The sequence below is a fragment of the Phragmites australis genome, chromosome 8 (genome assembly GCF_958298935.1).
Source record: "Phragmites australis chromosome 8, lpPhrAust1.1, whole genome shotgun sequence".
Classification (NCBI taxonomy): Eukaryota; Viridiplantae; Streptophyta; class Magnoliopsida; order Poales; family Poaceae; genus Phragmites; species Phragmites australis.
Genome location: NC_084928.1, coordinates 32,267,080 through 32,328,027, shown reverse-complemented (window position 1 = coordinate 32,328,027; position 60,948 = coordinate 32,267,080). Strand labels below are relative to the sequence as shown.

Genomic DNA, 60,948 nt, shown 5'->3' with positions numbered 1-60,948 from the left:
GTGCACATATGACAGATCCATGTAGTTGGTGACAACTCCCTTTTCTCTCTAGGGGCACGCGTTGTAGTTATCTTGAACAGAGTACCAAGTTTCACTAACTCCAAGACACAGTATTCCAAGGTCTTCTTTTTTTAAAAAAGAAAGCAACGAGAACATCAATGTTCTAACCAATACCGTTATGTTGCTTTAGGTCATACAGTACCTAACTTGCATACACTCATTGACTACGGTAGACGTGCTGTATTCCCATGCTAAGCCAAGGATTAGTCATTTTCATGCCTTTACACGAGAGACGTGCTCTCCTGAAATACTAACCCAAAGGTGTTGGACAATGGTAGGTAGGATCCCTCTACTATCTTTGACAGACTCCATACTTGCATGAAAATGACTAAACCTTATCCATAACACCAGCTCTCATCATCAGAGTAAAATCCATACTTGCTCAAGCCTAAACCTTATCAAGAAACCACAATTTCTACACGAGCTAGATAAGTACAAGTGCAGTAAGGAGCTATCCTCATGACTGTTCAGTTGAATTCCATATCTATTTGACTTGAGATAAGCACCTGATGTAATTGTAAATACAGGATAGCCATTTCGTTTTTGAACAAAGTTGAAGAATGGCTATCATTTTGTCCATCCTGATGAGATAAGTAACGTACCAGTATGTCACAACTCACAAAGTCAAACTAAAGTATGTGTACACCCGTGGACCGTGGTAGGTGACTCAACAAGGCATCAAATATTCAACTGATTCAAATATGACATAATGAACACAATCTTAGGTATATGTTAATAATGCACGACTAGTTCCGCTAGGGGTTTCAGCAGGTTCTACAATACAGACCAATTACAGCATAAAATACAGCAAAAATAGGGGAAAGAGTTTCCAACTTGTCCCCGGAAAATATACTCTGAGCGAAGCGTGAACCACTTTAGTACTGCTCTTCATCACATCATAAACTAGATCAAGCTCTACTTCTAGCTCTGCGCTCTGGCTAGCAAGCCAGATAACGATACAGGGGAGTTCCTCATTTGTTCCTGAGCTTGTTTCATCTCCTCAGGATCTTCAGTTACAAAAAGTAAAGTCAGTTAGGCAGGTATAAAAATAAAATCAACACTAGCATTTCAGATGCCTCAGCAAGAAAGCTATTGGACAATCAATAATTGACAAGGGTTATCTACAGAGAACCAATACACTGGAACTCATCATGTACAAGCTCTAGGGGCACATATGATCCATCATTGCAACGATATATACTTAATCACACAAACGCCATGAACATCAGCCATCAGCTGCCTAATTACAGAGCATCATGAAGTACGCAATATTATGAAATCTACAACTGATTGGGCAAAAAAGCATAAGGTTTCTCTTGAGTGAAATTTCAGAGGAAATGTCGGTGTTGTCAAATTACCGTAACAAAATGGAACAAACAAGACAGCGTAAAAATGTTAAGTGTCAGATAATGGACTAAAGATACAAAAGATGGAAAAAGTAGATAATGTGTTTGCCCATGCCAATAAAACAGGTATTCAAAATAGTACACACACATATGCAGTTTTGCATCACCAAACATCATTTCAATGTACTTCTCCATTAAAGGACTAAAATTATATCCAAGAAATTCTGAAGAGCAGCAGTTTAAACTAATAAACTTGATGTCTTTGCTTGCTCCAAAATTTTTATACAGTTGTCTGGTGCACAATGCTCATTAAATACAACTAAACTCTACTATTATAAATGTGACTCTGAGTATTAACAGAATACTGCTCTTTAAAGCTGCTACTTGCATATAGTGTAGCCTGTAACCCATTCTTGGATGTAAAGGTGCGCAACTTACCTATGTTATCCATGATCTTGGGCATCACGAAGACCATTATGACCATAAAACCGACCATCAACCCCATGGGGCTCTTCAAAAGTGACATAATGGAGAAAGGTTCCCTTATCTTGAAAGAGTTGAAAAGAAAAAACAATCACAGAGGTGACTTTTACAAAATACTTGACAAAAGCAAGTGAAGAAACAGGTATACAAAAAATGATAGCAATAGCTACCTCATAGTACTGCTCTTCTTTCAGAGGTTCCAGCACAAGCTCATTTAGAACTCTTCTGGTTTCAGTCAATGCTGCTTGAATATATCCAGGATTCCTGGCACTGATGTCTATTCGAACCTATCGTGCAACAGAATAGGGAGTAAATTGCTGATGTCAATTTTTGCGCACCTTACCAACAAAATCAAGTAATACATACTTACTGGGGAAAAGAAGTAGCCAATTGAGAAGACCTCAATCAAATGAGTTCCAGCTGGCACATTGTGGCTTAAGTATATCATGTCAAGGAGCAACAATAAAGCAACATGGTATGCTCTGCTAACAATGCACTAACATTGTCTAAAATGAAACATTTACACAAAATGCCAATAGGAAACAAGTGGCACTAGCATTGTCTAAAATGAAACTCTTGTATTGTATCTTTTCTCATAACAAAGTTTACTAACAACAAATGGGAAAATGTACGATAACAAGAGACACACCAATGTAATAGGTGAATTTGTCCACATCAGAAAATTCAAAATAAAGTTCAAACTTGCGGCACGACATCTTTCGTAGGATACAATGAAAAGTAGCCATCTGGCCGAGCAAATGTAACCCTCTGACCACCATTGAGTATCACTTTTGTGTTTGATGTCTTGGCTGGAAGACCAAAGCCCTTCGCACTCACACCTATAGGCATAACACAAAAATAACATCAGATGGACATCATGGGAGGTAATTAGTGGCTTTTGGCTTGAAACTTAGGCCCCAAACAGGCTTCAAGGAGCAATAACAAAAACCCTAATTCCAAGATGATTATTTGGATGCCAGCATATTAATCCAATAAACCACCTCAGATATCTATAACCGCATGAATGAATCTGACACTGAAAATACCATGATTCTATCACAGGCTAAAAATACTCTCAGGAGGACAACACTCATAACCAGCTAGGAAATATTACATTAATACACTGTTAACTGCGTTCATTTTGAATTACTCCCGGTAAAACTGGCCAAGAAACATTGGTCTGAACAGTGAACACCATGTAAAAACATCCACACAACAAAGAAACTAGTTTAGGGGTAGGGGCAGAGAGATAAGATGCTCAACAGAAGATATCAGAGTGCCTCTTATTGCAGATGTCTTCTTAAAAAACCATGCTGGCACTGCCTCATTCTGGCATAAGAGTAAGATCTCGTCTCTAACTCATTTGGTTATGAAAACGTAGTAAAAATCAACACATAGACTTCAGAAACAGTTTCTATACCTGTTAATTCAGTTGATCGAAACGCTACAAACACCTGACAGCAGGAACCACACACACTTGCATATCTCACTGATTCAGGACTACAAATATGTTTGGATAAGCTATAAATTTAGCTAAAACTTGGCCAAAATCATTTACCAGTGAAGAAATGACCAATGGATCCCAAAACCAACCAAAACAGGGATTCGTCAAATTTACCAGCAAATGCTTGAGTACCACTAATTGTTTAACAACCAAAGCTGCTTCGACATCCAACTTCAGACAAAGGAACAGTCTGTAGCCCATAACAAGATACAAGCAAATCCGTGAAAACAACACTAGGCTGAGCTAAATATAGTAAGAAAGCTCTTGACATTGCACCGTGCTCATAATTCTCAACATCAGATGATCAATTACAGCTACTACAACAATTTATGCACCAGAATACCAGATCGACACCAATCGAGCACGAATCGCACTAGTGTGGTATCACCAAACAACCACAACGTACGAGAACTACCGGACGCATCTAATTTGGTACTGAGCTACACTGACACGATTCCTAAACGCTACAAACCTGGCAACAACCCGAACACGCATGTGTCGAAATCCCCAACGAATTCGCAAACTAAAGGTGAGGGGAGAAGGGTTACTCACCGTCGATCTTGACGCGACCGGCGATCGTGTACCCCTCGCCAGACCTAGAACCAAACCGGAAGAGTGGTTAGCACCCGGCCGATCGGATCGCAGAGGAACGAGAACGAACGGGGGAGATGGGCAGGGCAGGGCAGGGCACCCACCCGACTTGATGCGCTGCAGCGGCGCCGAGGCACGCCGACGCGACGGCGACGACAACGAGGAGGAGGAGGAGGTGGCTGAGGGAGGAAGCGGCCATCGTCGCCGTGGTCGTCGTTGCTCGTCGCGGTCGCGGAAGTGAAGGAGAACTCGTCGCGGCGGCTTCTGGGGTGGTTTGGTGTTCTCGCCGTTGGCTTCGAGGAGACGGCGAGTAAAGGGCTATTCCTCTTGGGTTCAATTTTCACGGGCCGGGTTGGACCAGTAGAATCGCAGGATCCCATCCGGCCCACGATACCATGGATTCTGGATTTTTATATATTTTTAAATCGAAAAATTATAAATATATACATCCATTTTAAAATTTCGTCGTTCCAACCGACGACAACTAAAAAGAAAATATAGAGTTTTAATACTCTTAAATTTTGAAAAATGTATCAAAATAATCATACAAATTTGAAAAAAAATGTGGTGCACAAGATAATATAATTTAGTGCTCCAAAAAAATTCAACACAAACAATCCTGTCTCTGTCGCTCTTCCAGACGATAAGACTATAGAGCAATTTTAAAATGGACACACATATTTGTAATTTTTGAATTTAAAAGAATATAAAAAAGTCCGGAATCTGTGAGGGTGCTGGCGAGTGGGGACAGGGGCCAACGGGCCACAGTGGCAGGGCCCGCGCAACCAACCTCACGTGTTACGAGGCATGGTGACGGGAGCGGTCGTGCTTGTCAGCGATTCATCCCGGCGGGCCTCGTCAGCGAGTGGGCTCTTTGCCGTTCCTTCACTGCTTGGCTTGCTCGCCGAACTGATTGCCAACGCAGCGGCAGTGCCGCCGAGCACGAGCCCGCCGGGAGGTTCCTATACCCGCCGCTCCGGGGTGCGCTGCCGCCGCCGCTGCCGCCATAGCGCCGCTCCTCTGATCTCTCGGTCTAGCGGAGCGGGGATCCTTTCATTCGGGCGTGGTTCGGTTTCTTCCATTGTTGGTAAGTAATCCTACCTTGCTTGGATGGATTCTATGGATTCACTTGGTCTCTCAATTAGATCCAAACTCTCTCTCTCTCTCTCTCTCTCTCTCTCTCTCTCTCTCTCTCTCTCTCGTTTGTTGTCGATTTGTGCGATGCGTGGTGCCCTACTAATCCAAATCCATCCATTCGGCGCTCAAGGTCGACGCTAGTTGACACCCATGACTTCCTGGCGCCCAATTAAGGTGCGGATGCAGCTTATTTTTTTCAAAAGAATTGGGGTTCAACTCTAGCCATACCACACGCCAACTCCGCCACTGTGTCGTTCATGCAGAACGGATATCAAGCCAAAAAACAAACAATTTTTATGGCAGTGCTTATCTTTTGACCTATTGATGCATTAAAAATTCATTCAGAACCAACTATTTGTATGCAGATCAATGTGAAGAGTATGAAAGGTCAAACTGAAATGAACAGGAATTAGGATAGATTTGCTACACTCCTTTAGCTCATAAAGGAAAAAACCAGTAAAGAGAGCCACTGACGCTTAAATTTAAATGCCTGTTATCAGGTTGAGTGCCCTAAGGAACCGGTGGTTGAATAGACGTTCTTCTTCTTATTCTTCTGACCTCCTTCACTCGTAGAGCTGGCACTGGTTTATATATGCGTCTTCTATTGTTTGTTAATTTGTTCTTGTTATTTCTAGAGTGTGGCAGCTCTATGGCCAATATAGACGTAGTTTTGTTGTTTTCTCGTATTCTTTTTTTTTTCATGACATAGTACCAATGTACCATATATAGATGCTATATTATGGTTGTTTCTATGATTCACGATTCTTTCTATCTTTTTCAACTGGATTTAAGTAGGTTCCTAATAACATCAAATTGTTACGATCTATAGTCATGGGTAGGGTCGACCAGATTAATGGCTGGAAACTGGATGTTTTCCTTTTCTGTGAGATTTTCTAACACATTCCTCTTTTTTCTTAGTAACTGTAAAAGCCCTGCCATCTACTTTTAATATGTAATAGATTAGTGATCGTATCTTCATGTAAAGGCAGTAGTGCCATGGTTCGACAAGTAATGAGGTAGGGTTAGTCTTTCATTAGCTCATCTGGTGGCATTGGCTCTAGGACCACAATGGTGATACCAAACTAATGATGTTAATATCAAACTAATGGGACCTATGTGTACTGCTGCTCTTACACAAAATACTAATATTTTAGTTGCTATTCTTCTCGCCAAGTCCCTTGTGTACTAGCAATGCTACATTGCTAGTTCATGAGTATAATATTTCTGTTGTGCGATCAGTTATTAGAAAAACTAATTCTTTTGCCATCGCATGAATCTCATATGTGTTTTTTTTTCAAAATGATTTTGTAATTTTAGGCTGAGGGGCATCAACGTTTTCCTAAATCAATGAGTGGCTGGGGTTTTCTGGTGTTATTGCTACATGTTCTTTCATGCCTGGTTAGTGGTGTCCACTCTAGTCGCACAAGCTCTTACGTGCGTACGGAGTTCCCATCTACGGATATACCTTTAGAAAGTGAATGGTTTGCAATTCCAAAGGACTACAATGCTCCACAGCAGGTAAGTAACTTTTTCACCCAATGTTAGCTCATTATCAGTACTGCCGTAGTATACTCTGTTTAGTGCTTATTCTGCTCCCAGGTTCATATCACTCAAGGTGACTATGATGGAAAGGCAGTTATAGTATCTTGGGTCACTGTAGAAGATCATGGGTCAAGTGAAGTGTTTTATGGCAAAAAGGAGAACCAGTATGATCAAAAAGCAGAAGGAACAACAACAAATTATACGTTTTACGACTACAAATCTGGATACATACACCACTGCCTTGTTGATGGCCTTGAGGTAATATACTAAATTACTAATAGGCTTCATTTTTCTTCTCATGCTTCAGGCTTTGTGTTGTATTCTTATTCAAAATGTTTGCTCTGTACACTATTCACCCTGCCAAATATGATAACTCAAATGCAATGCTTTCTCTGATAGAGTTCATTTCTCTTGTTAAAAAAAATCTATTAATGCAGCTACTTTATAGAATGCTATTTATGCAGTTATCAGTCAATTATTGTGCACATGTTAGACTGGCCAAAGAATGTGTATTTATTAAATTTCAACTGTACAAGGTTATTTTATTCAAACATGATGTGCACCTATTAAATTGATTTCGGACATTTTTCTCATCTCTGCAGAGTCAATTTCTAGCCCTTAGTATGTACTGTCAATTCCCTATGTAAAATTACAAATACATCTTATAACATTCTTGTTTGCACTTTGCAGTATAACACTAAATATTATTATAAGATTGGAAGTGGAGGTTCAGCTCGAGAATTTTGGTTCCAGACACCTCCAGCAATTGATCCAGATGCATCATACACATTTGGCATCATAGGTTTGTCTTGTCTTATATTATTATCATATTTTACTCACTGCATGTGTCGTCGAATTGCATTGTACCTCTAACAATACTTACTCTAGCTAGGCTGCATGAGAACAAAGCTGCTGTTGAGCAAAACGAGCATATGTTTATCTTGATCAGCTTATACTATGTAATGATTAGGCACAGCTAATGGCTATAACTGCGATCTTACCTTAGTTATGTCCTGATTCCCACTCCCAAAATGCATTCTGTCCTTCTATACAAAAATTCCTGGAAAACCATAAAATCAACTAGCTATAAAAGACAGAAGTTAGGTGAATGATATGGCCTTAGTGGTAGCAATGCAGCACTTTGAACAGCTTGATCTTAACTCTTTCTGGCTCTGTTGTTCTAGGTGATCTTGGGCAAACATTTAATTCTCTCTCAACTCTTCAACATTATGAGAAAACTGGAGGACAAACTGTTTTATTTGTTGGGGACTTGTCATATGCTGATAGATATGAACATAATGATGGCATTCGTTGGGATTCTTGGGGCCGACTTGTTGAACGCAGTACTGCATACCAACCATGGATTTGGAATGCTGGAAACCATGAAATAGAATACAGGCCTGATCTGGTAATTTATCTTCTCATCTTTGTAACTTTTTGCTACTGAAAGTCCCAAACGAGTCTAAGTCTAAAAAATTAGCAAGTTGATACTCCCAACATTTATTGGGTTATGTTCTGGAACCTTTCCTGTGTTGTTGTTTCTTGTTTAAGCATGTTTAAAAGACGGCAAGTACCGGTAAAAGAACACTGGAAAAGCTGAAAGGTTTTGATATTGACTATAGAGATGTTCTTATTGGTTAGGTTTAAGCTGACGATTTTGATGTAATTACATATTATGGCTATGATATGGTTTGATGTAATTACATATTATGTTCTTATTGGTTAGGTTCTTATTGGTTAGGTTCTTATTGGTTAGGTTTCAGACCTTGCCAAGGATTTATTCTTAGAACATTATGACATGATCGAAACAACATCTCGTTCCATTTGAACATTAATTAACTGAGCCTAACATGCTTTTAAAAGGAAAACTTTACCAAATCTTGCTATCTTTTCTTTCAATAACTCTGTCTCTCTTCTTATTTTATATTTTCAGGGAGAAACTTCTACATTTAAGCCATATCTGCATAGGTATATGACTCCATATTTGGCATCAAAGAGCAATTCTCCTATGTGGTATGCTGTCAGGCGTGCATCTGCTCATATCATCGTGTTATCTAGCTATTCCCCATTTGGTAACGTGCTCTTCCAGCTTGCTTTGTTTTGTTTCCACCATGTATTTTGTGATATGAAGTTATTGTGCAAGAAGTTTAAAGTCGTGGTCTCTGTTACTCCTAGATTTAGGATATTTTTTTGGTTTCACTGAAAGTTCGAAAGTGCTGTTAAGTAATAAGTAGTTGTAACCTGTAATGTTTGGTGGGGACAGGTGTTGATGCTACTCTTAATGAGTACATGCCTACAAGTAATCCATTTAAATCGACGCCATATCTGTTACTCCATTTCAAAATATAGGGCATGGTTTAACACAGTGTGGTCTCCAAAACCAAACTTTGACCATTGGTTTCTCTTATATTTGTTTGTAGCAACAAAATTATAATCATAGGAAATTATTTTCAAATACTAATCTAATGGTACTATTTTTGTATCACAAAACCTACATATTGCTAGACTAAATTGTTAGTCAAAGATTATAAAGTTTGGATCTTGAAATTCTTGTGCGCCTTATAAAAAGAAATGGAAGGAGTACTCGATTTTAGAAGCATGTGTGATTTAATTGTTGGATTGCTCTTCACTGAGTTAACTGATTTGTCAGTTCTGTTAACTGATTTAAGTATGTGTTCTAAACTTCTGATGTTTAATAGTAAAATACACTCCTCAATGGTGGTGGCTGAAGAATGAATTCAAGCGAGTGGACAGGGAGAAGACACCTTGGCTTATAGTTCTCATGCATTCTCCCATGTACAACAGCAATGAGGCACATTATATGGAGGGTGAGAGTATGAGGGCTGCTTTTGAGAAATGGTTTGTGAAGTACAAGGTCGACTTGGTATTTGCAGGGCATGTTCATGCTTATGAGAGATCAGTAAGTTCTTCCCTTAAGCACACTATCGTTCAATTTGCATTATTTTGCATGATAGAATTGCTGAACTTGGTATGAATTTTGTAAATTCTCTCCTTGGGAGTTGAATCAGTTAAATTATTCTAGCTTGTTAGGTCTTGGCCAGAGCTTTGAACGTTGATTTCTCATTAATACATTTCTATGTGAATTACTTGCAGTATCGCATTTCTAATGTCAACTACAACATAACATCGGGAAATCAATATCCAGTGCCAAACAAATCTGCTCCCGTATACATAACAGTTGGTGATGGAGGTAACCAGGAAGGACTTGCTTCAAGGTGCGGGGAACTATGGGCAAGTAAATTAAGTATTAGTGATATTTTGTTTATTGAACCCTTTACACCCTTGTGGCCTAGTAGAGCACAAGGTTGTGGTGGTTGAGGTCATTTTTTTTTTAATCCCTGCTTTCCTTAGAATCAAAGATACACAGTTCCCCCTGTAGTCCTGTGTCTTCTTGATTCCCTTGTTATTGTTTATTGGACTCTTACAATGCTTGCTTGCTGGTCAAACCCTCCATGTTCCAGGTTTTATGATCCACAACCAGACTACTCTGCATTCAGAGAGGCTAGTTACGGTCATTCAATTTTACAACTGAAAAATAGGACTCATGCTGTCTACTGGTGGAATAGAAATGATGATGGAAAGCATGTACCAGCAGACACCGTGGTATTTCACAACCAATACTGGTGAGTCTACTAACTGACAGTTTTAATCTAAGGCCGACTATTGTTCTTAAATCTTAATGTTCATCATTTGCTTCTTTTACGAGCCTAATATTTTGGTTTTGCCAATATATCCTGATATGCAGACTATTACTTTTTGTAATATGCAATTGCTTTCCTAAGCTCTAACTATTGCTGCTATCCATCTGGATGAATGGACATTGTTTGGCAGGACAAGCAACACTCGTCGCAGGAGGTTGAAGAAGAAACATTTCCATCTTGAGAAACTTGAGGAGTTGATTTCCCTATTCTAGAAGTTGATCTTGCAGAAGCAGCATGAACTTGTGACACAATGTCAGAATAGAACTGCTGCTAGTGTTCGGCGCTTTTCTGAAGCAGCAGTGATCAACCGGAAAGTCAGGCTATATCTGACATCATGCCCAAGGAGCCATGCTGACTCCTGTGGATCTGAGTGCTGTACTGTATGAATATAATGAAAATAGTAAGAGTTAATCGGTACAGGTGTAACATTTTACGTACAATGAACAGTTGTTTCCCCCCTTAGTTGGGTACCATTGTCGGCATCTTGCCATTGGGAATTTGTGGATTAATTCTCTTCCATTCGCTACCGGATTATGAACTGATGTGACCACATGCTGACGCTATGAATTCTCCCACTGAAAAACTGGCAAGCGCATTATGTCAACTGGATCATTCTTAAATTCAGACCTGGCCCAACCCATGAAGGCAGCCTTCCCTGGAATTGGTAATGCTCCTACTTGACCTGTAGCTTTCGTGTTTTGACATCCTAATTTCTATTCTGCTTTTGCCTACTTTCTTTTTTAAATTGGCCATGCGTCACCTTAACAATTCAGTACCGTTTCATGGAGTCGTCTTGTCACGATCGTAGCCATAATTTGTTTGTTCTTGCTTTATGATTCGAATAAAAAACTTCCTTTTTTTCTAGGAGTAACAATTTTTTCTCAAACGCATCCCTTCCTATCAGGGATTCAAAGACTGGTCCAAATAATTTATAAATTATTCATGTTCCACAAGTAATTCCTCCAAAATTTGCGTACAAAAAATATACAACCGGAAGTTATTGCCATGATCGAGAGCATTTCCCCATGATTGAAAAAAAATTGTTCCCATCAGAACAGAAGCAGTCACTGAAGAAAAGAAAGTTCAGAGCAGACCACGGTTAACAAAATCATTTGAGATCCGAAAATCGTTACCCGGTGATTTTACAAAATTTGCGAATATCGTGAAAATCGCTTAAAAATTGGTGAAAAATTGTTCAAATTCACCAATTTTGTAAATCGGAGGCAAAAAATGACCAAATCAACGATTTGATAATCGCTTGATTTGAACCGAAAATCACTCGAATTCCATCAAAACTAACCGTGTTTTCCGCATTTCGTTTGTGATTCAAAACCGCTCGAATTCGATCGAAAACAAAAAAAAAAGTTCAATCTTGTAAAATCGATAACTAATTCATCTGAGCTTCAAATCAAGTGAAACAATTTTTGTTGGTTTTCTTGTAACATGATCTACATGATAAAAATATTTATAGTCATAAAAAATTGTATATTTTCTATGAGAAAATGTATTTGTTAAACCTAGTTAAATGCATAGTTAATTCTTTACTAATCCAAAAAATATGAAACTAATTTTATTAGTCTTCTTATATGATCCTATTTCTTTTATAAATACATGAACTCATGAAATAGTTATTGTAGCATACATGATTGTGTAAATGTGTTGCAACTAGATTATTTTTTTGAATTTTTTAGGATTATTTATATTTTTAATTCAAATTTAAAAATCAATCGATTTCTAAATACGGTGCAATCGAATTGATCGATATTCATGAATATTAAGTGATTTTTAATGATTTTTTAAACCGTGGAGCAGACTAGATCACACCTGCCAGATCTAACAACACCTTCCATCCCGTGCTTAACAACTGTGCTAATATTCCTTCAGGATAAGCTCACGCATTAACTAATCACCCACAGGTGGGTAGCTCAGCTCAGCTCGTACCACATCGGACCCACATGGTCAGGTCAGAGGCGGAGGCGACAGCGGAAGCTAGGGGTTAGCATTATCTTCAGGAATGTGATGACTCGGATCTGATTACCTGAACACGTCCGAGGAGCTGGACTGCCCACTCGGTCTCGGCAGCTCGTCTCGTCTTGGCACGGCGGATTGACAGCGCCACCGCCCGCCGGGCGCCGCTGGGCACGCGGGAAGGGCGCCGTGCGGGCGCGGTCGTGAGCCAGACAGGCAGAGAACTAGGGTGTGTTTTGGTGGTTAAGTAATGTCATATATGTTGAAAATAAAATTATTTAGTTGATGGTATGTATTTAAATAATTTAAATTAATTTTTTTTTATAGTTAACTAAATTTGATACGGATACAATAGTTGAGTTTATGATTGGTTACTCATATTAAGATAATTTTATTACTGATAAATATATCTGTTTGTATGAACAGATGCAAAGATTGTATCCGCTCAGCTATGATGAGATTGTATATTTACATGCGCTCGTAAAGACAGAATAGTAAATGCAATCAAACAAATATATATCTTTCTAAAATTATATGTATCCATTAAATTATATTAGTAGAAATTTAAATAACCAAACACAATGTACTACTGCCGCGTCACCGCAGCAAGTTGTGTGCAGGCAAAGGCAAGTAGGGCTGTAGGGGGAATATCTAATGAGAATAGCGACGAGATGGCGATGGTGACTAGTTTGATGATGGTTGCATGCGTTTGTATGGGTTGGATGGCTTTACTGTTTCTCTCGGTCTCTTTATCTAATGGTTTGTTTGGATTATAAGAGTTTTGTAAGAAATTAAGGGGTGTTCGGTATGGATTTTATGGCTTTTCTATTTAGAACTGGTGAATCTCTGCTAAATTATGTGCTCCCCTAACCCTATTACGTAAATATGCTGCATTGCATATTATATAGTCGTTCATAGTTGACCCGATCACTAAGAAGAAAATTATTTGGTAAACAATGAGCACCTATTCGCCCTATTCGGGTCATGGTCACCGACGGCAGGGGTGGCCTATAAGTCAAATTCAATTGCCTTGGCAAGCGGGAAAGGTCAAATGCACCGCCCCTAGCAACGGTCATATCATACCCGCCTAGAAAGTTTCTAAACTTATTTTTTTTATTATAGATACATGATATTTTTGATAAAATAGTCTTAAATATATATAATTTTAACTGATTTTTATTAAAGTATTTTTTAAGATAAATTTACATATATAATTTTAAAAAATTTAAACTAAATATTTTTAAGCTATTTTTAATTAAAATTTTAATTATTTTTAAAATAATATATATTTATGATTGAAGAGAGTATAAATGATCAGGTACGCATTGAATTTCCTTTTTCGGAATACCAAGTGATGTGTAGATCAAAATAAATGGTCTCGCATAATGCCTTTTCCTTCAGAGCAGGGCATAGACTTTTGCAAATAAATAAATGCTCATCTAGTAGATCGATCCATCTTCCCCAGCAAGAAACGCGAGAATCATCCCAAGAAGCTCCAAAGAACTCACATCATACATCATGCGCCATGCCGCATTATTGTGTGCGACTGCGGGCACCAAAAGCTAGGACCGATTGAATTTTCCGTATTTTTTTTTTTGACCATCAAATTCCTTGTAGATTTCCCGTGCGAGAACTGGTAGCAGAAAAAAAAGGTGTGCATGGACTATTTTCCTGACAAACAGGGCGCCGCTAAATGAAATAAAATTATAATTAAGCAAGCAAATTGCACTTTTTTCACAATTAGCAGCAGGAGTAACAACACAGTTCCTACTATCTCATTTGGGGCATTGTGAAATATTTTTATCGATTTGGAAGTAATTGTAAATATCTTGTATTCTACTCCCTCCGATCTGAAATAAATGTCGTTTTAGATATGACACGGTTCCTAAAATATAACTTTAACTATCATTTTTTAATATATTGATAAAATATAGTAAAAATATATCGTTATGAAAGTATTTTTCAAGATAAATCTACTCATGTCATTTTCAAGTATCAATACTTAATACATAAAAAGTAATTTATTGCTAAAGTTTAAAATAGTTCATTGCACGTAATCCAAAATAACGCTTATTTTACACTGGAGTGAGTAAGGTAGTGTTTGGTTGAAAGTACTAGGTGGATGGCCTTGTCAAGTATTTTAGGCTCAATCTTGTGTTTAGTTGGTGGATGAGAGCAGATGAGTTCGTCTGACCGAAGCAAATATTGGCTCATATCCCGGAGGACCTGATCCCTCCAAATTACTCGCACAAGGCCATCCATCTTGCTCCGCACCCCTCAACTCCGCGATCCTCTCACCTCCCATGACTCTCTCGACCGCCTCTCTCGTGACTCTGTCCCTCCTCAGACGATGCCAAAAGCGCCACGTCCATGAAGGTCGTCGCCTCCACTGTGAATCCGTCTCGAAGCGGACCTCTTGGCACAAGGATTTAGCCGGAGAAGTCTGGTGGTGGCAGATAAAAAACAAGGTTGGTGGGGGTTCTCGCCGGAATTAGAGAAGAAGAGAGATGGATAGCTTGATTGCTTTGGTGTAGAAGAAGAGAGAGGAGGGATGAAGAAGATAGAGGCATCGATGTAGGATCGAGGAGACCGACTACAGGGGAATGAATAGGCGGTTCTAAAAATTATGTATCAATTTAACCGATAAAAATGTGAAATTAAAATGGTCGGTTATAACACATATAAAACCTCCAAACTCTATGTCTCAATAAAGTGATCAATTCTATGTCTATGTCAAAGTTTACAACTTAGGATGACATGTAAGTAATTATGATTCTAGGAATATAAATTGCACGAGTTAAATTGTATGAAAGTAAATATCACAATATAGAAGTAAATAGTTTGAGAGATGACACCCGAAGTTTATCTTGTGGTATCATTGATTTGCCGATCACCCCTAATCTACGTTGAGGTGTGTTCAAGCCTTTAATCGCTCCTCTATCATGTATGTAATTATCAATTATCACCACGAGAAGGGACTCTCCACGAGCAACTTGATCTTGAGCCGATTAATCTAATGAATCACTCGCTACCTCGATTCCACTAAAGTTGCACTTTACCTCTCCGATAAGGCGTGCACAAAGCCTCTCACAATCACCATCTGGCTCCTTCAGAAGCTTCTTTGAAGGGCTCAACGGTGCAGCCACCTCCAATCTGTCTAGAAGGCGGCAACCTCCAAGAGTGACAAGCTAAGAAGAATTCGACTCTCACCAAATGCCTAAAGCTTAATCACTAATGCAAATACACTTGATTCTTGCCTCACAACACTCTCTATGCGCAACACATACACAAATATATGAGGATGACTTTTCTTAGCTCAAGTATGCTTAATGGGAGCAGCAACTCTTACCCAAGCTGTTGTACACGGGGTATTATAGGCCACAATCCGAAATATAGTCGTTGCCCAAAGTCTAACTTCTTTTCGTATCTGGCGGTCAGACCGTCACTGGATAAATGGCTCTAAAACTAGCCGTTGCTGACTTTTCGGGCCTCTAGTGGTCAGATCGGCCCTCTCTGGTGGTCAGACCGCCACCCGTTCTAGAAAGATGTAAGTTCTCTACAAGTTTCAGGAGTCTGATCGTCCACTTTGACGGTTAGACCATCATCCTGGTGATCAGACCGGAGCTCTTAACGGTCAAACCGTCACTCCCTAATCAGCACAACTGACACTCAGAGAAACGACGACAACTTTTTAACCTAATACTCAATTTAGATAATCTTTGACTCTACAGAAAGCTTATTCAAAGGGCTATACATCTCAACTGATTGCTTGATCTCAAACACATTGAATCAAAGATAAAACATAGTCCAAAGATTCACCACAATAAAACCTACATGAACCTTAAACTTTTGCAAAATAAATTTGCAACATAAAAATTTCATACGACCAAGCGTTAATGTATTCATTATGTCAACTTGCAAACCACCTTTACAAACTATAGTATTCTACCAAAGAGAGTATGCATATTTAAGATTGAGCTTATCAACATATAGTAAATCTCAAGTAATCGTCAAGACCCCTCTTAATAGTACGATATTTATCCTATTAATCTGGTAATTTTTCTTCTCTAATCACTATTGACTGGTAAAAGAAAATGCACTATATTTTACACCTTTGCCTTGAGCTAGCCATCCCACCAGACTTGATGAACACATCATTCGAGTCTCGATGCTTCTTTCAGGCTTGTCATCAACTCTTCACTCTTCACTTGATGATGATGTTAATCCTCGCTTCCTATCTCGATCCTCTTTTGATCAAGCTCAATGAAGTTCAATTGATTGCTTCTATACACCAAGTATGAAAGATTTCTCTTTTCACATCATCTTCATCCGGTTCACCACTAAGATACGAATCACAAGCATCAAGCACACAAGTTGTTCACTAAGCTTATCTCGATCTTGCTCTTCCAACATAACACATTGAATATCTTAACTCAATATTTGCCTTCATATAAAACCTAACCCAACTTACTCTTAAGCAAATAGCACATAGATTAATCTATAAAACTCAATTGACAATTTTATAACTTCAGTTACTTGTTATCTACAAGTAACTTTGATCTTCATACTTATTGTCAATATTCTTAAGACCCTCTTTAAACTCCGAGATCTCTTCCTCTTTAGCTTCTTCTTCTTCAAATGAGCATCACTTTGAGCTCAATAACCTCGATGCATATCTTTTGATCTCATAACATTTCTCAATGAATCTATGCTTTATCACTTATGTATCTCCTGTAGAATATCCTACAAATAATTTTTAACATAATTATTAATCCATTTGTATTATCAAAACTTACCCAGCATTACGTAAATCTCATTCATCTTGATACATTTCTCTTTATCACATAACATTCTTCAATTAATCTATATTCAATCCTCCATACATCACATATAAAAAATAACCTACTACCAATTATCAATATAATTGTTAGTCCATATATATTATTATTAATTATTAAAATTATATTTAAAGGTTAGATGCACCTTTCACTTGACGGTTTAAATAGAGGCCGGGCGGAGATGGCTCCCTCCTCGGCTCGGGATGGGCAAAGGACGATGGCGGCCGACGTTGTGAGCCCGGAGTGCTTGGACCTCACGGTAGACTTAATCTCTGTGACGGCGTTGAAGCTGCCCTCCATCTTGGCGTAGTGGTGCTGTGAGAAGCTAGCTTCTAGCTGTTGTTGTGGGTACAGTGTACTTGATTGTTTAAATTTTTTATTTAATTCTTGGTTTTATCTGTGAATGCAAGATTAGTCTAATTTTTTTAAATATTTTTATAAATAAACTAGAAGTCATTAACAACCCGTTTTAATTAGTTAAAAATCTTGACCAACATCTAATCAAATTTGTCCAAAGAAACGTACTTTTATAACTTCTACAATTTTAATGCTTACAATAAATTTCTAAAAATCTAAAAAAATTACTAAATTTTCTCTCATATGATGTACTAATTTATATAAATATTTCATGTGATATTATCTTTCTAATTCAATTTGAATTCAAATAAATTCAAGTACACACAAATTCATTAAATACTGTATAATCAAGAGGTAAGTTCACCAAAAGATCATCATAACCCACTCATCTCATACCATATATCTAACTAAACAGAAAACTAGCGCATCCTATCCACTCTTATCTATAATTTTTTTAACTCATCTCATTTATCCAACCAAATAGAAAATTAACTCATCCTATTAAAAAAAAATACTGTCCCATTCAATCTCAGACAAGATAATTGTTGTAATAAAACATCGCCGCATGATGTGGTTAGATATACACCGTCGGATCAAAAGCACACCAAACCGCACCCAGTTCCCGCTGGGGCGGAGGCAATAACCACAGCCCATTTCCATGTCCCCTTCCACCCCCTTTCAATTTTTGTTTCTCTTTCTCGTCGCCGCCCTCGTCGCCACCACTACTTCCCTCCCCTACCCGCCGCTGCTCCCATTCGCCTCGGTTTCGCCGGCGATGTACGGCAACGACAACTGGATCAACAGCTACCTCGACGCCATCCTCGATGCCGGCAAGGGCGCCGTCCACGCCAGGGGCCGAGACGGGGGCGGGGGAAGCGGGGACCGGCCCTCGCTGCTCCTCCGCGAGCGTGGCCACTTCTCCCCCGCCCGGTTTTTCGTCGAGGAGGTCATCACCGGGTACGACGAGACCGATCTCTATAAGACGTGGCTCCGGGTACGTGCTTGTCCCCGCGGCTAGCTCCACTCCCTCCTCGACGCGCGCGCGAATCCCCGCTGGTGATTCGTGACGTGTCTGATCGATATGTGTGTGACCGCGTGTTGCGTTGTGGGCGCAGGCGAACGCGATGCGGAGCCCGCAGGAGAAGAACACGCGGCTGGAGAACATGACCTGGAGGATCTGGAATCTCGCCAGGAAGAAGAAGGAGGTGCGCCTTTTCGCTCTTGGTTCGTTTCTTCCTTCGTGCTGATTCGTATGCTCTTCAACTGGGATGAAGAGAAATCGGGCTCTGGAAAGTGTAGTTGTGCGTTGGATTGGCGTGTGGATTTGTGTAGTTGGGACTAAATGCCGGATTGATCTTCGCATAAGTGCAAAATTAGAGAGCACCGTGATCTGTTCGAAGGGATGCGTTAGTGGAATTCCGATTTATTTTTTTAGGCTCTTTTAAGGTAAGAGTTGAAACAAATCTGAACTGTTGATTTTGAAGGGAGGTGAAACAATTAAAACGTTTAGTGATATATTAACCTGCGAATACCGGCTACGCACCGGGACTTCATATGGAACGCCTCTGTCGCCTCCTGGTCTTCTTTGCGGCTCCCCAAAGGGAAGTTTTGCACGCCGATTCTCTCCTTCGATTCCTCCACCTTCTTTCATTTCCCCGAACCACGGGAAATCAAACTGTGATTTTCCTTCCCCGTACGTGCATTGTTAGGAGTATATGGGCTGCTAGATGCACTAATCTATATCTATACTTCTATATAATTCACCAGCTATGACAGATTCAGACAATCTCTACCGTCCACTCGAGTTGATCAAACGGCTACCTTGCAAAGTTGGATCCTGTTTCTCCCTCCAAATGGTTACCGCTGCTAGGTCCACCAGTTGTAACGTAAGCTTGCCTCAAGTAAGCTCGATAAGGTCAACTATCGCATGAGCTTTAGCCTTACCAACTGATGTAGCAAGCTTTGCTAAGCTCGATACTCTTTCGTAGAAGCTTGAGTCGACTCCATTCGATTCGGCTTGAATCAAGTCTATTGACATGTACTCAAATGACTTGCCGAGTTACATTTTCTTGGATGAATGGCAACAATTCATTTAGCCCACATGTGTACGTTAGGCAACAAATCATTAATTAATGACATTAGTCATGGACTGCTATAATTAGGGAATAAATCCATTTCCTTGCATGTTAACTTTCAAAACAAAAAAAATCACTAAAATACATATAATAATTACAGGTGACATATTACCTCAGGTCACCTTTAATCTCAGCCCTTGGGTTCAAACCAGACGAGGGACGGTCCATAGTACATAGTAGTTTTGGAGTACGTTAACATTTGCCTTTTTGCTTTCAGCAGCAACAAGTCAAATAAATAGATAAAGAGGAGTATGAGCGGTAGCTCAGTTGGCAAGGACACTCGTTGCGCCTGAGCCAGTCCGCGTTCGAGCGGTGGCTCGCGCGGGTACTCGTGGGGGGTTTTCCCCCAGAGGTTGTCGTGCCCGGGATTAGCCCGAGTTAGGCTAGGGTACACACGCGTGCGCGTTCAGTGGTACTGCACGTTCTCGCGCACTGGAGATCTCGTGCCTCCCAATCTCTCCTAGCTTGTGTTTGGACGCGCACGCATGTGTGTGCGTGTGGTTTGTGTTGTGTGCATCCATATTGTACCCTCTCAAAAAAATAAATAGATAAAGAGAGAAGGTCGAAAATTAACATGAAAGTGGGATAGATGGAATAAAAGTGGGTTTCACTGCTACCGTGCTACCAGAGTCACCAAAACCTGTTATAAATAGTTCTGGTACTGGAATAATATGCTTTTTTTCTTTGGAAAATCTGTAATAGCTGCACACTCATGTCCGTTAATAGAGTGCAGGCCCCATGGTGCTCTCTTATGCTTTCAGAAAAGGACATGTTTCTTTTCCTAATAGCTTGTAGAGAATTGCACGGTCCTTGTGTTTGGTAGGAGTGTCAGGTCCATTTAGGTTGTTTCTGTGTACTGCAATCTCAAAAGCCAAGTAGTTTATCTATCAAAAGAGAAGTCCTCTGTTTTACACACAAATCCTAATCTTCCATTTTCTTCTATCAAATCCAACATTTTTTTATTTCTGCATTTAATTGTACCTCCACAGTCCATTTACCATTCACTGCACACTGAGCTACTGATGTGGTGCCTCATGTGGTTGAAAAAGACTGAAGATTTTGAAGCTGCAGTATACTGAGAATACCAAACTCACATTGCTGGTGATATGGATTGGCTAGGGTAGATGGGATAGTATGAAGAAATAGGCTAGTCGCCCTCCTCTCGGAGGCTCTAACCGCTCTTTAGAGTTTCTTCTTGCTTGATTACAATGGGCGATGCGCCCTCCTTTATATAGGAGCCGGCTCTAAAAACCTAAACTAACAAATCCTATCTCTAACCGTGCTACAGTACCACGGAGCTACAACATCTGTCAATGAACAGTAATTCTAGCACATGAAAAACCAACTAACTAACTAACTATATCTCTATCTAATTTGATTCTCCTCCTGCCGAAGATGCTCTCCATAACACTGCATCCCTTTGACTTGCAGCTCGAGGAGTTGCTAGGCAGCTCGTCCTCGAGATGCTAGGCGAAGGCCAAGGTTAAAGGCCAAGGTTGATGATAGTATTGCTGATGGTGTAATCAAGCTGTACAAAGCATCATCGTTGGCCTTCCTACCATGGAATGCGAAGGCATGACGACGACATGATCTCCCAGCATGCAGTCGTCGGCTCCCACACCTCTAGAAGCCAAACACCGGTTGGTAGTGTTGATGTTGATGCTTCGGTAGTTGTTGATGGGCGGTGTCGGGTCTTGACTCGGTGGAGAGGCGACTTGGCGTGATGATTAGCTGGAGGCGACCGGCGTGACAATGAGCGAGGTTCAGTAGGGGAGGCGTGTGGAGACTCAGAGGAGTGGCGGCTCGACGCGGGAGACGTCCATCCGGTGTCGGAATCAGGCGGATCTGCGGGGGTCGGGTGGGTGGTTCGGGCGGCCATTAGCAGACGTTGGCGGTGGCGCACGTGGTACGCGACGGAGGAGCTGCGGCTCCACGCGGATCGTGCCGGCGGCGACGGATCCAAATAGGGCGACGGGGCAGGCGACGCGATCAGAGGGTAACCCGGACGGTCGATGGCGGTGAGCAAGAGGCCGGATCCGTGCGGATCCTCTCGAGTTCGGGGTGGGTGGCACCAGTCGGATGATGTTGAACAGCGCAGGCGCGTGGAGAGGCCGGGCGGAGGAGCGGCGACGGTAGGTTGGAGAGGTAGCTCGACGGAACAGGAGGCGGTGCCAGCAGATGAGCGGCAATAGTCGAGCGGCATTGTAGATCCGCGCAGATCTGCGCAGAAGTTCTGCGGCGCAAGGCTGGACGTCATGTGGCGGCGCAGGCGTGTGGAGAGGCCGGGTGGAGGAGTGGTGGCGGTTGGTTAGAGAGGTAGCCCGACGGAAAAGAGGCAGCGACGGCGGATGAGCGGCCGCTGTCATGCGGCGCTACATATCCGCGTGGAAGCTGTTCGACGCGGGGCTGGTTGTCGTGGGCGCTGTCCTCCACCTTGTGCTCCTCACGGAAGAAAAAATCGTCGAGGTTGAGGTCCATTGCTGTGAGGAACCGTCTAAATTATGTTCTAATTAATCACTAAGGCGATCATTTACACAATCACGATCACAATGATTAATCAGAATCCAACCCTGGTAGTCATGGTAAGTGTTTTATACTTAAGATCGAAACACAAGTCTTTACAACATAATTCATCACATTAAGGTATAATAAAGAGCGAGTAATAAAATTATATTACAAGTTTTTAAGTTATTATAATTTCATCATAATTTACATACGACGAACACTAGGAGGATAAAAGACAGTTTAACTCCTAGTTGGTTAGAGTTACTACACAATAAAAAATAAATACGAGAAAAACAAAAGACAGGTAGTGCCATGTGCCCATAAGCACCACCCTAAAACGACATCTCACGAGTAGATAGCACTACTCTCGCCTGTCGCCAATGTCGGCAGACGTAAGTAGTCAAAAACTAACTCTTTGTCACCTGCAAAATAAAGCAACGTGAGTATGAAGGTACTCGTAAGACTTAATCTATAATGGGTACATATAATAATTCGACTCTAAGGATAATACATTTGATAATGAATTAGCAAGAAATCGATCATAAGGTTAAATGAATTCATATGCAAAGCAGTTTGGACACAAGAATGTGAGAACCTACAACTTAACCAACTATACCCTCATATCCAGATATCAACATTGTAAACATATCTGTACAAGGAACTATCTCATAACCAACCTCAACCATCACAACCACTTCCCACATCGGAACTCTACGACTGATGCAAATGGACAGAAGCGTGCTCATAACCGAGAGCGCGACAATTCGAATTAATCTTACACCCTGTAGGGGGTACATCTTTACCCACATGACACGATGAACATTCGACTATGTTTGATAAACCATGATGGCCTCTATGATAGTCACTGTTTGATGTGTTGTTGGCACATGGCATGTTCATATGCCTAGCAGTCCTTTTCTCTTCATAGTTGTAAAAAGGAATCAAATATTTAGTTGACCAAAAATCATTTGAATTGTTTCAACATACAAACTAAATACAATTGATCCCTTGGGATTGCACAATCTCAAGTCTTTACTTGTATTCCAAATTTTCCAACAGCTCTCACTGGTTCATAAGATGTATCCACATTATATTAGTGTTATTTGGTTTTGCATTTGGTGTTACTTTCACTTTTAATGTGATAATGTTGGTTATTAAAAGGTAGATTTTTGTAGTTCAATTTATTTTCACATTTTCACCTTATGTGAGAACTACATGTTCACTTACATTTGGACTTCTATCTCTTCCATTTTTTCTATGTGTTTCTTTATTACCTAAATGTTTTAATATTCAGTTTGAGAAAGAGGAAGCCAATCGCTTGTCAAAACGCCGTCTAGAGACTGAGAAGCCACGAAATGATGCTACTGCAGATATGTCTGAAGATCTCTTTGAAGGAGTGAAGGGAGAGGATGCTGGTGATCCATCTGTTGCCTACGGTGACAGCACAACTGGGAGCACACCTAGGATCAGTTCAGTTGACAAGCTATACATAGTGTTGATCAGGTATGGAATAGTTTATTTATCAAATTCCAATGTAAGAAGAGCACATGTTACAGATTGATTAAGTTAAGCGGGATTAACTCATCATGTAACGAGATGCTATTCATATCTGATGCAAAATGACCTACAGTTAACTGGAAGAACTTTGTTTAATAACTGTATACTATTGCTTACCAAGAGGTCCCCTTTTGTAGCAAAAAGAAAAGGCATAAAGGAAATCAACTTTCACAGATTTAGCCTGCATACTCATAAATACTCAACTCAGAATCTGTGGTATCATACATGGTTCCTATAGCCCTGTCTAATAAATAAGAAGTAATCCTTTGGCTTGTTGGTATTTGTGTTGAAATCTATTTGCCATTGAATTTGTTTTATGCTCTATTGTACTGTAGCCTTCATGGCCTGATCCGTGGAGAGAATATGGAGCTTGGCCGTGATTCAGATACTGGTGGCCAGGTAATGTTATTGTTGGTGCATTTAATTATATAATTAAGTAAAGTGTATTCTTTCTCCAGCATGAATTTATTCAAACCTTATCCTATAGTTAAGTGGGGTAGCTATTATTTTCATTTGATCTTTTGAAAATATCCCCTAAAAAAATAATATAAGGAGATAATTTCACTTGCATCCACTGTGTTCCATTTCATAGGTCAAATATGTCGTGGAACTTGCTAAAGCATTAAGTTCATCTCCTGGAGTTTACCGGGTTGATCTATTGACGAGAGAAATCTTAGCCCCAAATTTTGATCGTGGCTATGGTGAAACAGCCGAGGTGCTGGCTTCCACAAGCTTCAAGAACTTTAAATATGAAAGAGGAGAGAACAGTGGCGCATATATCATCAGAATACCATTTGGGCCCAAAGACAAGTATCTAGCTAAAGAACATATCTGGCCTTTCATTCAAGAATTTGTTGATGGTGCTTTGGGTCATATAGTGCGGATGTCAAAAACTATAGGTGAAGAAATCGGCAGTGGCTGTCCAGTGTGGCCTGCTGTGATTCATGGCCATTATGCCAGTGCAGGAGTTGCTGCTGCTCTACTATCTGGAGCACTTAATGTTCCCATGGTGTTTACAGGGCATTTTCTTGGGAAAGATAAGTTGGAAGGGCTTCTCAAGCAAGGGAGACAAACGAGAGAACAAATAAACATGACATACAAAATAATGTGCCGAATTGAGGCAGAGGAGGTGTCTCTTGATGCATCTGAAATAGTTATAGCAAGCACCAGGCAGGAGATAGAAGAGCAATGGAACTTGTATGATGGTTTTGAGGTCATGCTTGCAAGGAAGCTTCGTGCACTAGTCAAGCGTGGTGCCAACTGTTATGGTCGTTATATGCCTCGTATGGTTGTGAGTAGATACCATTACTCTGTTTTTTTTCTTCCTTCAACAATCAGTTATAACTAGCATTGGCGTCAACTATATTTCATAGTTGGCCAATTAGCATTAGCCATGCTTGTTGCCATTATCTATTATAGAGGTTTAAAATGCTTTAGTTTTCTATTCCTTCCTTTGCAGATTATTCCTCCAGGTGTTGAATTCGGTCATATGGTTCATGATTTTGATATGGATGGAAATGAAGATAGCCCATCTCCAGCCTCTGAGGATCCATCTATTTGGTCTGAGGTCGCAAAAATATCTTCAGATTTGTACATGCAAGATCTCACTTTCTATTTGACTTATTCAACAATTGATAACACTGACTAGTTTATTCTTGTTAATCCTGTTTCTCAGTTTGTGTGCTGATGGTCTGTATGTGATGACAGATAATGCGGTTCTTCACAAATCCTAGGAAACCTATGATTCTGGCCATTGCCCGTCCTTATGCTGAAAAGAATATTACAACACTTGTGAAGGCATTTGGTGAATGCCATCCATTGAGGGAACTTGCTAACCTTGTAAGATAAGACTTAGAAGTTAGAACCTAACATTTTGGTGTTTTGGATATATTGTTTTCCATTATTATGAGCGTGTTGCAATAAGTTTATAGCTGCTAGTAATCTGGAACGCCCTCAGCATTCTTTTTCTTACTAACTTTTGATTTTGCATTCCAGACACTGATAATGGGTAACCGTGAGGCTATTTCCAAAATGCATAAAATCAGTGCAGCTGTTCTGACATCGGTGCTTACATTGATTGATGAATATGATTTATATGGTCAAGTGGCATACCCAAAATATCACAAACACTCTGAAATTCCTGATATTTATCGTTTAGCAGCGAGAACGAAGGTATATTGTTTTCAGCGAAAGAATTGGCGGTGCCATGCCTTGCTTTGAATACCAGGCACTTGGAAGTTCTTATCTTTATTCTTTAATATCTATCAGTTTTGATCTGCTTCTGAAAAGCACTCATGGCATACCTGAGTGTGAAATAATAGCAGACATTTTCCTTTTTTAAGTGGCATTCACCAGTACTACTTTTCCTGTTATATGTATGTTGATGCTGACATCATCCGTTGAGCATCTGCAGGGCGCTTTTGTAAATGTTGCTTACTTTGAACAGTTTGGTGTCACCTTGATTGAGGTCATGACTACTGAAATCTGAATTCAATTTTGGAACCCTTATCATTTCCGTATCCTAATTACTGCCAATCTGTTCATTTTGTGAGCAGGCTGCCATGCACGGTTTGCCTGTAATTGCAACAAAAAATGGGGCTCCTGTTGAAATTCATCAGGTTCATGCATCATATTGTGCTGTTTGTTAAATTAAAATCGTACCAACTTCCAGATGTAACAGACTGGCTCCTTTCTGGTGGATGTTAATGCAGGTTCTAGACAATGGTCTCCTTGTTGACCCCCATGATCAGGATGCAATTGCAGATGCCCTCTACAAGATGCTTTCTGAAAAGCAGTTTTGGTCAAGATGTCGAGAGAATGGACTGAAAAATATACACCAGTTTTCTTGGCCTGAGCATTGCAAGAATTACCTGTCAAGGATATTAACTCTTGGCCCAAGGCATCCTGCTTTTGCGAGCAAAGAAAACAAGAAGGTGCCTATGAAGGGAAGGAAACATATCGTCGTTATTGCTGTGGACTCTGTTACTAAGGAAGATCTAATGCAAATTATCAGAAATTCTATTGAGGCTACACACACTGGAACTTTGTCAGGTTCAACAGGTTTCGTGCTGTCGACTTCACTGACAATAGCAGAGATACATTCTCTATTAATATGTACAGGCATGCTTCCTACTGATTTTGATGCCTTCATATGCAATAGTGGGAGTGATATATATTATCCTTCACAGTCTAGTGATATGCCAAGTAATTCCCGTCTTATATTTGCATTGGACCATAGTTACCGATCACATATTGAGTACCGTTGGGGAGGAGAAGGTTTAAGGAAGTACTTAGTAAAGTGGGCTTATTCAGTAGTAGAAAGAAGGGGAAGAACTGAAAAGCAAGTCATTTTTGAAGATCCAAAACACTCTTCAACATATCGGCTTGCATTTAAAGTCGTTAATCCAAATCATGTAAACTTCTTTCCAGAATCTTCTAGTTTTTAATTGAATTTTGCTCATTTATTATGTGGACTGTTTAAGTTCATCGTTTTATGACAGTTTATGCAACTTTTTTATTTATGAATTGTTTATATATTGTAGTTGCCTCCTTTGAAGGAGCTGCAGAAGTTGATGAGAATCCAGTCACTGCGTTGTCATGCTCTGTATAACCATGGTGCTACCAGGCTATCTGTAATTCCAATTCATGCTTCCCGATCTCAAGCTCTAAGGTCTAGCGCTTATTTTTCTTCATTCTTTAATCATCTGATTGTTCCTTTTTTTAGAGGAACCATCTATCTGTTCTGATGTAGATAAGTTGCAGTATCATTGGGTGTAGAGCCATTTTGAAAAGTTTCTTTTTTCAAAACGTGGATATGTTTTTTCATTGCTTAAATTTATAAGAAAATTAGCTCAGAACCATCAGAAAAGGTATAAAATTGGAAAATACTATCCACTGTGGCGATGACTTGTTGGGCTGGGGACCACATTTCAATGACACAATGGATTCTATTTTATCAACTCAGTGACAATGATACCGAGCAATATTGTTCTTCACATTGGATGATTTATTGTGTGAACAATCATAAGCATTTTTCTATAGAATATTAGACAGTGGGAGTGAGGGAAACCTTACTCTATTGCTTTGTTTGGGTCTCAGCTAATTACCTATAACCAGGGTTAAAACTTCCAAAACTGGGGCTGGTTCTCATCTGCTTGGTCTTTGGACCCTGCCGGTTTGCTGGAAGATGGCCAGGAACTGGGTTGGTCACCAGAATATAACAGGGAAACTATAATTTGGTCCGAATAGAGCAGCGTTGGGTGTGAATAGGTATTAACACTGGCTGTGAATTGGTTTTGAATCCATATAGGGTTCTTATTCTAGCTCAGACTGTTTTTTTTTCTCGAACACAGGAGAATTGTGTATCTTTGTATTAAAGAGAAAAGAAACGAAATTGAACAGACATACCCCCTGCTAGGGGACCGAACACTATTCAACAAACTCCAAACACCAAGAACAAATTACAAACGCACCACTGAATAAAAGACAACGACCACTGACCTAAGACAAAATCTTATCCAGGCTAGGGCCCTAAGCCCCCGTAACACCCCTAAACACCAAAGGTGGACATCGTCAGATAACACTCGAAGAACCAATTGAACCCTTGGAGCAGCACCATTAAAGACCACATCGTTTCTGTGTTTCCATATCCATCAAGCACATAAGATGACCAGGGAATTAAATCCCTTCTTGTGCTGTTTATCAACTTGTTGAAGCGCCCTTAGCCACCAATCACCAAACAACAAGTTATTGTGCGAGGGAGAGAGCAGGACAAGACCAAATGGAGAGTGTCCTAGACCAAACCTCCCTTACGAAGACACATTTGGTGAGGATGTGCTGAGCATTCTTGTCTTCTTGATCACACAATGGACAACCGTTCGGGTGGGGCAGTCCGCGACGGGCAAGACGATCGGCAGTCTAGCACCTATTGCGGATGGCCAACCATAAGATATTGCACTTGAGGGGAGCCCAGGAGCACCACAATCTTTTCGATGGTTCGAATCCCACAAAACCCATGAAAAAAGCCTTGTATGCCTACTTTACTGTAAACAGACGTGTGGCTGTGTGCAACCATATGTGATGATCCTCCTCTCCTGGTAGCAGCTCAACCTAGGGGTGAAAACTGACCGGATTTTTCTCGCTCGCCCGATCGCCTGATCCGATTTATATTCTAATCGGATATCCGAAAAAATCATGGATCTTGGATATTTGTATCGGATTTGGATATAGAGAGCCAGGTATCCGTCGGATATCGGATATCAAAAATAAAATCGGATATATATAAAGACTATCCAACATCTATTCGAACCTATCTTCCGGAGCTTTAACTTTTTCATACAAAGTCGGATGAAAATGATCTTTATATGAAAATTGTAGCTCTCGATGAGATCTATAAGTTTCTATTTGATTTTTTTTCTTCATTTGAAGTTATTAATACATTCAAATAATTAATAAAAATTTCAGCTAACATATTGGGCACTCATAACTTCTCCAATTTTGCTGTAACATAACTCCTTTCATGAGAGTATATTGTTGATTTGCTTGTTGGACCTCTAATGTAGTTGAGTTTTGGATATGTGAAATGGTCGAACAATCATAACATATGCGATATATATGGTTGTTGCTTTTACTCAATATCCGAATAAATATTCGTGACCGACAATGTCTACATCGGACTCGTCACATGTTCGATCCGTATCGATCTGTATCCGTAACAGAGACTATCTATATCCGTACATGTATTCAGCACGATTTGTATCTGACTCCGAACCCGAGGAGAAAATATGAGATAGGATATAGGATCAACGATATCTGTCCGTATCCGATCCGTTTTAACCCCTAGCTCAACCCCATCCAGAGCATCCCAAAGTTGAAGGAACTCGATCAAAACGCTAGCTATAAGAGTACCATGAATATCATGGATCCAACGATGAGCTTGAGCCACAGTCTGCCGGTTAATGGCGCCTTTAGGAACAATAGTGACCAATAGTGACCAATGTCGACGCAATCTCCCGCATCGAGTGGCCATGGAGCCAACGGTCCGACCAAACTGGTTTGACGATAAGCCCACATAAATAGAATGGTTATGGCCCCTGGCTATAAACTCCTAGAAGAAGTTGCGACATTGAAATGGGGAACTCCAGCACTACTGACTACAACGAGTCTTAGTTTGCATGTTTGTTTATTCATGAGCTGCTTTTTCTTAAAGAAAAAGGATTGTATTCTATATTTTATTCTTGCCAAATGTTTGCTGTAGCCCAGAGATGATCATGTTATATATATATATATATATATATATATATATATATATATATATATATATATATATATTGCTTTGTGTAATATCCCCAGAGTATAAGAGGTTATTTGCATATTATCATCTATACATGTATATATACTAGTCAGGGCCTCTAAGGAACACATTGTTATTCCTAAAATGGTATACAAAGCCAAATTTAGGTTTAGCGTTTCTTTTCTCCTTACGTGTTGCAACTCCACGCATCTCTTCCTTTCAGCCGCCTCCTGTGCCGCCGTCTCCCCTCCGGATCCGACCGCCGCCGCGCATCCACCACCCACCCACATCGGCTGCCATCGCGTCACTCCTTAGCGTCGGCACCCGATCTCGCGCTCGATGCCCGCCCGATGTGCCTCCGCCACCTGATCCGGCCGGATCTGCCTCTGATCAGTCGGATCCGCTGGCCTCCGCCATGTCCCGTTGTTGCCCGTCCTTGCCCGACCCTGTCACCCGCCCCCGCCCAGCAGCCTCTCGGCGTTGCCCATCCATTGCCCGGCGCCGCCCCCTCAGCTCGGCCCATCGTGGCTCCAGTTCGGGAAAGAAGCGGAGGCAGGGCTTTGAAACCTTCGCCTGTTTGCCTTCGTCGAAGACGTTGAGTTTCTCAGTTCCAATTGGCGCCTGATCTCCTGTGCTCGACTCAAAAAAATAAAATAAAAATTGCAGCAGCACGCCACTTCTTTTGCGCTCTTGCCGTCGACTGCCGCTTCTCTTTTGTGCTCTTGCTGTCGCTTACCGCTACTTGTTTGCACGTGAGCAACTTGCGCTCTCGCTGTCGTTTGATACCTCTTCGTGATGTCGTCGATCACCGTTTTCGTTCCTCGGTGCTCGGTAATCTTTGATGGTGCTAACTACCGGGACTTCGCACAACATATGTGCATTCACATGCATGGGCTTTGTCTTTGGGGTGTGCTCTCTAGTGGCGTTCCTTGTCCGCCTTCCCTTGATCTTCGGATGGAGCTCGTGCAACCATCTGTTGGCAAAGGAGACAACAGCTATTGAAGTCGCCACCGCTGCATATGAGAAGGTTGTCTCTGCTTATCAGAAAGCTTTGGAGTTGTACCGTGATCAGTTGTCTGACTGTGCTTAGTGGATGGATGATGCTCGTGCCACGTCTATTCTGCTAGTGTGGAGCCCAGGATTTCTTCTGAGATTGTTTTCTACTGCGTTTCAGATGTGGACTTATCTTCGTTAGACCTATGAGTCTTCTGGGGACGCTCTCTATTTGTTTGTTGTTCGCCAGGAGCAGTCTCTTCAGTAGGGTGATGCTACGTCTATTCTGGTTGCTAATGTGGAGTCCAGGATTTCTTTTGAGATTGTTGAGTTCTCTATATCCTTTCAGATGTGGACTTATCTTTGTCGAACCTATGAGCCTTCTGGGGATTCACTTTATCTATCTGTTGTTCGTTAGGAACAGTCTCTTCAACAGGGTGATGCCACGTTTGATGTGTTCTACGCTCAAATGTCAGGTGTGTGGCGTCACTTGGACTCCCTTTGTGTTGCTGGTTGTCGCTCCTTGGATCTGCATGCTAAACGGGATTTTTGACACCTCTATGAGCTCTTGACTTGCCTTTGTCCGGAGTTTGAGTAGCGTCGTGCTCAACTGCTTGCACGACATCCTTGTGTCATGCTTGTGGAGGCTTTTACGGAGCTACGCTTGGAGGAGACTCATCAGCGTGGTTCTGGATTGCTGTTGCTTCCCTCAATGTTGGCTGCTCGTCCACCTACTGCGCATACATCTTCGTCTACATCACCGCCTGCTCCTTTACTCATTTGCCTTTTGTAGCATCTTCAGGTGGTGGTGGCTGCCCTCACTACACCTACTGCTGCGAGGGCCATGTTGAGGCGAACTGCTATCGGAAGAAGCATATTCGACGTTCCTCTGATGCGTCTACTAGGCTACCTCTTCGACTGACACGCAGTAGGAGATTGTGACGCTACTTCGCTGTCTGGTTGCTACCTCTGGCTCTGCATCGACAGGTTTTGTTGGTTCTATTACTCCATCTTCTGTCACTGAGAGATCATCTTCTATGCAGTCAGATACTTCACATTGGATTCTTGATTCGGGGGCATCTTTTTATATGACTTTTGATTCTTCTGGTCTATCTTTGCTTCATCTTCTTGTTTCTCCTCTTCATGTCATTACTGCTGATAGTACTTTTTCTGTTGCTAGTCGGGTCATCCTTAGCATTTTTTTCTTTTAACGTTTCTTCTGTTGCTCATGTTCCCTTTCTCACCATGCAACTCATGTGAATTGGTCAGCTTGCTGACCATGGTTATCATGTTATTTTAGATTCTGACTCTTGCTGTGTTCAGGATCGTCTCATAGGTGCTCTGGTTGGTATTGGCCCCTGACACCATGATTCTCAGTGTCTATAGGAGCTCGACTGGCTTCGTCTTCCTTTCAATGCTGTTGCCGGTCTTTCTGCTTCCTCGACTACTGGATCCTTCCAGCAGTGACATAATCGTCTTGGTCATGTTTGTGGACTGCGTTTGTTTTCATTAATTTGTCGTGGTCTTTTAGGGCATGTCTCAGGAGATACGTCTTTAGATTATCAGAGTTTTAAGCTTGGTAAACAGATTCAGCTTCCTTATCCTCATAATCAGTCAGTGTCTCAACGTCCTTTTGATATTGTTCATTTAGATATTTAGGATCCAGCTCCATTCGTTTCGAAAGGGGTCATAACTACTATATTATCTTTATAGATGATTTCTCTCGTCACATTTGGATTTATTTCATGTCTTCTCGTAGTGAGGTGTTATCTATATATAAGCGTTTTGCCACTATCGCACTCAGTTTAACACTCCCATTTATACATTTCGTGCTGATTCTGCTGTCGATTTTTTTTTTCTAGGCATCGCCGTTCCTTTCTTGCTGAATAAGGTACGCTGTCTCAGTTCTCCTGTCCTGGAGCTCATGCTCACAATTGCGTTGCTGAGGGTAAGCATCGTCATCTCTTTGAGACAACTCACGCGTTTATGATTGTCTCTTTTGTCCCATCTTATTTTTGGGCTGAGGCGGTCTTCACTGCCACATACTTGGTTAACATTCAACCCTTTTCTTTTCTCAGTGGTGGGATTCCTTTTGAGCTTTTATATGGACATCTTCCTGACTACTCTTTTTTTCATCTTTTTGGCTATATTTGTTGCGTTCTTCTTGCCCCCCATGAACGTACCAAATTGACCTCTCAATCTATTGAGTGTCTTTCTTGGTTACAGTGCTGAGTATAAGGGTTACAGGTGTTAGGATCCTGTTGCTCGCCGGATACGCATTTCTCGGGATGTACTTTTGATGAGTCTTGTTCCTTCTATTCTCGTACATCTCTTTCCATTTCTTCAGCTTCCTTAGTCGAACCACTGTCTTTTCTCACCTTTTATGCCACACCCATCATTGTTTTTTCTTCTCTTCCCTGGGCATCGTTGGCATCCTCTCCTGTTGTGCCTTCTTCGGTGCCTTTCATGCCTTTGGCCTCCAACTCACAAGCTTCTCCTTCTGGTATTGTTGAGCCTTTTACTCTCCACTACACTCGTCGTTCATGTGCTGCCTCACATCCAATTGTGCCGCTTTCTGATGTGCCATCTCCTTCTAGCAATTCTGTTCCTTCATCTTTTCCTTGCTATTCTCTTTGTGATTGCAATTCAATTCGACCCCCTGATCGTTTTGGCTTTGTTGGTGTTGTTCCTGTCGAGTCGTCTGCTTACTGTGATGCTGTTGTTCATCAGTAATGGTATCATGCGATGACAGAGGAGCTTGCTGCTCTTGAGCGTATCGGTTTGTTGGTGTTGTTCCTGTCGAGTCGTTTTCTTATTGTGATGCTGTTGTTCATCAGTAATGGTATCATGTGATGACAGAGGAGCTTACTGCTCTTGAGCGTATCTGCACGTGGGATTTTGTTCCTCTTCCCTCACATGTTTGTCCTATCATGTGCAAGTGAGTCTATAAGATTAAAACCCGTTTTGATGGTTCTCTTGAGTGTTACAAGACTTGTCTTGTCGTCCGTGATTTCCAGCAGGAGCATAGTCGTGACTATGATAAGATTTTTGCTCTAGTGGCCCACATGACCACAATACGTACTCTTCTTATTGTTGCTTCTGTGTGTCAATGCTCTGACTCTCAGCTTGATGTCAAGAATGTATTTTTTAATGGTGAGTTGCGTGAGGTCTACATGTACCCACCACTAGAGTGTTCTGTTCCTGAGGGCATAATTTGTTGTCTCTATCGCTCTCTCTGTGGCCTTAAGCAAGCTCCTCGAGTTTGGTTTGAGCGCTTTTCTTCTGTGATCATTGCCGTTGATTTTTCTACTAGTGCTCATGATCCCGCGCTCTTTGTTCGCACTTTCTCTTATGGTCGGACTCTTTTCTTGTATGTTGATGACATGATCATTGTAGGATACGATTATGAGTATATTGCTTTTATGAAGGCTCGTTTCAATGAACAGTTTCTATGTCCAATCTCGATCTTCTTCGTTACTTTTTTGGGATTGAGATTTCTTCTATTTTTGAGTGATTTTTTCTATCCCAAGAGAAGTATATTCAAGATCATCTTACTTGTGCTTTTCTCACTGTTGAGACTCCTATAGAGGTTAACCTTCAGCTTCAGTCCACTGATGGTGAGCCTGTTGCGGATCCCACTCGCTACCGTCATCTAATTGCGAGTCTTGTTTACCTTAGTGTCACTCGTTCTGACATTTCTCATAGAGTGCACATCCTCAGTCAGTTCGTTTTTGCTCCTACTCAGCTCCACTATAGTCTTCTCCTGCGTGTTTTGCGCTATCTTCATAGGACTATCTCTTGTCATCTCTTTTTTCCACGCTCCAACGTTTTATAGCTTCGTGCTTATTCTAATGCTACTTGGGCTAGTGATCCTTCTGATCGTTAGCTTATTTTTGTCTACTATGTTTTCTTTGATGGTTCTCTCATTGCTTGGAAGACTAAAAAACGGATTGCAATTTTTCGTTCTAGTGCAAGGACTGAGGTACGAGCTATGGCGTTGTTGACTGCGGAGCTTAGTTGGTTACAACAGTTATATGAAGATTTTGGTGTTTCTTCTCCTGTACTTACTCCGCTTTACTCAAAAAATATAGGTGCTATCAGTATCGCTCAAGATCCGGTGATAAGCTCACCAAGCTTATTGGTGTTGATGCTTCTTACATACGAACATAGATACAAGATTAGGTGATTGTTCTTTAGTAGGTTTCTTCCAAGCTTCAATTAGCTGATTTTTTTCACGAATGCACAGAGTATATCTCCAAGCTCAGTGTCAATGTGGTTGATCTCCCATGAGTTTTAGGGGTGTTAGATATGTATATTGCTCTGTGTAATATCCTCAGAGAAGTTCTTTGCACATTATCACCTGTATATGTATATATACTAGTTCAGGATCTCTAGAAAATATAAGTTGCTATTCCTTACAGATTAATGGTTAGCATAGATACTACTCCCTCCACTAAAATATACAATGTCATGGGATCCGTACATTTTGAATATTTGACCATTAATTTAGATTGCCCATATGATGACGATGCCATTAGATTTGTCTTAGAAAATACTCTCATAATATATGATAACAATGCCATAATAACAACATTTTTTGTTACAGGTATTTGTCTATTCGCTGGGGCATAGAGTTGCCTGATGCTGTGGTTATTGTTGGTGAAACTGGTGATTCTGATTACGAGGAACTGTTTGGAGGCCTTCACAAGACAGTTATCCTTAAGGGTGGATTCAACACTCCTGCAAATAGGATTCACACAGTCAGAAGGTATCCTTTACAAGATGTTGTATCACTTGATAGCTCAAATATCATTGGAATTGAGGGTTGCAGCACTGGTGACATAAGGTCTGCTCTGCAACAGCTTATACCCACACAGTAACATCGAGTGCCATCTATGTTGTTATTAATAGGAAGAAAGAAATGGACAATACAAAATACACCATACAAATATTATCGCTTCCATACTTGATGGAAATGCCGATTTTGCCTCTGTCGTGTACGTGTGTGGTCCCTGCTTGGGCTGTGAATTACATTCCCTTGGATCCTCACACTGGAATTTTTTGGAGTGAAAAATGAGTAGATCAAATTGTACAGACGAAAAAAACATCGTTCAAATGTGGATACTGAAAACATCCGAAGGAATCATTTCAGCAAACAAGCTTCCAAAATACAAAAGCTGCCTAAGCTCACAATTTTCCATCACTGCAGAATGGACCTTATGGTTCCTCTGCAACCCTCTTTACTTTTTTTTTTCTCTCTACGAGGGGTGCCTAGTGATTGTGTAAATACTGTTTGACATAATTCAGCTATATATCTAAAGCTCTGCTGAAATTCATACAGTTCTATTGTTTTCTCCTCAAATGTGCAAAGATCTACCATCCAATTGATATGCAAGAACACTTTTTACTATTTTCAGCCTGTCTTGTGGTTGTAGCTTTAATATCCGTATCCATCTGCTGCTGCGGTGGTTATGAAATTATTGTGGCAATTGTTATGACTTCATTATGTAAAACCTATATTATATGCGTAAACATCATTTGTCGATATGACTTGCACTCAAAGCACCTTCTAAGTTTGGTGTAGTAGCTGCAACAATTACACCATGCTTTTCTTCTACCACTTCCCACTGGATGATTACAAACATCCCTATCTTTTCGTATAAACACGCATCTTTTAAACTTTGTTTACCTCTGTGACTTGCTTGGTCTTCTGTTGCAGTGTTGCTTGCTCTTGTGCTGTTACAGAGCCTTTTTTTTCCTCTTTTTTAGACTTTGCTTAAAGAGTTCGTTTTTTGGCCATTGCTTTGAAACTATTGATTATTGATGTTAACTTATACCAGTTAGAAACAAATTGCAGAGCAGTTGGAGTGATTGGTTATCGGTTTGTGGTTGGCCATCTGTATCTGGGACTGTGATACGGCTGCTTTTCTTGCACACACGCACACACAGAGAGAACAATTTCAGTGTCAAAGTCGTGAGGGTTAGGGGTATATTATGAATGCATACGGTGCCTACCAGATGGAGAAAAGGCTGACCAGAAAAATGCGGATTTAACACTTGCACTTGCTTGTTTCTGGTTCATTCCAAGATATGAAACAGTTGCCATTTCAGTTCACAACTTCACATAACAGAACAAGTGCCAAGCTGACGAAGCATGCCAGCAAAAACAATAGAAACGTGGGCTTTACGGTTCATCCTCCGGCTTGCTTCACTGTTTAGGACATGGGTTTGATCTTCAATGCAAACCTTTAACCATTATCTTTTCCTTAAGTAAATATAAAAAAATGAAATATAATATAAAAAGTGCTTTTGACGGTGAATCTATCGCCTATCCTTCACGCACCATTATACGGTATGTCATCACGATACATATGTTTCTTCTCTTCTGTTGACCTGCTATATCCGTTCTGAAATAGATATTGTTCTAGAATACGTACAGTTAAATTTTAAAAACTTTGTCCACTAATATACACAAAACTATTAGAATTTAGCATATGAAAATAATAGTAATGAATTTGTCATAAAAAAATACTTTAATATTATCTAATTTTTATCAACTTTTATCAAGAGCTAGTTGTCAAAAGTAATAATCAAACATACTTGTTGGAGACCGTGTCAATATACTAAACGATAAGTAAAAAAGAACGGAGATAGTAAAAATTAAGAGGTGTGGAGTTACTATAAGAAAAAAAAAAGATCTACTATAAAGGTTGTCAGTTAAGTCGTCTCAAGATTATGTGAAAGCTATGAGACGATTGTCATTGTTCATATTGTAATTTTTAGCTTATGAGATAGTTGTTTGGTGAGACAACAACCTCTTTCTGTCATCTCCCTCTCTCCTCGCACATCACTAAAATTCTACATGGCAATGTATAAGACAGCTGATGTGGAACATTATACCTGTCTTAAGACAACACCATTGTCCTTGCCCTTAGTGGCTAAAATTTCAAACGGGACGTGGCAGTACATTATCGCCACTGATCATTTTTACCTTCTAGAGGATTGGTTGCAAGCCCTCACTTACCCTGGGTACAAGAGAGCCAAGGCATGTAGCATGGGATATGTTGTTTAAGTGTATTTGGTTGTCTGAATCGTTCTAGCTTATTTAATGGACACGTATCATCTTAAGAAAAAACATATTTGATAGATACAGAAAATCAATTCACTTATCAGTGTCACAAAATTATCTTTATATGAGTAAACAATCATAATATCAACTCTTGCATCTGCTACTGTGACCTCAGATTTAGTCAATTAAATAGAAAATCAGCTCAACTTATAGAGATAGATATAACCAATCAAACAATCTTCTTTTCAACACATGTAGCTTCATTTAGCCTGCTTATATGATACAACTCATAGCCATCTTATTGCACATGTATCTTACCATCTTTTTTTTAACAATAGTACGGACTTTGCTATTCATTAAAGGATAAGAGAATTACAGCACTGAAAGCCCGCGAGGGGATACGCCGATCAAATTAGACGATTAAATCAGGTATACCGGGAGCCATTTCAAATTTTCAGTATCGCATAGCACGTGCATATTACAAGAAAGCTCCCCCACCAAATTTGCTTCTCGGAATCGTTCAAGGCTTCAAGCCATCTTTGATCTAACCTGGTCTGAAAACGAGCGAACCCTTCAACGTTCACTGCTCATCATCAATTCATCATTCACGAATCATCACCAAGCTAGGCACCGATCACTTTATCTGAAACCCGCACGTTTGCATCTAGCCAAGCAAGCTACCGGCACGTCGAGTCACACCACTCCAAGTCTCCAAGTCCCCATCACATCGATGCATTGCAAGGAAGCAGTCAACGCAGAGGCAGCACGCAGCCTCCCTTAGCAGCTTGCGCCCTCTTTGAACAAAGGAAAAAAATGGAGGAATCCTTGAAGATCTAAATCCTATAGGAAACTTTCTTGTGTAACTCTTTGGAACAAAGGATTAGGCTTCTACAAATCCTATGATATTCCTATAGAATACCTTGTCCCGTAGGAATTTTGAAGAAATTCTAGCAATAGGTTCAATCTTATAGAAAGTTTCTTTTGTGTCAACTTCTTCTCAAATTCATATGTTTTTCCTACACTTCATTCGAATACTATAGTCGTTCTCTTTTACTTGTCATTTAGAATATCGACACGGTCTTCGATAAATATGTTTGATTATTACTTTTGACAACTAGCTTTTAGTAAAAATTGATAAAAAATTGATGATGTTAAATTATTTTTTATGATAAATTTATTATTATTATTTTCACATGTTAAATCCTAATAGTTTTGTGTATATTAGTTGTAAAAGTTTCTAAATTTTAACTGCACGTATTGTAGGATGACATCTATTTCAGAACGGAGTCTCTTTTCCATTAGAAACTTGTATGTATTCTAAATTCCCGTGAAATTGCAAGCACCTCTAATCCTACGTTTTTCGTGTTCCTGCATTCCGTAACACACCCTAGCAAGATCGGTTGGTTGCGAGCTCCCAACTAATCAGGTCGGCTTTGGACTCTGACGCCGCCGGTCGCCGGGGGCGGGGCCGCGTTTTCCCGGCGTTCCAACGGTTGCGCGCACGCCACATGCCCACAGCGAGAAGACATGCGGCGGCTTCTCGGAAGCAAGGACTCGCTGGAGAATTCATTCGCGGCGGTTGGGAAGATGGATGGATGGTTGGACGGCCAGCAAACACCAACAAACCTAAACGGGTCAAATGGTTTGAAGGACCCAGGGCGAGCAACAACAACCACCTAATTCTGGTGCAGAGCAACTTCGGTGGTTATTATGCAAACATTAATGGCTTTCTCTGTTGGTATGCAACTAATTTTTCGAGTACAAGATGTCGCTAGGCATGCACACACTCCAGCTAGATTGAAAGACAAGCCTCACGTTCACATGTACACCTCCAATCTTAACAATTAATCGACAAGGTAGTCTGATGGCAACACCCTCGAGATTGAGGTGAGCTAGAGGGGTCGATTCCCCTCCGTATTCTCATATAGAAACATCCAATAAACGCCGTGTAAAAGGGACTTTAGTCTATAAAAAAATCTTACCAATTGATATATTCGGCGAGACGACAATAAATTTTAATTAAATTTAGAACAAACAAATTAGTAAAGTTTAGTGGCAACAGGTAAATATGAAAATATCATCCGATTTGTTGCCATAATTTAATTGTAATACTGCTGAGATATACTGGAGATTGGAAATTTGTAGCTAGTGTTTTTACTCTCAATTTTGGAAATACACTTCTTGCCAACACATTGATTTGACATTATATAGTCCCTTTGAAATTCAATAAGTGGGGCCACTATGCCAGTGAATTATGCTCTGTTGGTACTATTTGGTTTTGCTTTCTGTTATTAAAAAATGATTGATGTAGGCTCTTTTTATTTAGCTTCCCAACAGTATTGATGGGGTTGTCCTCCTGCCCTACCTGTACCTGTCCATGTCCACTTCAAAGCAATGAAGCCCCTCGCTGGTGTGTATACCATATACCATACCCAAATAAATATTAGCTTTTACAATAATGATTAAAATTATTATTACAAATATTAGCCTGTGGCCAACGACAAGTGAGCCCTGGAACAACATAATGTTGGACATTTCCGTCTCAGCTTGGGAGCATCGATCACAGATAAATTCAGGTAACAAAAGAGGAAAAAGAAGCAGCTTAAAAAGCACTGCACCCTTGCACAGAGCCATACTTGTACACAGATTTCTTGCCTTGTTTCCAACAACTTCTTGCAGCTTGCTGCTCCCGTGTCCAGCTGACACTAAATCCACTGTGCTGTGCACAACCCATTTCCAGCTCCGGGCCTTTATAACCTTTTTGGCCCTGTGATAATTCTGAAGAGAGAAAGAACAGTGGGTAGCTGAGAGAGAGGGAGGGAGGAGAGGGAGGACATGGCCATGGAGAGTGAGGAGGGCACTGTGACTATGAGTGCCCACCAAGAAGCGCCGGCGCCGGCCATGAAGGGAGGAGAAGGAGGAGGAGGAGGGAGGAAGAGGAGGAGGAAACAGAGGAGGGGAGAAGGAGGGGAGAAGAAGAAGAAGAAGTACGCCCTGGTGAGCTACCACGAGCTGCCGGAGTACATGAAGGAGAACGAGTTCATCCTCAACTACTACCGCTCCGAGTGGCCTGTCCTCAATGCCTTCCTCAGCCTCTTCTCCTGGCACAACGAGACCATCAACATCTGGACGTATGGCATGGATTCACCACCTAGCTCGTGTTCTGATTGCAATTCCATCACCTTTTCTTGGGTGTGAATCTTGTTGTTGATGCGATGCTGTTCTCGTGGGTGCAGGCATCTTCTTGGGTTCGTGCTGTTCTTCGGCCTCACCCTGGTGCATCTTGGCCAGTACTTCCCCCAGGTGGCTGATCTGATAGGGCACCTTTCCTGGTGAGTTATTGTTCAGAATTTTAGCTGCTTTGTGTTAGTGCAAATTGGTTAAATTTGTTGAATGCATAGTCAGAATCAGTATCACAATATGATGTCTCAGTGACACTGAAGAAATACCATAAGTTATCCTCTAGGATTTTACCTCATGCTTTTTTTTACCAATGATTTTACCTCATGCTTAGGTTCTGGTTCAAGGGCCATGATTGTTGTGAGTTTCTACTTACAATTTTGTGAAAGTAAATCCAGCTGTATTCACAACTCTCACCAACTAAATTCACTTCCAATACACGTAATGTGATTTTGATGTAAAGAAAGTAGTTCTTGAATTGAGGAGTTACTACATAATTTCTCACCATCTTTTCTGACTGCAGGCCAATCGCAAAGGTTGCTGAAAATGTCTCCAGCAATATTGGGGATGTCTTATCTGTGAGTAATTTTCATTTTCTGAAGCATTTCACTCATATGGTAATTCTAGGAGAAGATACTGGATTGCAGTAAAAATGCCCTGGTTAGATCCACATGATAAGCAGATTTCTGTCTGCTACTTTGAATGGTTCAACTTTTCAGTACCAGCCTTTTGTTTGTTCTGATGTCCATGATATGGAAGGCAAGGGTGGGTGAGCTTCTGATTGCTTGACTTGATGAAGCTTGTTAAATTCACCTTTTTTTAGGATGCCTTTTTTCTGGTCCCAACAAAAAGGCCACAAATGTGTTGGTTGCTTCACTTCATCCCAACAAGTTAAGTTTTAGTGATGTGTTCAGAGGATTCTGTTGTGATCTAGAGATGTGAACAAGTTCATCCCAACGTCATGACCCTTGCGGCATGGCTCTTCTGTTGTCGCGACTTTCTTTCCTATTGAAATCCTCGTGCTACCTACCTAAAGAGTTACAAGACGCCATATGCAACAATATATCATTGAGAGAATATAAGGTGCAACTTGCGTGATATCGGAGGTTATGCCATGTGAATATTTAGCTTTCATATCAACCCATGTTTCATAAAGGATTTCATATCAATCTTCCATTTTCACACGATACTTACTGTTGATTCTTAGGTTGCAACATGCTGGTACTTAATTGATCATGTATAGAAAACCTTCATCTGAATTATTACTTGCTTGTAATGGCTTCCCAACTGTTCAAAGAGTAGCTCTACCTGACTAGAATATGGGTGGATGCAGTATTCACACTATACTGCGACATCCTGACAATTAGTACTTGTTTTTGTCTTTCGTCTTGTAACTTGTTTGCAATACATTGCTTTCGCTGTTTAATGGCAGTATGTTTCAGAATTTATTTGTCAATCATCACAACTGTCCTGACAGTCATTTGGCGTCCTGGTACTGATTTACTTGGTCTTCGATGCATGTCCAGGGTGCGGCCTTGTTCATACAGACGAACCCTGCCCTGGCCTCCTACGGCATGGCCGTGACGTCGCAGACGACGAGGTGGCCGTTCTTCGTGTTCCTTGCGGGCGCCATGTTCTGCCTGCTGAGCAGCAGCGCGTGCCACCTGCTGTCGTGCCACTCGCACCGGCTGAACCTGTTCCTGATCCGCCTAGACTACACGGGCATCGCGGTGATGATCGTGGTGTCCTTCTTCCCGCCCATCTACTACATCTTCCAGTGCGACCCGCACTGGCAGGTGGTGTACCTGTCGGCGATCACGGCCGCGGGGGTGGCGACCGTGTACGCGCTCATGTCCCCGCGCCTGAGCGCGGCGCGGTACCGCGCCCACCGCGCGCTGTTGTTCGTCGGGATGGGCCTGTCGGGCGTCGTCCCGGCGGTGCACGCGGTCGCTGTGAACTGGCACGAGCCCCGCCGGAACGTGACGCTGGCGTACGAGGGCGCCATGGCGGTCTCGTACCTGACGGGCACCGCGTTCTACCTGACGCGGGTGCCGGAAAGGTGGAGTCCCGGGACGTTCGACCTCGCGGGCCACAGCCACCAGATCTTCCACGGGCTCGTCATCGCCGGCGCGCTCGCGCACTACGGCGCCGCCATCGTGTTCCTCAAGGCCCGCGACGAGATGGGGTGCCCGGCCAAGTGAACGGCAACGCCGGCCAAGCCCGAACGCGTAGAGGCATCGAGTGATCGAGGAGTCAAAAGAAATCGTTTTGGTTTGTGAGGTTCGCTTCTCTAGTGGTTACACTTTTACTTACAGCAGCAGCAGCAAGTGTGCAATATTGATTAATACCGTCCGGTGAATGACAGTCAATTGTTGCTACAGGTTCGATCTCAATTTGTACATAGAAGCTTGATTATGATTGATTGATTCTTTGTCTGTTTGACATGGGCGGACCCACCATGATGCATGGGTATTCAATTGAATACCTAACTTTTTGCAAAAAAATTAAGTATATATATCTTTGCTGCTTCAATCCATCAGACCACTCAGCAAATCGTAAACTAATTATTTTAGTAAACTAATAAAAATGATTTCACTAATTTTAGGGTGTTATGGATTAGTTATGAATTAATCTATCTGCAACACATTTACTCAATCCTGCACGTTACAATAACTATTTCAAGATTTCATATATTTTTACAAGATAGAGGATCATGTAAGAAGACTAAAAATTTTTGTTTCATAATTTTTGGATTAGTAAATAATTAACTATGCATTTAACTCGAATTAATAAATGAGTTGTACGTTTTTCTTTTTTTTTCAAACTTACTCTCCATGTAATATGATGCAAAGGATATTATTTTTGAAAACAAATTTTACAAAAGGTCTTATAATTGTCTCTAGTTTTTTTTTAGAATTTTTTGTGATTTTTTTTAAATTTTTAAATTTTTAGACGTGTTTTTGTAACAAAATCAAACATTTGGGGGTTTTTTTTTTGCAACAAAACAATTTTTGGAGGGGAAAGTTAAAATCCAAGTGACTTTTAGGGGTTGCATTTTTCCCTAACTGAAAAGAGCCCACATAGCAACAAACATCAGATATTTATGATCTTTATGTTGTGATTGCCCAGTTCGACAATCAGCAGTTGAGTATGAATTTTTTTACAAGTTAAGGATAGTGACATCATTAAACGCTTCCAAGCCATAAAGCAACACAAAGTTAAATTGTAATTTTCTTTAAATGCTTTGTAATTTCTTTTAATTAATTGAAACTTCTCTACTATGAACAATTTATACTTTAAAATTTACGCTACTATGAACTTCTCGTATTTTGAATTAAACATTTTTTTTAATACTAAATACCCAATCGTTAAATCCTGAGTCCGTCACTTGTTTGAAGATGCAAATTGGAAGGGTTGTGATCAAAGAGATAATGCAAACAGGTTACTCCAGTCTCCAGTAGCTTTCAGGTGGACGACGACGACGCTAGAGCAGACCTGTACGTACAGATGGAGCAGGCGCTCACCGGCCGGGCTCATAAATCTCCGACCTGCGGACACGCACGGAGCGTGGTGGCAAGACTCAGGGTGGAGTCGAGCTGACAAGGGTTCGATTCCTCTGTCCGGCACCCTTTAGACTCTTATGAAATCCGTATAATTTGAAGAGGCACCGGTAATAAATAAATAAATCGCTGACCCGTCCAACAGCCGATGGATCAGAACGACCTTTTGCGTCGCGCCAGCCGCAGCTGTCCAGTCCTCCAGTAGACCACCCGGCAGTCCATTCTTGTCATTTATTCTCTCTTCATTCGGCGGCAGGCGAGGGCTCTCACCGTCGTACGATGTCGCCGTCGACATCATTTGGTCATACTCATGCCAACCCAATTAATTATGGGTGCCAGGACGCGCGTGTAGCGTGATGGCAAGAGAGCGTAGCTCGCTCGTTGCCCACGCGAGTTTGAGCGCGCTAAGCTCGACTCCATGTCTTATCGAGGTTTTTTGCCTGTAGTTAAGGATACGTACACGCGCGTGCACACCCATCATGCTGCCGCAACCACTTGTAGCCTCCCCATCGTTTGCCGACATTGGCATGCCGCTCTAACGAGAGAAAAAAGTTGATCCAAACAAGAAGGAGAGAAAAAAGTTGATCCAAACAAGAAGGAAAAATGTTCCAATTCATATGAAGAATTGTTTCACGTTGATTTACACTTTCTTCCTTTTCTTAGGCAAGGTGTAGGCACGACGGTGCAGATTTATGGGGCGTGATGGCACGCAAGGGACTATGGTGGTGGTGTATATCTAGGGTTTGTTTGGCAAAGCTTCAGAGCAGTTTTTCGACTAAAATTAGAGAGAGTTCTGTCAAACAGCAGCTTTTAGCTCCCTAAGTGGAATCCGTGGGAGTGATTCTCTGAAATAAACTATAAGTTAGGGAGCTAAAAAAAGCAGCTTTTTCTGATTCATTTTCTGCAGAGAATCACTTCCTCCATATATTTTATTTTAGAAAATCACTTTCAGCCACAAAATCATTTTCTCCAAAGAATCACTCCCCGCAGAGAATTTGAATCAAGAAGAGCTCTACCAAACAGGCCCCTAAATGCAGCTGAGCGGGTTAGGTTTTGCCTCCACCAACACCCACTCACATGTCCTACATCAGTGCCCCACTTCGCCCATGAACATACTGTCATGAGGTAACAACTCATCAAAAAAAGATATATTGAAACAAAGAGCTAAAGGAAAATGATTGACTAATAGTAGTGCATTCTAGATCGTTTGCAAATACCAAATCGTCAAAAGCTCCAAATCAAGTTTAATTAGGAGATAACAACTACCACATCATATAAGTCAACGAAAAGCTGAATCTAAAGTTCACAGGGTATAACGTAACATGACAATAGTTGCATGCTCGTATTAGTTTACTAAAAATTTCAGTAAAAAAGACAATGAAATTCTTAACAAACCAACTAATTTAACTTAAACTACTTAGAGCAGTGACCATTCATCCTTCACATTCCGTCGACTTAAGTTGAAGAGACACTCTTATGTTTATTCCTACATAAGCACAATATTCCCAACAAATTAGTAAGTCAAAACTCCAACTTGGCAATCATGCAACTATGAAGTGGTGAATTGTTTTTTATTACAAACCTCAGCAACGGCAATGTCCTCAACAGTACGAACTTGGTCATCCACTTCATCATGAACAGTCATGATGTCCCTTAAAGTCAGACCTACAATAAGAGGGAAGATTGCATCAGAAGTGAGTTAAGGTAAAAAAAAAATATCAGTGTGTACATATTTACCTGGTAATTCAGCCCACAACCAATTTTGAGTGGTTGTTAAAGCTTCCATCAAATCCTCTTTGAGCTTGTTGCATTGTGGGTTGAACCTTCATGATTTGAAGCTGAAGACAAAACGTTGTTGCTCATTTCTTTCAACAATTTCCACCTCAAAATCGAAATGGTGATGAGATCTCCGAGTGAAATGGACCTCTGGAGCTACACAACCCCTAAATGTATCTAGCTTCTGATTTCTACTCTCTTTACTCAGACTACCGCCTATGTGCCGCAACTACAAAAACTCTCTGGGATCTAGTCTCGGAAAATGCTAGCTGCTAATTTGGAACAAGCGGGTGTGAATGGTGATGTCAGACCCGACCAAATTACACTTGGCTTAATCAACAATTAAGTCAATTAAAATGTAAGTAATAAAGGCAATCCCAATATATGCTCAACAAAGTTTAAGATCATAGCATATACCGTTTACAACATAGTTTCATCACCAGATATGAATAGAGTACAAAAGTTTTAACTTTTATTGTAGACCTTGTTCCAAGTTCTAGTTTATACCTAGATCAGAGTTTTCAAACGCAACGGAAAGATATTAATAAAACAAAAGACCAGTGGCACCGTTGACCATAAGGTACCACCGGGACTAGCTCATACATTCAATCTCTACTCTGGCCATCTCCAGCATCAACAAGATAAAAGTACCCATAAACCAGCTCGTCGCTACCTGCATCAACTTAAGGGTAGCACCCTGAGTACAAAGATACTCGCAAGACTTACATAATATGGATATGTACTATCCCGACTCTTAGGATAATGCATTGAGTGAATAGCAAGGAATAGCCACAAAGTTAAATTGACTTAGCGGAAAGGCACTTTAACTAATGTAATGACATGAACTGCTAACATAAATTGATAATAAACATAATCTTCAATAAAGTAAACTTGCCTAACTCAATTTAGTACCAGCACACACTTCTCCCAAAAGCCCACATACTTCCATTTCCTAAACTGAACGAAACTCTACGATGTTGCCCATTGGACATAAGCATGCACATAACCGAGAGCACAGCAATTCAAATTGTTCTTACACCATGCAGGGGTACATCTTTACCCACACGACTCGAGTCCATCCTCTTGGCCCTCCGAGACAACCTTTCTCATACACGAAACTACCCACTTGCACTTGTCCCTATAGCACTGGGGTTACCACGAGTGAGTCTCGGACACCTCCGACTTCCTGCCATCTTGTTTCTCCTCATTGTTTTTCTCTTATGTGTCATAGGGATGCAAGACAAGCATTAGCACGAGTATGATAATCGGATTATCTTACCATTAGATCGATATATGGTAAGTATAGAAAGTGCTTAAGCCAAAAAACACCACAAACGATGCTTAAACGATACAAGTGATCTATGACACCCGGGTCTTCTCTCTAGAACTACCCCTGACACTTGCTCACATTTCGTCTCAATTTTTTCTAACTCATCATCCTAGCTTATCATTCCTTTATAACAGTAGTTGAAAGTTCTGTAGCTCGCGAACAACAGTGACATCCATCGCTTGACTTCTACTGATGACATATGCAAAGACTAAGCAATTCTCGTATCACTTTTAAGTTGAATCACGATACGTTATACCCAAGCTACAAGGATTAAGATTAACAACTTGGTCAAGGTAGGTACTATGCAATGAATATGATCTACCCGATTTCCGACATCGACTCGCTAAAACATGCATATATGATATATAGCGAGACCTAGTAAATTGACAAATAATTCATCAAATTATAGGAGAGATATGATAGATGCTTGCTCGATGCCTGCTTGACGTTTCCTGCGCGACACTCACAAAACTCTGCTTGTTCGTTTGTGGTTTCAACCACATGACACTCTGAAGCGTCAGTTTCTAAATAAAGATGATAATGCATCACAATGATTATGATGACATGCAATTAAAGATGCTCCACAATGTATGACCAAAGTGGAGATGCAATGTATCATGATATGAGCTTTAAGCATTAATGATTTCCTTAATTTAACAATTTATGGATTTAATTAAGCTTAAACCAAGCTCAATTCAAATTAGAAATTAACTATGTTTAACATGATTATGAGTATTTTTAATGAATAGGGCATAATATAATAAGATTAACAAAATTGATTTCATCAATTTTGGAGTTACCAATAATTAATTATGAATTGATGAAGTGTAAACATGTTTTATAAATCAAAGAAATCTCCACACATATTTCATGGTTCTTAATATTTTTAACATGTAGATCATGAATAAACTAAACTAACAAAATTGGTTTAACAATTTTTGGAGCTATATTCATTTTTCTATGCATTTTACAAGTTTCAAACGATTTAATAGTTGAACCAATATTCTATTTTGCATTTTATGATTTTACTGAATATTTAAATGCCTAAATTCCTTTTTCACCTAAGGGACACTAGCCACAAAGACTGACCGCAGGCCTGGCTGGTTGACTGGGGTCAACATGGCCTAAGGCCATGGCACACAGCCGACCGACTGCTTGGCCTGGCCTCGCCGGCAGTGAGTGGCTCAACGGTGTGGATTGGGAAGAGCAGCGGCGGCATCAGCTCAAGCATGTGGTTCCTTCTGAGGCATATATGGGCGACGACGATGGTTGGAGAGCGGTTAGCGACGACGGATGATGGTGGTAGCATGGCGACGACTCGGTCCTAGCTCACCGGCAATGAACGGCGGCGCAAGAGGGTCAGCCAAGGATACCTAGAGCACCTACGTGTGCTAACAAACTCAATGGCACAGCTTTTGGTCAAAGAGCTTGGTAGAGCACGGTCGACGATGAGCGCAAGAGCGGCGGCGGCAGGTGGCTCATGTAGACAAGCGCGCCAGCGATGAGCCAAAACAAAAAGAGCGTGCGCAAAAGATTTACGAGGGTACGGGGGAGCTCACCGAGCACTGGGTTGGCTGGGGAGAGCTTCAAGTGGCAGATCAATGGCAAGGCTGAGGTGGTCGGAGTTGGGGAAGAAGGCCGGTGCATCCAAATTCGGCCAGTAGGGGATGGGGCTCGCGTGGGAAATAGAGGAGATGGATGGGAGGACCTCTCTACTCTCTTCTCGCAGCTCGACTTAGGCGGATTTGGCTCAGAGGCGCAATATTTTGCCGAGGGTGGTGGCGGTGTGCTGTGTTCGGTTGTTCTATGTTTGTGGGTGGCAGAGAGAAAGAATGAGCAGAGCGAGAGATCGCGAGATGGGAGATGTAACATCATTAGGTTGGGAGATGGGATTGGACCGGACTAGGCTGGGTCGTATCCTAAATATATCCCACAAGTATCTAAGGAGTATTCAAATTTTTAATATTTATTTTTATTTGGATACTCAACCAATACGTATCTGCTAAGTATCTAATGTGTATCGATATCAAATATGATATCCGATACGGATACGTGTGCATTTGAAAATATCAGTGTTTCAGAGACGGTGTGTGCATTTGAAAATATCAGTGTTTCGGAGACGGTGATAATGAGAAACCAGGCACTGAATGTAGCAACAATATCGGTATAGAGATTGCGGAACCAAACAAAGCTGGCACCAATAGCCATGGTGAGCAAGGTTTGGACAACCCTTCAAGTAGTGCAGGCAATAAATCAGATCAGATTACGAGAAGATCATCTAGGAATAAAGTGAAACCTCAAGTAAATCAGAAGAAAGATAACCAGGAATCAATCCGTTACTCTCATAGGTATTTGCAATCAGATCTTGGTGTTTATACGTCGACTGCATGTTTGCGCTCGATAGCTGCTCGCCTGTGCTCATTGAATGAAATCCCTTGGAACCTTGAGAAATGATTTCCGTTGTTCTCTTTTGTGTGTACCACTGTACTCTGTACCTGATGAATGGAAGACGCCACTTGGCGAGATAACCATATTCCATTATTGGGGTGACCTGTGCCAGGAGTGTCATCTCTGTGGCTGTGAGCGGTGTGCACCTCTTCACTGCTGTACAATCTATAGGGTATGCATGCATTCGTTGTGACATACTCCATGATCTATATTCTATGGACAAGAACAGTCACATGGTGTGTAAACAGAGCCACTCACTGTTTATCTCGTGAGGTGAAAAGGCTCTATGATTATGTGATGACTGACACTGACACAGTCCTCCCTAAACTCTGTAGCCCTGCAGCGAAAATACCCTTCTTTTTTTCTTGACATGCAGGAACATCGTACCAGCAAGGTGTGTCGCATCATGCAAGTGAATTGATATTCCAACCACTTATATATATCAAACAACAACAAACTATGAACTATCTTTATTTTTCTAAAAAAAAAATCATATCAAGTAGAAGAGGATACACCGACCCCGACAACGCGGAAACACCACAAAGAACATACAAACACGTACCGATGGAAAGGTCACCTCAACACATCACCTAGCAACGCACGAAAACATCAGGACAACTGTAAACTATATTCGTTGGGTTATAATTTAGTTTACTCAATGTCCCATGCCATCTGGTTCAGATTCACGTCGTGTGGTGTGGCACGAAAAAGCTTTCTAGCTGTGTTGTGAGTACAAGACGGATGCACAGGAAGGGACTAAGATCCTCTGTATTAGAGAAGTCAATACAGAGAGGCTACAACCTTTTACATTAAGTGAACGTGCACCGTCCGATAAAAAGGAGAGTCCAGATCTATTGCTACAGCAACATATGAACAGTAAATTACGCTGCAATAGTATACCACATCATTGTTGCTACAGTATGTATCGATTAATTAATATATGCTACTGTAGCTGTTGACTCATTGCACTGTTTGCACAGTGATTCTCTGCATTAATCGCAATTAAGGCAGAGGATTCGGGTCCCATAGGAAGGGTTACACAGGCTACACACAGTGATGGACTGATGGTGACATGGACCAAATAAAAAGAGTTGCTAATTTTTAACCGCCTATTTTCTCCTCTTTTCTCCGGGGACAGCTACCAAACACTGAATGGTATCCAACGGCTCATAACATTTCTTCAATCTACAGCCAAGCCAATAATTTCTCCAACCTCCAGTGCTCTTACTCTCTCGCTGTGATGATCGGTGACGTCCTATGAGGAGGATAAATTATGATACTTAGAGCCTATTTAGCTCTAAACACAACACAAGATAAATCTATATCATTTTCTATCTAAATGTACTATGTTTATGTAGTGTGTCTACTCTACTGAACAAAGCGCTTGCAACCTATTTAAAAGGTATTTGCAAGTAAGTAAATGCAGAAACGTAAATAAGAACAAACTTGGTATAAGAATTTTTTTTTTATCGATGGCATGAATGTCACCACTAGTCTACATTGGAGCTCCACCAAGAATATGCTCCTGGTCGACACCCTGTCACGGCTATTAAGCTACCAAACCACCAAGGCAATGTCTCACCATAAGCCTCTCTTTCGATCCCTTACCGCCGTGATCAATTCAGAGCTTGAGCCACCAAAGCAAAGGCCTCTGCATCCTCGTACATGTGTCTTGCCGCTGCTCCACACCAAGTCAGAGGGTCAACAAGTTATCGGTGAGTCACAAAGACTCTAAGGCACCGGCGTACCTCTCAGTACACGGTTGGATCATTCCTTGATCCACTCTCTAGGTTGCAGCACCTAGCAACACTTCTCTCTAAGCCTAATAGCACTAATCACTCTTTAATGATGTGCTAAATTACCTTAAATGAACACTATAAGCACTTTAGTGGTTTGGATGTCTTCTCAAGTGTATATAAAATTCTCTGGACTCCAGCAGCATGCTATACCTTCAAATGACTGAATGGAGGGGTATTTATAGCCTCAAACTTGTGGACTAGCCGTTGCTCCAACGGTTCAACTTTCTTGTGAACACCGAATGATCCGATGACAACAGTAGTACAAGCACTAGACCATCTGGTGTGTACATCAGTGGATACTAGCTGTTGGAACTCCACTCAAACTTCTTCTGAACACCGGATTCTCCAGAGTATACTCAAATCCATCATCGAACCTTCCGATGAGTTATCTTGAGTCATCCGAGCCTTCGCATCTTCTCTGTGTAAATTACTTCGGTGAAGTCTCCGGTGTGCATCTCTTCATCACCGAACCATTCGGTGAGTTATCCTGAGTCAAACTGCGCCTTTGCAGCCTCTCTGTGTAAATGCTCCAGTGCTTTCATCCGATGTTCATTCTATTCACGCCGGACCATCCGGTGAGTTAAACCTTTTTTTTTCCCTGAAAATGCTCCTGTGCAACTATCTCTGTGATCACCAGACTATCTGATAACTTCATCCTTCTTCTTCAACAACTGCATCCTCTCTGGTAGGAATGCTCCGGTGAGATCATCCGGTGTGCACAAGCCAAACACAGTACCATCTGTTCAACTGATCATCTCTCTTCAGCACTTGCAACCCTCTCTGCAAGAATTGCTCCAGTGAATATCTTCCACTGATTACAGGATCATCCGGTGGGTTGTTCTATTTTGCCTTCTGAGCAGAAACACTCCGGTGAGTACATGAGTCTTAATACCAGACTATCTGGTGCCTTCTTTCTCCTCTATTGAGAATACTCCGATGATTATAGCCTTCAGTACATCGTACCATCCATTGAAAATAAATCTTCTGAGATTTTTCCAATTTAACCAAACTTTGTCCCGACTAATATATATTTTTATAAATATATTAGTCTCATTAACTATATTATCATTAATCATCAAAATCATAATTATAACCTAATAGTATCATTTTTGCTACACCCACACCATTGTTAGCGACCAAGAACATAATAGGGCCAACCAGCGAATAGATCAAGCAAATCAAAGAGAAGAGATAGGTCCAGAGCAACCGGCAACTTGCCGCGCTCGAACTCGCCGTCTATTGGTTCATTCGTATCTTCTTTCTTGTCTCTCAAGAACAGAACTCCTCCCCTTTTTAACACCCACCCATTCAGTCACTCTAAAAGATAAATCCGAAATCTATTACATGGGCCAATGCCCTAGTTTACCCATTCTGGCCCATGGACCTTGGAGTTTGGTCTCCTTCTGCGCACCGGCCTTCCTTGCTCTTTCTGCATCTTGGCGCCCTCTTCTTCCCCTTTCAAGTCTGCAGCTTCAGGATGGTCAGGTTGGCCGGTGACAATCCCTTCTCCTTGAGTTTTGGCTTGTCCCCAAGCCGGTGCCTTCGGGAAGCGTTGGCGCAGTGCATCTTCATTCTCCCATGTAGCTAGATCAGTTGGCCAGGAAGACCATTTGATCAACACCTGAGGCACTGCCCCTTGCTGATGCCTATGCAAACGTCGGTCCAATATCTTCTCAGGAACCTGCAAAAGGGCTGGTGTCTCGGGCAATTCTGAACTGACCCGGTTAGGAGGAAGTATAGCCTTCTTCAATTGTGATACATGAAACACCGGGTGTATAGTAGATGAATTGGGTAACTGTAACTTATATGCTACAACTCCAATTTTCTGCAGTATGGCAAAAGGACCAAAATACCTGAATGCAAGTTTGTGATTTGCTCTAGCTGCTATTGAGGTTTGAACATAAGGTTGTAACTTCAGGTATACTTTATCTCCAACTTCAAAATGCCTTTCTGTCCTCTTTTTATCAGCTTGTTGTTTCATGCGCAACTGAGCTCTTTGCAAATGCTGATGCAGCAATTTAGTCATCATCTCTCTCTCCTTGAACCATTCTTGCAAATCTGGAATTTGATAGGACTCCACTCTATCTATTCCCAAGTGCCTCGGCTCATGGCCATACAGAACTTCAAAAGGAGACTTCCCAAGAACTGAATGAGATGCAGTGTTATACCAAAATTCAGAGAGAGGTAACCATTGAGCCCATTTGTTAGGACAAGCGTTGGTAAAGCATCTGAGATAAGTTTCCAGGCATTGATTTACTCGTTCCGTTTGTCCATCCGTTTGAGGATGATAAGAGGTACTCATTTTAAGATCTGTGCCAACCAGCTTAAACAACTCTTGCCACAATGCACTTGTGAAAATTTTATCTCTATCAGACACCATGGCCTTAGGTAGCCCATGCAACTTGAAGATGTTATTTAGAAAAGCCATTGCCACTTGAAAAGCTGTAAATGGGTGTGCAAGAGGTATAAAATGTGAATACCTTGAGAATTTGTCAACAACCACCAAAATGCAATTGAACCTTGAAGAGGTTGGTAGTCCTTCAATGAAATCAAGTGTCACCACTTGCCAAGCACCTTCTGGTATTGGTAATGGAGCTAATAGTCCTGGGTAGGCTACTCTCTCTGATTTTGCTTGTTGGCAAATAGTGCACTGAGCTACAAACTCTTTGACTGCCTTCTTCAATTTGGGCCAAGCAAACAATTTCTTAATTCTTTTGTAAGGCACTTCAAAACCAGAGTGACCACCAATGGCACTGGAGTGTAGAGCCTGCATGATCTTGGTTTGAATGTTAACATCAAATGACACCCATATTCTATTCTTATACCTGATAATACCATCCTTTAAGGTAAAGTGGCCAACAGTTTCCTTGATAGCTAATTCAGCCATTAATTTGCATGTTTCTTCATTGTTCTGGTAAGCAGCCACTAGCTCTTCTAGCCATGCAGGTTGAGCTATTGAGATGCTAGCCAGTTCATTTATATGAATATGTGAAACTCGGGACAGAGCATCAGCTACTCTATTCTCTGAACCCTTCTTGTAAGATATCTTGTATTGTAAGCCTAACAATTTGGTAAGGGCCTTGTGCTGCCAAGGAGTAGAAAGTCTTTGATCTGTCAAATGTACCAAACTTCTCTGATCTGTTTTGATAAGAAATTCAGCTTGTTGCAAATAGGACCTCCAGTGATCTATGGCCATTATTATTGCCAGATATTCCTTTTCATATGTGGATAGACCTTGAGTTTTGGGTCCTAATGCCTTGCTTACAAAAGCAATTGGATGTCCATCTTGTTGTAAAACGGCTCCTATTCCTTTGTCAGAAGCATCTGTCTCAATTGTGAATTGTTTTTGAAAATTAGGCATTGCCAACACAGGAGCACTGATCAGAGCTTGTTTGAGGGCCTGAAATGAATCTTCTGTAGTTTGAGTCCATAAGAATATTTCACCCTTCTTCAATAGGTTGGTTAAGGGCTTGCTAATCAGTCCAAAGTTCCTCACAAATTTCCTATAATATCCAGCCATCCCCAGAAAACTTCTTACCTCCTTAACACTTGTTGGAGTGGGCCACTTCTCAACAATCTCTATTTTTGCTAGGTCTGTTGATACACCTTCTGCACTAATAACATGTCCCAAGTAGGCCAATTTGTTTTGAGCAAAAGAACACTTAGATAGCTTGACCTTCAGCTGCTGTTTTGCTAGAGTGTCAAAGACTTGCTTCAGATGCAGAATATGTTCCTTCCAGCTTTTACTATAGATAAGTATGTCATCAATAAAGACAACAACACACTTTCTAAGTAAATTGGCAAACACAGTGTTCATAACTCCTTGGAAAGTAGCTGGTGCTCCAGTTAACCCATATGGCATTACCTTGTACTCATAGTGTCCATGGTGAGTCTGAAAAGCAGTTTTGAACTCTTCCCCTTTTGCCATTCTGATTTGATGATATCCAGCCCTGAGGTCAAGGGATGCGAACCAACAAGCTCCTTGTAATTCATCCATGAGTTCGTCAATCACAGGCAGGGGATATTTGTTTTTAATTGTCATAGCATTCAACCTTCTAAAATCCACACATAACCTCCAATCACCCGTTTTCTTCTTAACCAATAGTACAGGTGATGAAAAAGGGCTGGAACTGAATTGAATCATACCTTCTTCAACAATTCAGCTATTTGTTTCTCTATTTCATCCTTTTGTGCAGGGTTATATCGATATGGTCTGATCTTGAAAGGCTGAGATCCTGGCAGCAAAGGAATAATATGATCACTGAACCTTCTTGGTGGTAATTGTTTTGGCTTGTCAAACAGTGAAGCATATGCCTTGAGTAGTTCCTCTATTTCTGCCGGTAACTTAGAGTGCTCACTTTTGCTGTGGTCTACTGCCTTTAACTGTAATATACAAATCAGCCCATCAACTTTTTGAATGGCTTTCACTTGACTTTCAGTGAGAGGAGAGCCCATGGTGACTTGAGACCTTATACCTTGTAGTTTGACAACAGATTGTTTGTGGTTGAAGGACATCCATTTTTCCACCCAATGTACTTGCATTGGACTATTGTCTTCTAACCAATCCATCCCTAAAATGATGTCATAACCATTCAGAGGAAGGATCTTGAAATTGTTAGAGAATGTGTGTCCCTGAATTCCCCACTCCTGATTTCTCAACTCATGAGTGCATATTAAGATGTTTCCATCAGCCACCTTGACCTTCATAGGTCTCTGCAGTTCCTGCCAACCTGACAGGTTTGCAGCTAACTGCTCACTTATGAAACAGTGAGAACTTCCAGAGTCTACAAGCATAATTACTTCACAATGTGCTATATAACCCTGCATCCTTACAGTCTTGACTCCTTCAGTGCCCTTCCAAGCTGATTGTGATAAGGCCATTAAGTCTTCTTCAGATTCAATTTCCACATTTGTTTGCTGACACTCAGTTTCGTCCAAGGGATCAGAGATCAACTGCCATAGTTCTTCCACTACATTCAAGGGTACTGCATTTGCACATTTATGGCTCATTCCCCACTTTTCTCCACACTTGAAACACAATCCTTTTGACCTCCTATAAGCTCTGAGGGAGGCCAATTTGTCTTCATTACTACCAGTTTTCTGACCTGAATTACCAGGATTTGATTTCTTCTCTTCATGATTAGAATAACCAGGAGGAGCCTTCCACTGATTTACAGAAACAGAACCCCCTAGATTTCACTGAATTCCTCAAGAAATTGACACTCTCCACCTTCTTAATTTCTCTTCTAGGTGACTCCTGAAGTACCTCTTCCTGCAAGATAGCCAAAGAACTAGCAGTATCTAGGTCTATGGGCCTATGAATCAACACAACAGCCTTTATATCACTTCTCAGACCATCTATAAATCTATTGGTAATGACTGATCTATTGATGGTGGAGTCATGAGCTAAAATTTGGTGAACTAATTCATCAAACCTTTCTATATATTCTGCCACTGTACTAGTTTGATGGATGTGAAAAAATTGTCTAATCAACTGATTTCCTTGATCCCTCTCAAATCTATGACATAACACTAAACAAAATTCTGACCAATTGGTTGGTATTCCACTGTTATCCAAAGATTGCAACCAGAAGGCAGCAGAACCCACCATGTGCAGAGTGGATACCTTTACCCAACAATTTTGAGGTATTTCATACACTTCAAAGAATGTCTCACATCTTTTTATCCACATTTTTGGATTTGAACCATCAAATTGAGGAAAATTTAGTTGAGGGAGAGCAGCCATCAAACTAGAATTTATGCCTAATGAACTCTGAACAGGCGAACCTCCAATCTTATACGGAATGGAAGTATACGCAGAGGGCTGCATCGCACCTGTGACCGGAGGTGGTGTCAGGGTGGCGTGCACCCCAAAACCATACCCCCGGTGATGTAGCGCAGAGCGGTGGCCTATCGGCCCGAACGCCGCCTCGGAAGAGGGAGCCCCCAGGTGAGCGGTGGCCGGCGCTCCAGTTGAGTTCATCGCCTCCACTTCAGATGCCCGAACGAATGAAGTCTCGACCGCATCCTTTCTGTCAGATCCAGGCACTGAATGGAGCTGCTCCACTTGCACACGAAGATCGGCGACGCTCTTCTGCAGATCCACCAGATTGGTCTCAACCAGTGGCTTCCATTGCTCGAAGTCCCCCTTGGTGACCTTCAACTCCTACATTGCCGCTCTTATTTCTGAGAATGACTGTTGATTCTGTGCATGTTGATCCTTCAACATGGTGATCAACTCCGAGTAATGCTCGTCGGTCTTCATCTTGCTTTGAAGCCTTGTCCTGTGGTGATGCGTCAGGATCGTAGCTCTGATTACCAAATGTTAGCGACCAAGAACATAATAGGGCCAACCAGCGAATAGATCAAGCAAATCAAAGAGAAGAGATAGATCCAGAGCAGCCGGCAACTTGCCGCGCTCGAACTCGCCGTCTATTGGTTCATCCGTATCTTCTTTCTTGTCTCTCAAGAACAGAACTCCTCCCCTTTTTAACACCCACCTATTCAGTCACTCTAAAAGATAAATCCGAAATCTATTACATGGGCCAATGCCCTAGTTTACCCATTCTGGCCCATGGACCTTGGAGTTTGGTTTCCTTCTGCGCACCGGCCTTCCTTGCTCTTTCTGCATCTTGGCGCCCTCTTCTTCCCCTTTCAAGTCTGCAGCTTCAGGATGGTTAGGTTGGCCGGTGACAACCGTCAGCCTACCTTCTCTCGTCCACCATTAGCCTATTGCATCACCACTCTATCCTTGTGCCTGCCTCCTCCATAGAACTACCATGTCACCCGCCAACCTCCCTCAAATACCACAGAGCACAAATCCTAGCTGATGGAAGCTCCAAACCCGAACCTCTCCTCGCCGACGGAATTTGAACGTCGTCTGATCATACGAATTTAGACATCAGACGATGGGTCATCTGAAATCTCGCACGGTTTTAGACATCACAAGATTAGGAAGGGTGCCAAACAAAATAGCAAATTGAGAACGCGTCAGCTAACACGTACTGACGTACGTTCTCGCTCGCTCATCACGGGTGGCATAGCGCCAAACGGCACATGCTCGCCCATCACTTTTGCACCTATCATGGTGTGGCTGTCGGCTGCATGCAGTCGTCAAACTATATATATTCTCTAGGGTTTCGCGGACGTACGTGAGACTAGATAGATCCGCAGTCGTCGATACGTCACTTCGTCATGCATGTGAGACTTCGAGCCAAGGGCCCGGCAACTAGTACTATTCTCTGTATGTGTAGTGTCTCATGCACTGACATCAAAATTAAACCAAGCATACGTACGTTTTGAGCAATATTCCAAGTACATATAAGTCAGATATTCAGATTCGTATATACGACAGCACCTGCACCAAATCAGTCACCGACACCTCATACTTTTATTGTCACCATGACATACACCATTCATTGTGGTACTCATGCATGCATGATCTCAGCTTCACTTGAGAAGGCTAATTGGTTTCGAAAGAACAACCAGCGCCTGATCCAGGGGTCCCTTACCCCCGGCCTACTTGAGAGCTCCCTAAGTTCCCCTTCAATTCTTAGACATGGAAGAGAAAGAAGAAGAGGAGAGATGAGAGAGAAAAAGAGAAAAAGAGAAGAGAAGGAAGAAGAGGGAGAGCCTCTCTATTTCATGGATCCGCCATTGAGCACAACCATGCACAGACAAAAACAAGTAGTCGATCTGCAGATTATTGAAGATATGCAACACGAGTCTCGCTCGTCCTTGCTCTTCATCATGAGTTCATGATGATACAAACAATTGATCTTCACCCCTCTCGCATCAAACTTAACCAAACCACAAATCAAGCAGAGACCAAACTCAAAATTAACAACTAAACAAGTTAAAAACTACAACAAAGTTAAACAGACACGGAGAGATCAATCCATTCGTCTTTAGCTGATCGGCCTGTCCCTCCACTGGAGCCTAGGGCCTAGCTGGTAGGAAGCAGACGGCATCCTCTCATGTCGATCTCTCTTCAAACTACCAAAGCAACGCCGCACTCCAAAGAGCCCTGCATTTCAGCAAAGAAACAGAGTCAGAGCTAAGATAAACATGCATGTTAATTACTCGCATGCAGATGGTTGTGCAGGTAGCTAGGTGTATACGTACGTACATACATGCATGCATGCATGGATGGGAGGGTTGATCAGACGGTGCAGGTGTAGCCGGGCGGCGGCGCCTTGCCGCAGGTGAGGAGGAGCTGGAGCGCGATGGGCAGGTAGATGTTGATGTTGAGGAGCTTGAGCTTGATGGTGGTGCAGAGGCACACGGCCGCCTCCAGCTCCACGAGCCCCTCCAGCAGCGGGCAGCACTTGTTCACAACCGGGTCGCCGAGGCCGATGTGCACCAGCCCGCCCAGCAGGTCCACGCACGCACCGATCTTCAGCGAGTCCACCGGGCATGTCGGCGACGACGGCGTCGGGGTCACAGGCGGTGGTGGCGGTGGGCAAGGCGTCGTGCTGCCTCCACCGCCGCCGGGCGGGTACGTGACGGGTGGACCGGTGACAGGAGGCATCGTGGACGGCGGGCCGGTGATGGGAGGGTACGTGACCGGTGGGCCGGTGCCCGGAGGCGTCGTCGGAGGGCCAGTGATCGGCGGGTAGGTGACCGGGGGGCCCACGACCGGAGGGGTGGGGATCGGCGGGTATGTCACCGGCGGACGCGTGACAGGTGGGCCGACGAAGGGCGGGCGCGTCACCGGTGGTCGTCCGACGACGGGCGGGCGAGTCACCGGTGGTCGT

The 60,948-nt window shown here is 41.6% G+C and overlaps 5 protein-coding genes across 15 annotated transcripts in view; 3 read left to right on the top strand and 2 right to left on the bottom strand.

Moving 5' to 3' along the window:
* Positions 1-723: 723 nt before the first annotated feature.
* LOC133927102 (ER membrane protein complex subunit 7 homolog) lies at positions 724-4,299 on the bottom strand. Its single transcript, XM_062373402.1, has 7 exons — positions 4,089-4,299; positions 3,946-3,989; positions 2,620-2,728; positions 2,260-2,323; positions 2,060-2,176; positions 1,845-1,953; positions 724-1,067 (listed from the first exon to the last, which is right to left on the bottom strand). The coding sequence occupies exons 1-7, from the start codon at positions 4,181-4,183 to the stop codon at positions 982-984; spliced, it is 624 nt and encodes a 207-aa protein (XP_062229386.1). The 5' UTR covers positions 4,184-4,299; the 3' UTR covers positions 724-981.
* Positions 4,300-4,823: 524 nt separating this feature from the next.
* On the top strand, positions 4,824-10,919 carry LOC133927100 (phosphoenolpyruvate phosphatase-like). Of its 2 annotated transcripts, XM_062373400.1 has the most exons (11): positions 4,824-5,071; positions 5,252-5,295; positions 6,439-6,639; positions 6,721-6,921; positions 7,354-7,465; positions 7,848-8,071; positions 8,597-8,735; positions 9,363-9,583; positions 9,778-9,899; positions 10,146-10,307; positions 10,516-10,919. In XM_062373400.1, the coding sequence occupies exons 2-11, from the start codon at positions 5,272-5,274 to the stop codon at positions 10,595-10,597; spliced, it is 1,488 nt and encodes a 495-aa protein (XP_062229384.1). In that variant the 5' UTR covers positions 4,824-5,071; positions 5,252-5,271; the 3' UTR covers positions 10,598-10,919. The 2 variants fall into 2 exon arrangements, with proteins under 2 accessions (XP_062229384.1, XP_062229385.1); XM_062373401.1 differs by lacking the exon at positions 5,252-5,295.
* Positions 10,920-18,160: 7,241 nt separating this feature from the next.
* LOC133927099 (probable sucrose-phosphate synthase 3) lies at positions 18,161-36,374 on the top strand. Of its 8 annotated transcripts, XR_009911248.1 has the most exons (14): positions 18,164-18,542; positions 18,664-18,753; positions 23,483-23,691; positions 24,081-24,144; positions 24,338-25,036; positions 25,205-25,312; positions 25,453-25,584; positions 25,741-25,917; positions 26,159-26,212; positions 26,301-26,363; positions 26,457-27,158; positions 27,288-27,415; positions 32,893-32,978; positions 35,637-35,774. XR_009911248.1 is itself a non-coding variant. In XM_062373397.1 (13 exons), the coding sequence occupies exons 1-13, from the start codon at positions 18,207-18,209 to the stop codon at positions 32,398-32,400; spliced, it is 2,796 nt and encodes a 931-aa protein (XP_062229381.1). In that variant the 5' UTR covers positions 18,164-18,206; the 3' UTR covers positions 32,401-32,857. The 8 variants fall into 8 exon arrangements, 6 of the variants coding, with proteins under 6 accessions (XP_062229381.1, XP_062229379.1, XP_062229378.1 ...); XR_009911249.1 differs by lacking the exons at positions 32,893-32,978; positions 35,637-35,774 and having other exon boundaries at positions 18,161-18,542; positions 26,457-26,865; positions 26,984-27,158; XM_062373397.1 differs by lacking the exons at positions 32,893-32,978; positions 35,637-35,774 and adding an exon at positions 32,367-32,857.
* A 4,207-nt stretch (positions 36,375-40,581) lies between these two features.
* Positions 40,582-43,723, top strand: LOC133927098 (heptahelical transmembrane protein ADIPOR1-like). Its single transcript, XM_062373393.1, has 5 exons — positions 40,582-40,675; positions 40,840-41,230; positions 41,336-41,431; positions 41,803-41,857; positions 42,806-43,723. Exons 2-5 carry the CDS (start codon positions 40,935-40,937, stop codon positions 43,478-43,480), a joined length of 1,122 nt encoding a protein of 373 aa, XP_062229377.1. The 5' UTR covers positions 40,582-40,675; positions 40,840-40,934; the 3' UTR covers positions 43,481-43,723.
* Positions 43,724-59,867: 16,144 nt separating this feature from the next.
* The window catches only part of LOC133927097 (36.4 kDa proline-rich protein-like), a 1,534-nt gene continuing 453 nt past the window's right edge, over positions 59,868-60,948 (bottom strand). Inside the window, exons 1-2 of one of the 3 annotated variants that reach the window (XM_062373390.1) lie at positions 60,317-60,948; positions 59,868-60,218 (exon numbers count right to left, since the gene is read on the bottom strand). The exon at positions 60,317-60,948 is cut by the window's right edge and continues 453 nt beyond it. In XM_062373390.1, the coding sequence (XP_062229374.1) occupies positions 60,354-60,948 (595 nt within the window). In that variant the 3' untranslated portion in view covers positions 59,868-60,218; positions 60,317-60,353. The remainder of the gene's footprint in view (positions 60,219-60,316) is intronic. The other 2 variants (XM_062373389.1, XM_062373391.1) reach the window with 2 other exon arrangements.

Excerpts from the sequence above, each read along its gene's own strand:
- LOC133927100 (XM_062373400.1), top strand. The coding sequence starts at position 5,272 with ATGACTTCCTGGCGCCCAATTAAG. Across the intron at positions 6,922-7,353 it reads GCCTTGTTGATGGCCTTGAG|TATAACACTAAATATTATTA; the intron begins GTAATATACTAA and ends TGCACTTTGCAG. Across the intron at positions 8,072-8,596 it reads TAGAATACAGGCCTGATCTG|GGAGAAACTTCTACATTTAA; the intron begins GTAATTTATCTT and ends TTATATTTTCAG.
- LOC133927098 (XM_062373393.1), top strand. The coding sequence starts at position 40,935 with ATGGCCATGGAGAGTGAGGAGGGCACTGTGACTATGAGTGCCCACCAA. Across the intron at positions 41,231-41,335 it reads GAGACCATCAACATCTGGAC|GCATCTTCTTGGGTTCGTGC; the intron begins GTATGGCATGGA and ends TCGTGGGTGCAG. Across the intron at positions 41,432-41,802 it reads CTGATAGGGCACCTTTCCTG|GCCAATCGCAAAGGTTGCTG; the intron begins GTGAGTTATTGT and ends TTCTGACTGCAG.
- LOC133927102 (XM_062373402.1), bottom strand. The coding sequence starts at position 4,183 with ATGGCCGCTTCCTCCCTCAGCCACCTCCTCCTCCTCCTCGTTGTCGTC. Across the intron at positions 2,177-2,259 it reads TTGGCTACTTCTTTTCCCCA|GTTCGAATAGACATCAGTGC; the intron begins GTAAGTATGTAT and ends GTTGCACGATAG. Across the intron at positions 1,954-2,059 it reads AAGAAGAGCAGTACTATGAG|ATAAGGGAACCTTTCTCCAT; the intron begins GTAGCTATTGCT and ends AACTCTTTCAAG.
- LOC133927099 (XM_062373394.1), top strand. The coding sequence starts at position 18,207 with ATGTCCCCTTCCACCCCCTTTCAATTTTTGTTTCTCTTTCTCGTCGCC. Across the intron at positions 25,313-25,452 it reads ATCCATCTATTTGGTCTGAG|ATAATGCGGTTCTTCACAAA; the intron begins GTCGCAAAAATA and ends ATGTGATGACAG. Across the intron at positions 25,585-25,740 it reads TGAGGGAACTTGCTAACCTT|ACACTGATAATGGGTAACCG; the intron begins GTAAGATAAGAC and ends TTTGCATTCCAG.